This window comes from Tasmannia lanceolata, unplaced genomic scaffold (genome assembly GCF_043159265.1).
Source record: "Tasmannia lanceolata isolate RefF3 unplaced genomic scaffold, GAP_Taslan_0.1 ptg000023l, whole genome shotgun sequence".
Lineage (NCBI taxonomy): Eukaryota > Viridiplantae > Streptophyta > Magnoliopsida > Canellales > Winteraceae > Tasmannia > Tasmannia lanceolata.
This window is the reverse complement of record NW_027518700.1, coordinates 4,573,419-4,645,507: the sequence shown is the minus strand read 5'-3', so window position 1 is coordinate 4,645,507 and position 72,089 is coordinate 4,573,419. Positions and strand designations below refer to the sequence as shown.

Genomic DNA, 72,089 nt, shown 5'->3' with positions numbered 1-72,089 from the left:
CATCAAATCCAGAAGAAAGTCCTGAAGTTGAAAGTCATGGGTTTTCAGCTACAAAAAAGGGGGTTATTAGTACCTAAGGGGGGCTTCTCAAGGGCAATAGAGGGGAGCTATGCATGGTATTAGAGAAGGGATTATGGGCCCTCAAATGGGGTAGAAGAAGTACCCTTGGAGGGTCCATCAAATCCATAAGATGGTCATGAAGTTGAAAGTCATGGGTTTTCAGCTACAAAAAAGGGGTTATTAGTACGTAAGGGGGGCTTCTCAAGGGCAATAGAGGGGACCTATGGATGGTATTAGAGAAGGGATTATGGGCACTCAAATGGGGTAGGAGAAGTACCCTCAGAGGGTCCATCAAATCCAGAAGAAGGTCCTCAAGGTCAAAGGCATGGGTTTTCAGCTACAAAGAAGGGGTTCTTAGTACCTAAGGGGGGCTTCTCAAGGGCAACCGAGGGGAGCTATGCATGGTATTAGAGAAGGGATTATGGGCACTCAAATGGGGTAGAAGAAGTACCCTTGGAGGGTCCATCAAATCCAGAAGAAAGTCATGAAGTTGAAAGTCATGGGTTTTCAGCTATAAAAAAGGGGTTATTAGTACCTAAGGGGGGCTTCTCAAGGGCAACCGAGGGGAGCTATGCATGGTATTAGAGAAGGGATTATGGGCACTCAAATGGGGTAGAAGAAGTACCCTTGGAGGGTCTATCAAATCCAGAAGATAGTCCTGAAGTTGAAAGTCATGGGTTTTCAGCTACAAAAAGGGGTTATTAGTACGTAAGGGGGGCTTCTCAAGGGCAATAGAGGGGAGCTATGCATGGTATTAGAGAAGGGATTATGGGCCCTCAAATGGGGTAGAAGAAGTACTCTTGGGGGGTCCATGAAAGTCATGGGTTTTCAGCTACAAAAAGGGGTTATTAGTACGTAAGGGGGGCTTCTCAAGGGCAATAGAGGGAACCTATGGATGGTATTAGAGAAGGGATTATGGGCACTCAAATGGGGTAGGAGAAGTACCCTCAGAGGGTCCATCAAATCCAGAAGAAGGTCCTCAAGGTGAAAGGCATGGGTTTTCAGCTACAACGAAGGGGTTATTAGTACCTAAGGGGGGCTTCTCAAGGGCAACCGAGGGGAGATATGCATGGTATTAGAGAAGGGATTATGGGCACTCAAATGGGGTAGAAGAAGTACCCTTGGAGGGTCCATCAAATCCAGAAGAAAGTCCTGAAGTTGAAAGTCATGGGTTTTCAACTACAAAAAAGGGGTTATTAGTACCTAAGGGGGGCTTCTCAAGGGCAATAGAGGGGAGCTATGCATGGTATTAGAGAAGGGATTATGGGCCCTCAAATGGGGTAGAAGAAGTACCCTTGGAGGGTCCATCAAATCCAGAAGATGGTCGTCAAGTTGAAAGTCATGGGTTTTCAGCTACAAAAAGGGGTTATTAGTACGTAAGGGGGGCTTCTCAAGGGCAATAGAGGGGAGCTATGCATGGTATTAGAGAAGGGATTATGGGCCCTCAAATGGGGTAGAAGAAGTACCCTTGGAGGGTCCATCAAATCCAGAAGAAAGTCCTGAAGTTGAAAGTCATGGGTTTTCAGCTACAAAAAAGGGGTTATTAGTACCTAAGGGGGGCTTCTCAAGGGCAACCGAGGGGAGCTATGCATGGTATTAGAGAAGGGATTATGGGCACTCAAATGGGGTAGAAGAAGTACCCTTGGAGGGTCCATCAAATCCAAAAGATAGTCCTAAAGTTGAAAGTCATGGGTTTTCAGCTACAAAAAAGGGGTTATTAGTACGTAAGGGGGGCTTCTCAAGGGCAATAGAGGGGAGCTATGCATGGTATTAGAGAAGGGATTATGGGCCCTCAAATGGGGTAGAAGAAGTACCCTTGGGGGGTCCATGAAAGTCATGGGTTTTCAGCTACAAAAAAGGGGTTATTAGTACGTAAGGGGGGCTTCTCAAGGGCAATAGAGGGGACCTATGGATGGTATTAGAGAAGGGATTATGGGCACTCAAATGGGGTAGGAGAAGTACCCTCAGAGAGTCCATCAAATCCAGAAGAAGGTCCTCAAGGTGAAAGGCATGGGTTTTCAGCTACAACGAAGGGGTTATTAGTACCTAAGGGGGGCTTCTCAAGGGCAACCGAGGGGAGCTATGCATGGTATTAGAGAAGGGATTATGGGCACTCAAATGGGGTAGAAGAAGTACCCTTGGAGGGTCCATCAAATCCAGAAGAAAGTCCTAAAGTTGAAAGTCATGGGTTTTCAGCTACAAAAAAGGGGGTTATTAGTACCTAAGGGGGGCTTCTCAAGGGCAATAGAGGGGAGCTATGTATGGTATTAGAGAAGGGATTATGGGCCATCAAATGGGGTAGAAGAAGTACCCTTAGAGGGTCCATCAAATCCAGAAGATGGTCGTCAAGTTGAAAGTCATGGGTTTTCAGCTACATAAAAGGGGTTATTAGTACGTAAGGGAGGCTTCTCAAGGGCAATAGAGGGGAGCTATGCATGGTATTAGAGAAGGGATTATGGGCACTCAAATGGGGTAGGAGAAGTACCCTCGGAGGGTCCATCAAATCCAGAAGAAGGTCCTCAAGGTGAAAGGCATGGGTTTTCAGCTACAAAGAAGGGGTTATTAGTACCTAAGGGGGGCTTCTCAAGGCCAACAAAGGGGACCTATGGATGGTATTAGAGAAGGGATTATGGGCACTCAAATGGGGTAGGAGAAGTACCCTTGGAGGGTGCAGCAAATCCAAAGATGGTGCTCAAGTTGAAAGGCATGGGTTTTCAGCTACAAAGAAGGGGTTATTAGTACCTAAGGGGGGCTTCTCAAGGGCAATAGAGGGGAGCTATGCATGGTATTAGAGAAGGGATTATGGGCCCTCAAAAATTCAATCCCTACACTCTTCAAACTCATGTCTGTCTTCTTTTCGCAAGCACTTTCACATTTAACACCAAAGCTAAATGGGATAGCATGAGTTTTGAAATACTAATAATAGCAATATCTTATGGAGCACAACCACCCTTTGCGTATTATCATATCACACTGCCACATTTCTCTTAAATAAAATCTTTGCAAATTATTTCTTTCAGATAGTAAAGAAAATAATATGAAAGATAACAAGGGGGTGAAGGCAACGGAGAAAGATATGTGATTGTATAAGAATGCCATCTGGAAACATGTACCCCAACTGTAAGAACGGTGTGTTTGCCACAAATGGTTTATTTTTTCTCTAAATATACACTCAACTCCTATTGTTAAAGCATCAATTTCTTTAATGTTTATCTTTTCAACAATTTGTTGCTCAAAATAAATGGATGTTAAGAAAGCTTTTATTCATGGAAAGTTCAAAAGCATAAATGTAGTTCAAAAGCTTTTAGTATGAGAGGTGAGACTACAAACTACATCTACATCTCTACTATGACAGGTGAGAATACAAATTTCTCAACTGACTACAAACTACATCTCTACTTCGTACTCACACCGAAGACAAATCATGAAAAATAAACTGAGACCAGGTAGGGTTTACTGTTTTCCAGGTTTCATACGTGCTTCACCTTCGTCGAGATCGCCGGAGAGATTGCCTACGGCTCTGTTTGGTTGTCAAAAATGAGGCATCTCATTAGAATTTCGTGGGAATTTTAGATGCCGGCACGTCGTTTGGTTGTGTTTTTCAAACCCGATGGTCAAAACACCCACAACAATGTCGGGATACGGTCGGCCCACGTGGCTCTCCAATGAGAACCGAATGGCAAACCCCCAAAACCGAGTTTCTGTATTAGAATTTCAACAGGAATGGCCTTCTCAAACGACGGATGAGGCTCCACGCACTGCTTCGTCGCATATCTTCCGCTAAATTCTTGTAATCAAATGGCATTTGGGAATTTAGTTCCAACAAAATCCTAGTAAGCATCCCTACAACCAAACGTTATTTCAAAACCCCACCCCCATAAGGTCCTTTCATTGCCATTCTGCACAAATCCCCTTTCACTTCCCCTTCCCCTTCCCCTTCCCGCCGAGATTCACGAACCAAACAGAGCCGTAGAGATCGCCGGAGAAGAGGACGGAAAAAAAAATAACACAGACGGGAGGAGAGAAGAGGGAAGAGAGAAGAGAGAAGAGGGAAGAGAAAGAGAGGGAAACTGAAATACTTTTAAGTCATATCACCTATTTCTGCCACAAGGGCATTCTCGTCATTGAAAATTTTGAAAACCAAATTTTGACCCCCTTATGTCATTTTGGCTATAGCTAGACCCCTGTGTCATTATACGATTTATTTGACCCCCCTACGTCAAATCTTCAATGATATATTGGCCCTTTTTCTTCCCTCGTAGTGTAAAAAGAGTAGTTGTACTTATAACTCATAAATAAACTAAAGAGGGTTGCCGAGGTAAGAAAAGGGGGTGATTCTCTATCTAATAACTTGTCTATGACAAACACCACTCTGGATGGAGTGATCATGACCATTGATTTGGTGAACCTGAGAGGATTACACGCCCTCGGTCCCTCACGAATTGACATCCTAGCTGCTTGATCATGGTTTGCAAAAGGGAGAAATTATATGATCCCGACCGTCAATTCCCGTAAGAGTGGTACCTCATAAGTGCCACCCTTGATATTTGATCAAACAGCAGCTTCTTAAAAAGTGGGCTGTGGTTGGATCAAATATCAACGGTGGTACTGTTTTGACGGTAATCGACGGCCAGGCACCATATAAAAACACTACAAAAGGAAGCCCTTCAAGATTGTTAGATCCTTGTGGGACCCTTTCTCTCAATGGTTAATTGTCACCATAAATACTCTCACATGTCCCCACAAACCACTGGAAAGGGGGTGGTGAAGGAGAGGGATTAAATGAATTGGGTGGTGGTTCTTAGCAAGTGGGTTTGCGGATTATGTCAATAGCTGAGCAGATAACCTAGGAGAGTGCTGTTTGAAAATGCAATGTTGAACAAACAGTGGACAGAAATGATTCTTGAATAGAAAAGAATGTGAACAAACTAAACATAAAACCAACTCAGGATAAGATTTTATCCGGTAGAAAACCTACCCTTAAATCAAACAAGCCCAAAATCACGTTAAGAAGGGTGGGGGGTGGGGGGAAGGGGAGGGCATTATCCTACATGGAGGCATGATACCGAGTAGGAGGGGAATATCACTGCCCGAAAAATATTTCTAAACTATACTTTTTTTTACGGAATAAAAATTTAACCAACCCAAGAGTCATCGTCTTCTGTAAGCCTCTATAGACCAGTATTTTTCAAACGAACACTTCTAGCAAACCGGGAATCCACTTTGTTAAAAAGGGGTGGGGGGGCTGCAAATTATTGTTGTCACATTCACAAAAAAAGGAAATGAAGAGGTTATTAATAAAGTGAAAATGACCAAATCCTGGTTATTTTACTATTGTCTTTATTTTCGAGACGGGATTCCATTTTTCCAAGTGTTCCCTTTTCAAAAAGTTGTATTGCTTCCAGAAATCATTTTCGATAGAGGACTTACTTTATGCTTTTGGAAGTCTCTACTAAAATTTGAACTTCCCTCCAAAATGGCTAAAGTCTTGTAAGAACCTTTAGTCCAAGATGAGAAGTTTGTGAGGGGGAGAGTAGCCATATATATTCTCTCACTCTCACTGTCTTGTGAATGAGAAAGAGGAAAAGGGAAGACCCTCACGCATGAGCTGTCGGGTGGCCCGGTGGGCTAGACCATACACGGCTCGACCGGCTGCAAGCGTGGGCCCGAAGATTTTATTTTCTTTTTCCTTTCATTATTTTTTCATAATATTTTGTTACCGTTTGAGAATCCGTTCGAAAACGTCTCCACGTAATTAGTGGCCTGTTTAGGAACGTTAATTACGCAATAAGTATTGCAACGTTTCGCTTTCCAACGGATACTTCCCTTTCTATAAAAATCGGATTTAGAGAGAAATCCAAAGTGGAAAGTCTTCATCTCTCTCGTTATTCCTTCTTGTTTTCTGCTTTTCTGCAACTTCTGTTTTTCCCCAAAAAGCTTTCTGATCAAGGCATTCTTGGCACATATAAGCGAGTTATAAGGCATCCGGGCTGCGTGAATGCACACCCCTGGAGCGAGAGTTGTCGTATCCTAGAGACATACGCCGAGACGCCCATCTGCACCGTTGATTCGTAATAGTGGGGGAGAGATTTACCTTAAGGACAACGAAGAGCCTTCATGCCTCAATTCGATAATTCATTTCATTCTCTGTTTTGCTTGCAGATTTATTATTGTTGGTCTCTAGTTTCTGTTGATTTCGGTTCATCTTCTGTGGAGTTATATTGGTATATTTCGGAATCCAAAAATTACAGTACTATTTTCTAACACAACCTATTTATGTTGTGGCCCATCAAATGGATGGCTTGGATCATCTTACACGGTATTTTTCAACAAGTATGTTACGGCCCACTCCATAGGATGATCCAAACCATTCTTTATTGAACATAGGCCCATTTCGTCGGCTGTTGCATGAGAGAGTAGCCACATAGGCTCACTTTTCAAAAGATTTTGTCTTGTTCATTCAATTAATCTAAGGTGGCTGCTCTCTCATGCAACAGCCGGCCCGCCAAATGCCTTCTGCGATGGTCCCTAGCAAATCCCTTGTGCCCTGTTTGGTTTCTGGGATTTTAGTGGAAGAAGTAGTCAAAGGAGGAGGTGACAAGCATGGAAGTTGTGTAGGCTTGTCTTGGGGAGAAGAGTGGTAGTATATCGGGATATTTTAATTGTTATATTTTTTTTAAGTTTTTTGAGAAACAATTGAAAAATAAAATATTTAGGGGCCATTTGGATACACGGATTTTAGAATCTAGGTTTTAGTTTAAAAACGGTGTAAAAGAGGGTTCATGATCTAGCTACTATATGCTGTCTTGGTAGCGTTTCCTGGATTTTAAGTAAGAAATTCAGGTTTTAGAAATCCCTCCTCCATGCTGAGATTTCTAAAACTTGGAAACATGGGACAATCTCCTACTCGCTTGCTGTCGGAAAGAAGAACACAAAATATCGGACTCCTGAAATTTAAGAAATTGCAAAACTCATTTGTGCCTCAAAAGCAAAGATGCCAGGGGTGACAAACCTTGTGAAGATGGAGTCTAAGAGAACTGCCCGAAACTTCGTAAATAATGAATTAGTGTAATTCAGAAAAAAGTAAAGATTCGAAACACCGTAACTGGTGAAAGTAAAGATACAACCCAATGGGATATCCACCCCTTCACAGGGGTATTCAGCTTTAGAAAGATAATCGGTAGCAGAATTGGCCCCTCTCCATTAGTGGGAGATGTTCCACCTATGGAAGGAGTTGAGAAGCTTTCTAGCTCTAATGAAAGTTGACAGAGCCTTCCAAGGACATCTGTATTCTCTGGTGATGATCTTAACATTTAGTTCAAGCTCGAATATTTCATCAGCCTTCAAGGAAATGGAGAAGCAGCCAAGGATTGTATTGTTGGAGTCGCGGAAGTGGTGGCAAGAAGTGTTATGTTTAAATTTCTAGTCGTTTGTTGGTTCATGGCAAAAACAGTGTCTGTCAAAAAGAGGAAGTTTTTGAGGAGCTGAAGGACATTCTGAAGAACATGTTGTTCGTGTTTGTGACCTTTTTCATGGAGCCTAAAATTTCTTTCCTTCCAAATTAAGTAGATTGCAGCATCGAAGGCGATTCTCATGGCAATTGCAGTCTACCCTCTACCAGAGAAGTGAGTACGAATCTGTTCTTCTTCAGCTTGGATGGATCTTTTTGGTTTTCGATGGCAATTGAATCTTTTTGGAATATCAGATAAACAATAGTCTCTTGGCTCTTCAACACTGTTCTTTTTCAAGATATACAACATATGTCATCATTAGAAATTGGGACACAATATTGAGAGGTAACGTCCCAAAAAATAAAGTGGTAGCTAAATGGAAACCTCCTCCTAGAAACATCATCAAACCTATGTTGATGGTTGCTCTCTTGGCAACCCCGGCAAGGCGGCAAGGCTGGCAGGCTGGCATTGGAGGTGTTTTTAGGGATTGCTCGGGTGATATCATCTTTTCCTTTGAGGACCCTATCGGCCTTACAGACTCTACAAAAGCAAAGGTCCGCGCAACTCATCAAGAATTGATAATTTCTTCAGACAGATGGAAGGTAGATTGGAAGTGGAAAGTGACTCCTCCAACACAGTCTTGTGCGCGAAAGAAATTAGCGACAGTCCATGGAGGCTCGTTAATCATATGGATGAAATAAAAGACATGTGTTTCTTTGGTGTTTGCTCTTTTTCTTTTATTCCTAGAAGTGCCAATGAATTGGCTGATCGTTTAGCCAAATTAGGAGCTTCTAGCAAATTATTTTATATGGGGCAATCCTCACCCCTGAAGTGCACATGTAATCCATTATTATTTAATAAAATTGTTATCTTCATCAAAAAAATATAAAATTGATTGCTAAATCCACGATGAGTAAGAACAGTTGAAGAAGAGGTGGTTGGAGTTCTCTCTCCAACTTGCAGAGAAGGCAAGTTGTATCTCTTGAGTTACCCAAAAAATTTAAGTTTTTCTCAGGTACTTAGACGGTTGTGGATTGGCTGCCAAGAGGTGATGGCATGTCTGGGAACATGGCCTGCGAACCAGATAGTGTTGTCGGGATGCTTTTGTCTAATTTCATTCCATGCGCTGGAAGTGGAGTCTCCATTCTAGGCTGGCTTCCAGATGGCTCGATCTTCTTTGGCAGTATTGATGATAGCAGAGGAGAGAAAGAGGTTTCAGTTCCAAGAGGTGAAGGCTATCAAAGGAGGAGTCCCACTGACCATTCTATCGGAGAAGGTTAATCATAGTACTTTTGGGAAATGGGTTATTGAGAGTTCCAATGGAGGTCTAATCACTGATTGGCATGGAGGGATGCCACGGACGATCCCGGAAATTCAGAGTTCTGCCTTCACCAATGGATAGCAAATATATTTTTTTGCTTCATCTCGAGCTTGGAAAATGCTCTGAATGGCCCATGAGGGAGATGATGGAGGCTTCATAGTTCATATGTTTTTATCTTTGATATATTTACTATGAATCCAAGCTAGCCAGGGATTGTTTCTTCGAGTGATAATGGACCACAATTGCTTCAGTTGGGATGCCCTATTGATGTCTTTTAATCTGCGAATGCTAAGGCCTCCCTCTTTCTTGCCATGACATACGACATCCCAGGATATGGGATGATATGTTCTCCTCTGTTGTTGGCCAGCCCACAAGAAGTGTCTGAAAATGTGTTCAATGGCATTTGTTCAATAGATTTGGAATGCATTTAGGACGGTGTTTATCAGTTCCACCCGGCCAGCTCTTGATAAGAATCTTCCACTCCAAGCTGAGATTTTCTTGCAAACTTTGCCGATGAGAGGATTGCAGTCATTAATGGTGAGTCTTGAAAGTGATGAGGGGGAGGTCAAGATACCTGATCAGAAGGGATCCTTCTCTAATTCCAAGAATGTTGCAGATACTCTGTTTTTTAGAGGGGGGGACGCTGGTGAAAAATATTTCTGATTTCCCAGCATTCATTTCCAGACCAAAGAATTCCATGAAAAGGTTCAGGCTTTCAAGGATTCCTTGGGCCGTCTGAGGAGTAGCTGCACAGAATATCATCACACCGTCAACAAATAGGAGGTGAGAGATAGATCTTTTACCTCTTGAGAAGGGGGAGCGGATCTTCTTTTTTTGCAGGGCGTCAGTTAAGATTGACGTGAGCAGCTCCATCACTATGCTAAAAAGCAGAGGACTGAGAAGATCTCCTTGACGAAGACCATTAGAGGATTAGAAGTATCCTTTGGGACATCCATTGATAATAATTGAAAATTTAGACCCATTTATGCACTGGGCAATCCAGCTAAACCACACATCATTGAACTCCTGCTTTCTCATGAATGGAAGGAGGGATTCTCTTCTGACATTGTCAAAAGCCTTCTTGAGGTCAATTTTTATGCTCATGGCAGGTCAAGTGTCTTTCCTGTGAAAGTTATGAAGAAGGTCGTGGGTTAATAGAATATTATCTTGGATTAGCCTTCCCCTGATAAAAGCAGACTGAAAGGAGCTTATGATTGAGCCCATGACCTTAGTGATGATTTTGTAAAGAAAATTGCATAGTGAAATTGGGCGATAATTATCTGGGGAACTTGCATTGCTGTTTCTCCGAGCATTTTGCTTTTGTTGAAGAAGTCTTGTATTGCCTCAGTGACTTACTGCCCTATTAGGTACCAAAATCACTTGAAGAATTCACCATTGAATCGATCGGCCCCAGACTTTTGTTGCCATTTGAGTGCTTGATGACCTTTTCTATTTCTTCTTTTGTAACAGGTCTCTGCTTCTTCTTTAGACAGCTTGTTGACAGGGTCAGGGATTTGTATATTAGTTGTAGGGGTGTGAGTATTCAGGATCCCTTCAAAATATTTAACCAGAGTTTCCTCAATTTCAGTTGGGTTGGTGGTCAATTCTCCTTCACTGGTGGTTAGCCCCTTAATGCTATTCATATTTCTCCTTGTGCTTATGGCTGCATGGAAGAATCTGTTGTTAGAATCCCCTTGATTTAGCCAGTTGATTCGAGATTTTTGACAAATCATAGATTCTTCATACTGGGCAGTTTTGAAATAGGCATCTTTAATTGTCTTCTCCTATTGGCCTTAGGGCAGAGTTCGTCAGGTCTGGGTTAATCTTGCTTTGGATAATGACATCATTTTATCCCAGTCGTGTTCATTTTCTATCTTACAGGAAAAAAAATCAAACATAGCCTACGACATTACCAACAGGAATTGATACCTTGTGAAAAACCCAAATGCTCCAGTCTAATAACAATTGGCAATTATGGAAATGTTTTGAGGCTTGGCAAGAGTAGGGCTCTTCCCTCATTAGCAACAATTTTTTTTATTGAAACCAGCATTTTGTAGGAACTCACGTCATCCCATGTTAGCCAAAAGAATTCTCATCCGCTAGAAGTTGTTGTCCATTATGAACATGCCAACAAATATTTTTTTTTTTGAAAATTGACAATTTTATTGATACTATGGAAATTACATTGGGGACCAGCGGTCCCAACTTGCAATACATAGAATCAATTAAGGATGGCCAGGAGCATACTCCTAAACCAGTTAAAACCAAAAAACAAAAACTAATTCATCTGCTACAGTGAGGACCACCCATCCATGCACTGTCCTCCTGCCAAGTCTTCATCACTCCCCCAAAACTCCATAGCACTATCCCAAGGCCTCCATCCGACCGAATCCAATGAAAGGTGCCAAAATTGGGGCCTCTCATGCAAGGCGTTCCTCAAAACAAACTTGTCATCACCATTTAGATAGTCATTTGGTTTGGTGATCTATGCATGCCATCAAAGCCCAAAGAGACTCAGCCATTCTATGCTTAGTCTGGGTCTCTAGCAGATATACAACCCCAAAAAACGGGATTAGGACTTCCAAAGGGTCGTTGATTGCCAAACCTTCCTCCACCAAATGGCAGCCCACTAGCCCACCGCCTTAATGTGGATACGTTTTTGTCTCCTTCTAATACAAAATCCGATCCCCAAGTTCCCGGTGAAGTCCCAGAACAAAATAGAAATGGAGAGTTGACGACTTAGGGAAGCCGACACTCCTGGTTCCTCAAGGAAAGTCATTCCTACTTTGTTAAGGATTCTCTATTCAAAACCAGATGAAGATGGCATTTTAATAGCAAAGCAAGTATAGAGCCTTGGAACCTCCACTCTTAGGGAGGAGGGTTATGAATCTGACAATACGCCTTCCTAGCAACCAATAAATAAAAAAATCAGAACATCCAGCTACTTTTAATTGTCAAGTCTTTTCCAACCCCGGGAAACCCAGCTATAGATTTAGCTATAGGTAGGGCCAAATCTAGGAGGCCTAGAATAGAACTTTAAGAGTCTAAACAATCTGCTAATTTTTTTCTCTACACCCGGTTTGGAATCCAAGATAAAGCTTATCTTATTCATAATTAATTGATCTTGGGAACTTAAACCCCTGACTGGGAAGGTTGGGAAACCGCCGTGGGTGTGATTGACGAAATTCTTCCTGACGTGTGGAACAAACTTCCGTCTGATGTGAGGGGTTGGTTTCTTGGGATTTACCAACAATCCCACAAAATCTTCATGGCTCTGTTCAAATCCCATCATGCCTTTTTCTGGAATGGTTAACGACTCCATCTCATGCCTCCAAGCAAAGAACTTTGAATTTGAATTTGAATTCCCAATGGGGCCCAATGGTTCACTAGGTAGTGGCCATGAGGTCGCCGGAAGCTGGTCCGCCGCTAAGGAGGAACCTAATTCTTGGACGGTAGATTCAGGGGTTTCCTTCGAGAGCTCAACCCCAATGGGATAGACTTGGTCAAAGATTTTGAGCTTTACACCAGAGTTAGGGAAGAGCCATCGAGGGGCTAGAATCTTAGCCGAGACGAAGCTCATACAATTCTGATGGTCGCTCTCCATCTTGGTTTTTACAACCTTGCCAAAGAGGCCCCATAAAGCCTCCACCGTGGAAACAACCCAGGCATGCGAAGGGATGCCATAAAAACGAATCCAAAGCTCCTCCTCTCCTTGCATAAATTCCTTTGTCCATGGTGAGAGGGAGAGCAGATGGTTATTCAAGGCTCCTCCTATCCTTGAATAAATTCCTTTGTCCATAGTGAGAGGGAGAGCACATGGTTATCCAAGGCCACAGGTCCTTTAGCAATGATTTGTGAAGCCTGTGATTCTGATTCAAACATGAAAAGAACTTCATCCTTTGCAAGTAAAGAAGGGCAATATAACGATGGGAGTTCCCAAGACACTTGTGCCCATTTCCACAACTCCTGCAAAGACTCCTTATGATTTTTCTTTTTTCCGACCAAGCAGAATCTGAGAGAACTTAATCGCACATCTATTTCCTGCCCTGAAATAGATAAAATTGGAATCATGGAGTTTCTGCTGCGATAAATTTTACCCGAATCAGGCCACAGACTATCTTCATCATCCTTAGATTGCGCCTTAAGAGATCGAGGAACCCATTTTAATGATGATCTGGTCAAATGACACCAACGACATTCAGCCCGCCATTTATAATTTAGGTATTGACAAGGAGAGCAAAACCATGCCTTAAACCTTTTATCTTGGACATGTTTGGGTCTCCCTCGAGTTACTCCTTCCACACCCCAAAGAGGAGGGGAGGAAGTCAATCTAGCTTGTAAGCATCTTCTGCAACTAAACCACCATCCAAAGTTATGATAGCGACAATTAGGGCTTTGCCAATCCTCTTCCCTCATATCCGTCCAGAAGTTCCATTGTGTAACATATTTACTGTAGCTAGGGGTGGACATGGTTTGGTTCGGTTCGGTTCTGAGGTGAAACCAGAACCGAACCAGTACCTGTCGGTTCCCAAAATCCTGAACTAGAACCGAACCGAACCAGAACCGAATTTAATGGTTCGATTCGGTTCGGTTCGGTTATGGGTTTAGGAGAAGTACAAAAATGGAGCAAAAAATATCCGCAAATTGTTATATAACAGGCCTCAATGCCTCATAGGCTCATACTAAACACTAACAGGCTGTTATATATCCATAATTTTTATATTTCTGTGAGCAAAAAATCATAAATACATCATCCACAACTTTTATATATAAGTTATAAAAGGCCTCATTTTAGTAAACGCTAATAGGCTGTTAGTAACACGCTAACAACAGCTTTATATGCAAAAGGCCTCATAGGTTCATACTAAACAAGTAAACAGTAAACAATTAAATACTAACAGGTCCCGTCTCAATGCCTCATACTTGTTACAAACAGTAAACATTGGATTTTAAACATCCTTTTACAAACTAACCCAAGCCAATGCCGAACATAGCATCTAAAGTCTAAAGTCCAAACATTCCAAGCCACAAAAAGAAATAACATCTAAAAGAAATAACCATCTAAAAGAAACATCCCAAGGCCCAAGCCACAAAGCCATCAAATTGTTGAAACTTGAAACCACAAAAAACAATAACATCTAAACTTCCCAAGCCTCCAAAGTCCAAACATCCTTCAAAGTTTTTAAAAACATGCACATGATCTAAATAGAAAAGAGGAAAAGATAAAAAGAAATGCCATCCAATCCTCAAATTCTCCAAATGTCCAATCTCTCAATTCGTTGCATCATGTTTCCTCAAATCCATAGATATTCTGAAAAAATAACATAAAATTAGTATATTAGTATCTGAATAATAAATCAAAAGAAAACCTAGATAATTAAAGCAATAAAATTATTTAAATTTTGATAGTTATGTTGAAGTCATTTACCATAAAAAACATAAGTGAAGTGGCATTTCGACTTTCAAGGTCAATCGAAAGAAAATTCCGTATAATCAACTGCAAAGGTACAATATAAATCAAATTTTGATCAGAATGAAAAATTGTGTGAGCTTCCAACAATTAATTATAACATAATAATTGAGTTAACATTAAAAAAATTAAATAAAATGTTACCTAATTCAAATTCTTCAAGTTCATCGAGCTTTTCTTCTATTTCAATAGGGAGTGGCGAAGCTCGTAACTAATCTTGTCCACAAATCAAGTACTCCACTAACTTAGGAGTTAGAGAACTACAAAACCGATCAAGAACACGACCTCCGGTGTTGAAAGCAGACTCCGAGGCAACAATGGACACAGGAATAGCTAGAACATCTCTTGTTATTTGGGAAAGAATTTTGTATCTAGAACTATTCACTTTCCACCAATTCAATATTTCAAATTTTGGGTCTTGACTTTCACAACCTTCCTCTAAATGCATATCCACCTCAGACTTAGCATCCCCACTTTCCTCTTCTTTTAGGAATGCAACAAACTCTGAGTCAACAAACTCCGATTCAACAACCTCTATCTCATTTAAATTCTGAACTGTACTAGTACTGGGCGGTGAGGAAATTGATTGGTAATGCACAAAAAGACGATGTAATGCTCCATTTACTCTATTAATGAGTGCACTAACCTTGTCCGAAGTATAAAGTTTAGAGTAACAAAATTTAATATACTTCAATTTAAAGCGAGGATCCAACACCAAAGCAAGCAACAATATCATTTATTTTATCTACATTTCTCCAATACTTGTCAAATTTTTCCTTCATTTTGAAAGACATAGTTCTCAAACAAACATCTTCATTTTTTGACAATTCATACAAAAGATGTTCAATTTTGAAAACCTCATGAAAGTATGAGTTAGATGTAACATACAAAGATCCAGATAATCGTAGAGTAGCCTCATAGAAAGTTTTCAAAAATTGGGTCAACACTCGAGCATTTTCCCAATCTTCAAAAGTAGGAGACTCATCTTTCAACTCTGCCACAAAAAGTACATCTTCCTCTTCAAGTCTTTCAAAACCTTTTCTAAACTTCAATGCAGTTTCCAACATAAGATAAGTAGAGTTCCATCTAGTTGGGACATCTAGGCAAAGAGAACTGTTACATGTGATTATCTCTTTCTCCACACAAGACTTAAATCTTCACAATCTTGATGGAGAACTCCTAATGTACCTTACTGCCCCACGAATTCGAGAAATCGATTTGATGACCTCGCTTATCCCATCTTTGACAATCAAATTTAATATGTGTGCACAACATCTCATGTGAAAGAACTCACCATCTAAAATGAAACCATTTCTATTGGAAATTTTTTTCTTCAAGTATGCAACAGCAGTATCGTTTGAACTTGCATTATCTACTGTAATTGTGCACACTTTTTCTATACCCCATTGTATCATGCATGACTCAACAGCTTGTCCTATTGCCTCACCCTTATGACTAGAAATGACACAAAAGTTTATTATTTTTTTATGCAATTTCCAATCATGATCAATGAAATAGGCTGTAAGGCACATATAGGAAAGATTTTGTAAAGAAGTCCATGCATCTGTTGTCAGGGAAACTCTTTGGTTTGTTTTATGTAACAAGTCCTTCATATTTTTCTTCTCACTGGCGTACAATGCCAAACAATCTCTAGCCACTGTTCAACGACCAACCAACTTAAATCTAGGTTGCATGACACTACAAAAATACCGGAAACTCTCTCGTTCCACAAACCTGAAAGGCAATTCATCAATTATGATCATCCTAGTGAGTGCATCTTTACACAATTCTTGATTGAATTTCCATGCAACAAGACTACTATCTCTGCCTTCTTGTGACACTGATTGATATGAGGAAAGAAGCTTTTGCCTCTTGTCTTGAAAATTGGGATACTTACGACAATTTCTAAAATGCTTCCATAATGTACTAATCCCATAACTACTACTATAAGTATAAGCACTTTTGCAATAATTACATATTTCCTTTTCAGGTTTCCCCTCTTCCGTATTCGGGACTTTAGTAAAGTGCTCCCACACCTCAGATATAAGAGACTTTTTTTTAGTGGGACATACCTTTGTGGATTGAGAGCTGACTTCCTCAGTAGGATTTGAACCTCCACCAACTTCGGCATTAGGATTGTAGGTGTCTCCAATACTTGACATCTAATAAGAAATAAAACAATATAAAAATTAATATCCAATACATCCAATTTATTTGGGGTACTGCATACAATGCTAGACAGTCGGTGTATGACCAATTACCAATATGTGCACATTTTTTTTCTGCAGCATCACTTATAAAACCCTAAACTAGAAAGATTGAAGATTCATCTGAAACGAGAAAATAGAGAGGTCTCTGCGACATGGTGTGACTTCAACACAAAACCCTTTTAAATTAGATGCTCATGCTACTCTCACATGCATATCCCTTCCAAAACCCTTTCAAAAAGACAATCGACAAAATCAAGCAACCAATAAAATAAAATACAAAAAGCTATTTCACCTTCCAGATTAAAACCACTGGATAATGCTATTTTGGGTGGTTCAAAGAAAATTGGGGTTTAATGAGTTCTCTGTTCTCATATTCCAAAAGGCACTATTTGATTCAGATTTTTGCAACTGAGTGTTGCCCCAAAATTGATAATTGGACTCCAAATTACGTTTAATTTGGAGTTCATTAATCGGTTACTGTTAGTGGTCCACCAACGGCTGCAAAAATTTGAAACGAATAGGGACTAAGAAATAAAAGGGCTTCAATGTTTTAAAAATCAAAGAAAAAAGGGGGATTTCAATCGGTTCTCAAAATCAAAAAAATATTAAAGGTTGCAATCCAATGAATTGCAATCCAACGAGGGTTTCAATCCAACGGTCTGAAGATGTTCTCTTTTTTCCTACTTTAATCCAACGATGGAATTAGAACCCATGTTAGAAAAAGCACAAATTTGGTCTAGTAACCCAAATGAATCTGATATTTTTTTGGTCGACCCCTCAAAAAATTCCACAAAAGTAGTTGAGAGAGGAGAGGGCGGACGTCTGATATTCAATTTTTTTTTGTATGAATACAAGATGAGAAGAAACCCACTTCAAATAATGGAAGAAACCCACTTCAAATAAACAATGGAATAAACCCACTTCAAAAACAAATTTATGCGATTGAGTATTGACACATACCTTCTTCTTCTTCTTCACCACGCCGGACGAACAGAGGTTGGTGGAGGTGCCGGAAACAGTGGAAAGAGAGAGAAAAACGTAGAAAACTAGAAAGGGTTTGCAAAGTTGCAACCAAATCCAGGGTTTCCTTTTTTCCAACTTAAGGTCTTTTGAATGATATTAGCCTAAAAAATGATATCAACACCCCCCTTTTTTTGTTAAAAAATTAACATATTATAAGCCTAAAAAATGATATCAACACCCCATATTTGTTAATACGTTAATGAAATGCCGGTTCGGTTCGGTTCTCGGTTCCAGGTCCCCAGACCCAGAACCGAACCGAAATCCATCGGTTCCCAGTTCTGGGACCCAGAACCGAACCGCCATTTTGCAGAACCGAACCGAACCGAAGCAGCCGGTTCGGTTCGGTTCTTCGGTTAAAACCGGAACCATGTCCACCCCTAGCAGTAGCTGTTTTACTGCCTTTGCTACTCATGCTAACAAATATTTGAATCGTGAAAATTAGGTTGATTCACTTAATTGGCATTAAATGGACAGTATCTGAAAGGAAGATGTCAGTAAACATTTGAATGGTGAGTAAACTTAGATAATTCAGAACTGGCATTACATGGACAGTAGCTAAAAGGAAGAATTTCAAAAAACATTTGATTGGAGACACTAGAATTAGGTAAATTGTCTACCTCAACATAGTACAGAGAAAAGCAAAAGATATTGTTTGTCATAAGATTGATGCAGATGAGGTGTGTAACGTTTTGAACACTTTCTTCTGTCTATCATAAGCTATATGTGATATGAAAATCTGAGATTTCATTATGAGCTCTACAGCTGAACTTTGGACAAGTTTCCTCTAATAATATTTGGTCTCTTCTATCTTTTTCTTTTATTCGGCGAGGTCGTACTCTTTTCTGCCCTTGGTTTACTGTACAATTAGCAGATATTTGGACATTATGTTTTTTTTTTTTTTTGACAGGCTCTGGACATTATCTTATGATTTTGTCTCTGAAGTTTCCTGTGCTTGCAACTCATCGATCAAAACTGACAGAATTTTTTTTTCTGGATAAGTGATTCATTAAAAGGAAAATGCCCAGAGGCCATAAGCATAAAATAGACTCGACTCTCAAAATGAAATGCGCAAGAACTCAATGGGTTTGCACAATATAATGTGCATAATGAACATACTAGGATTTCAAGAGGAAAGCTAAATCCATGTTTGTTGTCTGAGGTGTACATGTTACACAATACACACCATTGCCTACAGTTAAAACTTAAAATGAGGAAAAGATAGATCACATATGAATCCAAGGATTTTGTTACCCAAAAAAAAAAAAAAACCTGTTGTAAGAAATCAGTAAAGGTTAGCTTTTTTTTTTTTTTTTTCTAATTTGAAGAGAGAAACTAAAAAGTAAATTCCAAGTATATATGAAAAGGATCAAGGGTGTAACTGCGGAGCTAGTTTTTCTGATATCTCGGTTTATCTCTGTATCAATAATGCTTGCTGAAATGTATAGAGAAAAAATCATTCGGGACAGCAACTACTACGGAATAGTGATGCAGGACAATACCTAAACGAGGGAAAATCTTACACTCCTAATGGGATAATGGGTTCTAGGAAAGTTTAGGGCTAACTCTTAAGAGGCTAAAGATACCTACTGGTTAACTAGGGTTGATTTAAGGTAGAATTAATTGGTGGACAGCAGCAATATTGAGGCTTAAATTTGCATTAAATAATGAGAAAGAAGACAATCAGCATGAAATAAACCTTAAACAAATTAGTCGTCAGTTAAAGGGCCCTTTGGGTAACTAGTTAAGGGCAAAACTAGGCTAAAACGGGGTTTTAAACGTGCGACGACCAAAGGGAATAATTAAAACAGTACCAAAACCTATGAATTAAACCTTATTTTGATGAGAAATCAGTAATAATCTAATGAAAAAAAACAGCAATAAATTTCTGCAGCAACAAAACAGGGTCAACTCGGTCTAATTTAGGCCAAAAGGGTATTTTGGTAATTTGGATAGATATGGAAATTCTGGGTAAACTACTGTGGGTTGAAAGATAATAGGTTTAAATGATGAAATAATTCAGATTTTCAGGTTTAAGGGGCTGCTACGTTGGCTGATTACGCTTTTAATCTCCAAAAGAAAGTTTTGGGGCTTGAAATGTGTGAAAATTTGATTAGCCTCGAAAGGGGTTGTAAAACTATGAATTTTGATTGCTATGGCTAAGGTTTAATCCCAAAATAAGTCCTTCAAAGTTTCAAGATGAGATCTTAAACGATGTAGGAGATATTTGGATTTTGGGTTTTTGTATTTTAGGGTTCAAGAAAACACAAAAAATGAAGAACTAATGACTTACTTGTTTATGGCTGATTTGAGAGGAGAATAGAAGTTAGAAGATGTGAGGGGATTGAGAAGAATGGCTCCAAGCCAACAAGAAGAGAGAAGATGTGAGGGGATTGAGAAGAATGGCTCCAAGCCATCAAGAAGAGAGAAGAGAAGAAGTTCCAAGCTTCAATAGCTTCTTTTGCAAAAACTTTAATTCCGTATTCAATAGTCAAAAGTCTCTTATATTGCTTTCATAAGATATATTTATAAGAAAAGAAACCCTAGAAGATAACCTAAAGTTAAAAACTAATCTCAATCATTCATCTAATCAATAGCAAAGCTAAATAAAGATAAAAACTTACCTAAAATAGTAATCCCGTAATAGACCTATACCACTTCCTAAAAACACTCATAACTTGCTTAAATCGCATCCAAATCATGTGATCTTGAGCCCATTAGATAGGTAATTGAAAAACCTTTCTAATAATACAAAAAACACGCCAAACGAATGAGATTTGATGCCTAGAAAGTAGGCTACAAATAAAATGACGAAAATAGAAAGTAAATAATAAAAAACAACTAAAAGAAAAACGTGAACATAGAGTGGACGCCATGTGGCATGTGGCACATGTGGCACAACACATGTGGTATATGTAGCATATGTGAACGTCCATCTCTCATGCAAAAATCAATCATTCTCCTTCGCACGATTCTTTCTTCGCTTGTAAACTTTAAATCCTCCTCCTTCGTTGATATCCCCATCAAATAGCTTTTATGGTTTGATTATATCTGCTTTGAGAGGTTTAAGGCGACTTTTAGGCTATATGTAGGCTCAGTACGCTATTTGCTCTTATTCTTATAATCATCATGCATATGAATCATATTTATTCAAATCTTTTGCTTCTGATGTGTTTAATGGTTAGGAAACTGGTATAGCACTTGGGAAACTGGTTCTGACCTCGTTTTCACAACATAATGGTGTTTCGAATCCTCCAAGATCCTTAAATTTTCAATCTATTTTAGTCATTTTATTTTTTAATACATTTTGATTTGTCAAAAAATTTCTTTCTTAGAATGTGAAGGACACTGTGGTGGTAAAATAGAACAGGCTACATATGCTAGAATTATTGGAGAACTGTTATTGAATTAATTGCATGGAAACTTCTACAAGAACTCACAGGATCTAGCTGTATCCTAATGCAGCCCGTTAGTAGATAGCGTATCCTGTTACATTTTAGATCCGCTTTTGCACAATCTTCCACTATATATTTAGCTTGAATAATCCAAATGATCCCTTGGTGATGTGTTTTGAGCAAACAAAGTCCTTCTAGCCATTTCACCATACTCCTCCACAGGCAACAATGGCAGAGCCCAAGAACAAATACGATCACCATCATAGGACAAATTTAATTATCCTATTGAACTCGAGTTTCAGAAGTATTTGACGGATGGTGATTACAATGTTGCAGGGTTTTATATTTTGCTTTGTTCTGTTGATTGGTTTGGTACTATTTATAAGAGATTTCCTAGGCTGTTTCGTGGTGAGATGGCTGAGGACATATCTCGATTGAAGACTACAGCTGTTTAGTAAATATAAGTGACTTGGGATGCAATGAATCAGCCTTATCTGAGTACCTATCAAGGAGATGTGTTGATTTAGAGGAGAGCTCCATGCAAAAATGAGGAAGAAGAGACTCAGTAGGAAATTAAAAAAGGGTCTATCTCTTAGCTTCTCTCAATACATAAGAAAAGGAAATACGGAACATTTACAAACATATAAAGGTTATTAAGATTAGCCTTACATTTCAGTCTAAAACGTGAAAACTTTCATGATTAGTTATGAGAAAGTGCAACACTATCATGCAATCCACAAGGCAAATAGGACCTCAATCTCACAATTGTGAACAAAATTAAAAGATCTATTGATCTTTTGCATCAATCCATAAAAAAAATATGCTTGAACACAATACCACACCAACCAATACATGAAGTTTACGAAATTTCAGAAAAGCATGTAATGGAAAAAAATACAACTAGAACATTGACATGTTCAGAACAATCAAATAACACTACACATAAAATACCGAGAGCACTTTGATCTCTAAGAATGCTGTTGAAAGTGCAAGAACAGTTGCTACCAGTGATATTGCTAATATCCACCTTCAGCCATTCAAGAACAACACTTGCAATGCACCCAGATGTAATTTTCATAACGTACTTACTAGTTACAAGTTACAACACAATATATGACTAAAAATATCCACCTTCCAAGTTTATCATATTACCTACAAGAAGGGTTTGTGATGCTAGTAGCCATGCATTTTTGGGTTGTTTGTGACTGTGGGTCAAGAGAAAAGGGCACAACCCGAGCTGCCTCTGCCTGTCATGCTCTCCAAATGGGAGAGAGTACTAGAATCAACCCTGAAGATTCCATGAACATTCCTAAGCACTGCAATCTAGCAGAGTGGCCTGTGGGTCTCAAATGTGGAGGTGGGCTGAGGATTTTGTTTCAGTGGTTATTTACTTTGGTTCTTGATTCTCTCAGTTTGATTCTACTAGTTTGTCATCTTAGAAAAATGATTTTTGCTAATTCTGTTTTTAATTACTGATTTGCAACGTATACATTGCCTCGAAGAAAACTGAAGATCGTATAAGGACTGTTGGTAGCTTAGGTCTTGTTGTGCCGTGTTGCCTATGTTGATGTTGCTGATCTGATCTAGACAAATGTTTTTTTTTTTTTTGAAATGGCATATCTAGACAAATGTTATTAGTGGTTTCTATGCTGTGTATGGTTGAATTATTCATATGAATATATAAATACTATAATAGTGTGTGTTTGTCACTTGTTTCATAGAATCAGTAGCTTATCAACCCTGGTTGTTTTCCATTGAATCCCTTCTTTAGCAGGAATTCACATCCTTATCAGTTTGAGAAAGCCTCGCACACTTGATTGTGTACGAGAAGTTTCATTGAGTGCAAATTTACATAAATGCATTGTGTGATCTAAACACAAGAATAACCGGTGAAGGACACCAATAAGAAAGAATAAACAATAATGAAGAAAAACATATGACTTAGTTTGCATAAAAACCAAATAGCTTTTCGGGTATTTAAAGAATAGAAGAGAAAAAACAGCATTCTACAAAACAGCTACCAGGTTCAGATCTGTCAACAAGTAGTGAAAAATATAAACTTTCACAATTTTAAGATTTTTTTTTTTTTTTGAATGGCACTTCACAATTTTAAGATACCCCATTAACATGCAAAACAGCTGCCATGTTTAGAACTTTAGATCCATCAACAACAATTGAAAAATATAAACTTCACAATTTGAAAAGCATTAACCTGTACAACTCGACATTTCGCATAGATATCTCCAGTTACATGGCTAAAACCTATAATTTTAGAAGCTTGTAACTGAAATGTTTAGAATATTTCGAAGTTTTAAATATATTGAACTTAAGTTACCAAACGTAACAGGAAGTGAGAGTGGGTGTGGAAACAGGAGATGCAACACAAAGTAAAAAAATAAACTACTTTATGACACAAAGCTTCTAGGAAAAGAAGAAGAAGACATTCTTCGTTGCAGGGCATGGGAATAAAGCAGAGTAGATTAAAAAAAAAAGAGTACATGCTTACCTTTGGACATCTTCCTCTTCCTCTGTAGTTACTTCTTGCTGGATTCAAATCCTAAAGAGAGTTTCCTTCCTTTTATTTATATCTTTTTCATCTTTTCGTAAAATTCATCACAGATGATGTGAGAATCTGAAATAAATCAAGAGGGGAAACCTTCCTTTTGTTATTGGTTTTAGTTAAAACGTAAAAAATGCAACCGAGGAAGCAGGTGATCCAATGGGGTGCCTCTCTCTCTCTCTCTCTCTCTCTCTCTCTCTCTCTCTCTCTCTCTCTCTCTCTCTCTCCACACACACACACACACACACACACACACTATAATACATTATTTTGAAAAAGATATCAATTTTATTAAATAGAAAGGATTACAAGTGCACTTCAGCGGTGAACATTGCCAAATATAAAATGAGAGGGGTCGCCGTCCATGCATGATTCAAGGTTTCCAAAAACAAATTGCTGCAGAAGAAGGCATTAAATTCAACATTCCTAAGAAGATGAAAATACATACTTTTTTTTTTTTTTTTACTTAAGTGGGTACAACCCCAGTAGAATGGGGCAACAGCTGCAAGAGAAACAACCCAAAAACTATACACAGTATTATAAGCTGGATAAGAGAGAATAAGGTACTCTTACAGATACTGTTTTGCATCTTCAAAATTTCTTCAGTTCTTAACAGCTCTTTACTATAAGTCTCCAACTCCTCTGCTTGTCTCTTCAACAAGGTAGCCTTGTTTTCAGCATCTCTAAGCTTGAGCAGCATCTGTGCTTGGTCCTCAGCAAGAGATTTCTGTTCTTCAAACAAAGTGATTTGATCCTTGGCCTCAACTTTCAATTTTCGGGTTATTAGATACTCAATCTCAGCCTCTATCTTCTTCATGAATAGATCCTCGAGTTCAACCTCCATTACTTTGCATGTGTCCTGCAGTAGAATTTTTTCGGTTTCTTTTTTCGGCAACTGGGTTCCATTCAAAATTGATTCAAGATCGAGAACCTTAGATTCCTTGGCCTTAAGACTTGCTGATGCCTCTTCCAATAAGCGCTCGAGAAGATTTACCTTGGAGAAAAGTTCAGTTAACTGGACATTCTTAAGTGAGAAACTACTTACTTCTGTCTTGTTGAAATGTAACGGGTTAGATGACTTGGGTTCATGAGCCCTTGTGACAGAAAACTCGCCTAACAAATGGAGATCGTGACTGAACCTGTCATGCAGTGAGAGTGCTTCCTTCCCAATCTCCCCAAAATTTTGAATTTCTGCAAATGGACACAGAATCAAATTAAGGTAGAAGAACTTGAGTTGAACAGAAACACAATTGACTCAGAGAAAAATCACCTCATGAAGAAGAAAAGAGCAAAAACAGCAAATAGAAGGAAGAGAGGGGAGTTGTCAAATTACCTTTTTCAAGTGCCTCCTGTGCAGCCTGAAGAAAATTAATTGACTCGAACAAAGGATCCCTATCCGTATTAGACCCATGGTTCTCACCTTTTTTCGTCTCTGACACATTGGCAGCCAGATCCACTCCTGAAAAATCATCAACTTCTTCCCCATTATCTTTGTAACAATCCTGTCGAACTTCCTCACTAGATTGTGGCTCACTCACATGTGCTTCATCGCTATTCTCTCCATCATAATTCGAAAACCTCTCACTCTGCCTTCCATTACTAACCACAGGAAATCCACCCACCTGTGTAAAAATGGCATTGGAGCTTCTCAAGTCAGATTCAACACTGGAATACGAATTCTCCTTTTCAATTTTCACTCTTTCTCCTCTAAGTTTCTTACTGGTTTCAACCTTTCCTTTTCCATGCTGAGCCCGGTGAACGACATTACCCGAGCCCTTGCTACTAAATTTCTTCGCCTTGTTTTTCTCCTTTGCAAATCCAATTGTTACAGGAACTTCCTGCCTTGATTTTGGAATGCTTGCAGCGGTAGACGACTTGCTATTTTGGTCCTCGTTGATATCGGGATCTATTCCAGTGGAAAATATGGCCTCTAAGGCAAAACTAGAATCGAAATCAGAGACCTCGACGGGCAAGCTGGAAAATGCCACTGATGAATTCATGGATGCAACGGAACCCTCGCTCTTTTGATTATGCTCACTAGAAAAATCCCGGGTTTTCACAGGCTCGGCATTAGACAGGCCACGTTTTAGGATTCGACTAAGATCTGCCTCATTACCACCATCTTTACTATGATCTCTCCTTATCCTCCTCCACTTCCTCAACCCATAACCTTTCAATGTTGATGAACCTCTAGAGTCTCCTGAAGGAGACCCAATTGCCTTCGCCGCCATTTCTACTGCATTCTCAATTTCAATGTCTTTCCCATTAGATTGTATGGAGGTTGTGTTTCTCCCAAGTTCTCCACTACCCAAATCCCCAATCTCATCAACAAAAGAGCCGTTAACCTCCGACCTAATTTCATCAAAACATGCCTCTCCTTGTGTATCTCTCTTCTCCTCCTCGGTCCTACATCGAGAACCCACATCTTCAAAACCCGTTAGCACCCCTTCCGAGACTCTCGAAGGAGATCCAACTCCCTCGAGTGGCATTTCTACTTCTTTCTTGATTTCGATCCTTTCGATCCCTTCCCCTTTTGTTTCTGTGAAAGTTTCAATAATGTGTTTCCCATGCACCAAATCCCCAATCTCTACACCACAGGGTCCATTAATCTCTAATTCATTTTCATCGAAATTTGACGATTTTTCTACAGGTTCAACAGAACCCAAATCCCCAATCTCTTCAACACAGGGTCCATTAACCCCTAAATCATTTTCATTGAAATTTGACACTTTTTCTACAGTTTCAACAGAACCCAAATCCCCAAAATCATTAACACAAGGCCTATTAAACCCCAACTCATTTTCATCAAAATGGGTACCTATTTCTAGGGTTTGTCCCTTCTGTTGCTCCTCAGACCTAGATCCAAAAGACCCATCACCTAAATCCATAGTTAAATCTAGAAGAAACAAATCACCTACTCCTATTCACTAAATTCAGATCGAAAATGGAAAATTCAAACCACAGTACAAAAATTCTCATCAAAATCCAGTTTCTACTCATGAATTTGTCATTGATTGAGATTCAATAGCAAGTAGCAGATCTATGAAGAGAAATTATCTTTACCTTTTCCATGGAAACCAGGGTTTTGATGTTTGAAACAAGGAGAGGAAGACCGGGAGCTGAGAACCCTGTGAATTTGCAGCTTTAAAACCGAAAAAACATATGAATTTGTTCCACAAGTTGTAAAGATGGCGTGGAATATATAATACAAAGAAAATACATTGTACAACCAAACAGCCCGCATAAAATATGACTTGGACCTCAGCTCACCACATGATCCGGATCCACCATCTAAGGTGGTCCCCACATTTTGATGAAGAATTTTTAACCATTGGTAGTGATATATTGGTTCCCTTTTCTTGACCGTGTCACCCCCTTCTAGTGTACAAGGAGTAGTCATAAATACACTAGAGGGGGTGGCCCGGGGAAGAAAAGTGGACGAATCACTGCCCTTGTAGAAACGTGATCTTGCTCAATTTTTTTCAGTCATCCATTGCTATTTTCTAGGCAATTTCGCAGAAAGCCATTTCACGGTTTTTCAGCCATACATTGGTATTTGCTAGGCAATTTCGAAGAAAGCCATTTCATCCATTTTGGTAAATGGTTTTCTGCGAAATTGCATAGCAAATCCCTCATCCATTTTGGGAGCCAATGGTGGGATCATTACAACTTTAGATATACCAAAAAGGCCATGGTTGAGAGTCATGCAAATTTTTCATGGAATATTAGTCAATGACTATCCAATGGTGGGAGAGGAGCAAGGAAAGTGAGCAGGAGAGAATTGAGAGAAAGCATGAGTGGGAGAAATACACTAGAGGGGGTGGCCCGGGGAAGAAAAGTGGACGAATCACTGCCCTTGTAGAAACATGATCTAGCTCAATTTTTTTCAGTCATCCATTGGGTATTTGCTAGCCAATTTCGCAGAAAGCCATTTCATGGTTTTTCAGTCATTCATTGGTATTTGCTAGGCAATTTCGAAGAAAGCCATTTCATCCATTTTGGTAAATGGTTTTCTGCGAAATTGCATAGCAAATACCTCATCCATTTTGGGAGCCAATGGTGGGATCATTACAACTTTAGATATACCAAAAAGGCCATGGTTGAGAGTCATGCAAATTTTTCATGGAATATTAGTCAATGACTATCCGTGGGAGAGGAGCAAGGAAAGTGAGCAGGAGAGAATTGAGAGAAAGCATGAGTGGGAGAAATACACTAGAGGGGGTGGCCCCGGGAAGAAAAGTGGACGAATCACTGCCCTTGTAGAAACGTGATCTAGCTCAATTTTTTTCAGTCATCCATTGCTATTTTCTAGGCAATTTCGCAGAAAGCCATTTCACGGTTTTTCAGCCATACATTGGTATTTGCTAGGCAATTTCGAAGAAAGCCATTTCATCCATTTTGGTAAATGGTTTTCTGCGAAATTGCATAGCAAATACCTCATCCATTTTGGGAGCCAATGGTGGGATCATTACAACTTTAGATATACCAAAAAGGCCATGGTTGAGAGTCATGCAAATTTTTCATGGAATATTAGTCAATGACTATCCGTGGGAGAGGAGCAAGGAAAGTGAGCAGGAGAGAATTGAGAGAAAGCATGAGTGGGAGAAATACACTAGAGGGGGTGGCCCCGGGAAGAAAAGTGGACGAATCACTGCCCTTGTAGAAACGTGATCTAGCTCAATTTTTTTCAGTCATCCATTGCTATTTTCTAGGCAATTTCGCAGAAAGCCATTTCACGGTTTTTCAGCCATACATTGGTATTTGCTAGGCAATTTCGAAGAAAGCCATTTCATCCATTTTGGTAAATGGTTTTCTGCGAAATTGCATAGCAAATACCTCATCCATTTTGGGAGCCAATGGTGGGATCATTACAACTTTAGATATACCAAAAAGGCCATGGTTGAGAGTCATGCAAATTTTTCATGGAATATTAGTCAATGACTATCCGTGGGAGAGGAGCAAGGAAAGTGAGCAGGAGAGAATTGAGAGAAAGCATGAGTGGGAGAAATACACTAGAGGGGGTGGCCCCGGGAAGAAAAGTGGACGAATCACTGCCCTTGTAGAAACGTGATCTAGCTCAATTTTTTTCAGTCATCCATTGCTATTTTCTAGGCAATTTCGCAGAAAGCCATTTCACGGTTTTTCAGCCATACATTGGTATTTGCTAGGCAATTTCGAAGAAAGCCATTTCATCCATTTTGGTAAATGGTTTTCTGCGAAATTGCATAGCAAATACCTCATCCATTTTGGGAGCCAATGGTGGGATCATTACAACTTTAGATATACCAAAAAGGCCATGGTTGAGAGTCATGCAAATTTTTCATGGAATATTAGTCAATGACTATCCGTGGGAGAGGAGCAAGGAAAGTGAGCAGGAGAGAATTGAGAGAAAGCATGAGTGGGAGAAATACACTAGAGGGGGTGGCCCCGGGAAGAAAAGTGGACGAATCACTGCCCTTGTAGAAACGTGATCTAGCTCAATTTTTTTCAGTCATCCATTGCTATTTTCTAGGCAATTTCGCAGAAAGCCATTTCACGGTTTTTCAGCCATACATTGGTATTTGCTAGGCAATTTCGAAGAAAGCCATTTCATCCATTTTGGTAAATGGTTTTCTGCGAAATTGCATAGCAAATACCTCATCCATTTTGGGAGCCAATGGTGGGATCATTACAACTTTAGATATACCAAAAAGGCCATGGTTGAGGGTCATGCAAATTTTTCATGGAATATTAGTCAATGACTATCCAATGGTGGGAGAGGAGCAAGGAAAGTGAGCAGGAGAGAATTGAGAGAAAGCATGAGTGGGAGAAATACACTAGAGGGGGTGGCCCCGGGAAGAAAAGTGGACGAATCACTGCCCTTGTAGAAACGTGATCTAGCTCAATTTTTTTCAGTCATCCATTGCTATTTTCTAGGCAATTTCGCAGAAAGCCATTTCACGGTTTTTCAGCCATACATTGGAATTTGCTAGGCAATTTCGAAGAAAGCCATTTCATCCATTTTGGTAAATGGTTTTCTGCGAAATTGCATAGCAAATACCTCATCCATTTTGGGAGCCAATGGTGGGATCATTACAACTTTAGATATACCAAAAAGGCCATGGTTGAGAGTCATGCAAATTTTTCATGGAATATTAGTCAATGACTATCCGTGGGAGAGGAGCAAGGAAAGTGAGCAGGAGAGAATTGAGAGAAAGCATGAGTGGGAGAAATACACTAGAGGGGGTGGCCCCGGGAAGAAAAGTGGACGAATCACTGCCCTTGTAGAAACGTGATCTAGCTCAATTTTTTTCAGTCATCCATTGCTATTTTCTAGGCAATTTCGCAGAAAGCCATTTCACGGTTTTTCAGCCATACATTGGTATTTGCTAGGCAATTTCGAAGAAAGCCATTTCATCCATTTTGGTAAATGGTTTTCTGCGAAATTGCATAGCAAATACCTCATCCATTTTGGGAGCCAATGGTGGGATCATTACAACTTTAGATATACCAAAAAGGCCATGGTTGAGGGTCATGCAAATTTTTCATGGAATATTAGTCAATGACTATCCAATGGTGGGAGAGGAGCAAGGAAAGTGAGCAGGAGACAATTGAGAGAAAGCATGAGTGGGAGAAATACACTAGAGGGGGTGGCCCCGGGAAGAAAAGTGGACGAATCACTGCCCTTGTAGAAACGTGATCTAGCTCAATTTTTTTCAGTCATCCATTGCTATTTTCTAGGCAATTTCGCAGAAAGCCATTTCACGGTTTTTCAGCCATACATTGGAATTTGCTAGGCAATTTCGAAGAAAGCCATTTCATCCATTTTGGTAAATGGTTTTCTGCGAAATTGCATAGCAAATACCTCATCCATTTTGGGAGCCAATGGTGGGATCATTACAACTTTAGATATACCAAAAAGGCCATGGTTGAGAGTCATGCAAATTTTTCATGGAATATTAGTCAATGACTATCCGTGGGAGAGGAGCAAGGAAAGTGAGCAGGAGAGAATTGAGAGAAAGCATGAGTGGGAGAAATACACTAGAGGGGGTGGCCCCGGGAAGAAAAGTGGACGAATCACTGCCCTTGTAGAAACGTGATCTAGCTCAATTTTTTTCAGTCATCCATTGCTATTTTCTAGGCAATTTCGCAGAAAGCCATTTCACGGTTTTTCAGCCATACATTGGTATTTGCTAGGCAATTTCGAAGAAAGCCATTTCATCCATTTTGGTAAATGGTTTTCTGCGAAATTGCATAGCAAATACCTCATCCATTTTGGGAGCCAATGGTGGGATCATTACAACTTTAGATATACCAAAAAGGCCATGGTTGAGGGTCATGCAAATTTTTCATGGAATATTAGTCAATGACTATCCAATGGTGGGAGAGGAGCAAGGAAAGTGAGCAGGAGAGAATTGAGAGAAAGCATGAGTGGGAGAAATACACTAGAGGGGGTGGCCCCGGGAAGAAAAGTGGACGAATCACTGCCCTTGTAGAAACGTGATCTAGCTCAATTTTTTTCAGTCATCCATTGCTATTTTCTAGGCAATTTCGCAGAAAGCCATTTCACGGTTTTTCAGCCATACATTGGAATTTGCTAGGCAATTTCGAAGAAAGCCATTTCATCCATTTTGGTAAATGGTTTTCTGCGAAATTGCATAGCAAATACCTCATCCATTTTGGGAGCCAATGGTGGGATCATTACAACTTTAGATATACCAAAAAGGCCATGGTTGAGAGTCATGCAAATTTTTCATGGAATATTAGTCAATGACTATCCGTGGGAGAGGAGCAAGGAAAGTGAGCAGGAGAGAATTGAGAGAAAGCATGAGTGGGAGAAATACACTAGAGGGGGTGGCCCCGGGAAGAAAAGTGGACGAATCACTGCCCTTGTAGAAACGTGATCTAGCTCAATTTTTTTCAGTCATCCATTGCTATTTTCTAGGCAATTTCGCAGAAAGCCATTTCACGGTTTTTCAGCCATACATTGGTATTTGCTAGGCAATTTCGAAGAAAACCATTTCATCCATTTTGGTAAATGGTTTTCTGCGAAATTGCATAGCAAATACCTCATCCATTTTGGGAGCCAATGGTGGGATCATTACAACTTTAGATATACCAAAAAGGCCATGGTTGAGAGTCATGCAAATTTTTCATGGAATATTAGTCAATGACTATCCGTGGGAGAGGAGCAAGGAAAGTGAGCAGGAGAGAATTGAGAGAAAGCATGAGTGGGAGAAATACACTAGAGGGGGTGGCCCCGGGAAGAAAAGTGGACGAATCACTGCCCTTGTAGAAACGTGATCTAGCTCAATTTTTTTCAGTCATCCATTGCTATTTTCTAGGCAATTTCGCAGAAAGCCATTTCACGGTTTTTCAGCCATACATTGGTATTTGCTAGGCAATTTCGAAGAAAGCCATTTCATCCATTTTGGTAAATGGTTTTCTGCGAAATTGCATAGCAAATACCTCATCCATTTTGGGAGCCAATGGTGGGATCATTACAACTTTAGATATACCAAAAAGGCCATGGTTGAGGGTCATGCAAATTTTTCATGGAATATTAGTCAATGACTATCCAATGGTGGGAGAGGAGCAAGGAAAGTGAGCAGGAGAGAATTGAGAGAAAGCATGAGTGGGAGAAATACACTAGAGGGGGTGGCCCCGGGAAGAAAAGTGGACGAATCACTGCCCTTGTAGAAACGTGATCTAGCTCAATTTTTTTCAGTCATCCATTGCTATTTTCTAGGCAATTTCGCAGAAAGCCATTTCACGGTTTTTCAGCCATACATTGGAATTTGCTAGGCAATTTCGAAGAAAGCCATTTCATCCATTTTGGTAAATGGTTTTCTGCGAAATTGCATAGCAAATACCTCATCCATTTTGGGAGCCAATGGTGGGATCATTACAACTTTAGATATACCAAAAAGGCCATGGTTGAGAGTCATGCAAATTTTTCATGGAATATTAGTCAATGACTATCCGTGGGAGAGGAGCAAGGAAAGTGAGCAGGAGAGAATTGAGAGAAAGCATGAGTGGGAGAAATACACTAGAGGGGGTGGCCCCGGGAAGAAAAGTGGACGAATCACTGCCCTTGTAGAAACGTGATCTAGCTCAATTTTTTTCAGTCATCCATTGCTATTTTCTAGGCAATTTCGCAGAAAGCCATTTCACGGTTTTTCAGCCATACATTGGTATTTGCTAGGCAATTTCGAAGAAAGCCATTTCATCCATTTTGGTAAATGGTTTTCTGCGAAATTGCATAGCAAATACCTCATCCATTTTGGGAGCCAATGGTGGGATCATTACAACTTTAGATATACCAAAAAGGCCATGGTTGAGAGTCATGCAAATTTTTCATGGAATATTAGTCAATGACTATCCAATGGTGGGAGAGGAGCAAGGAAAGTGAGCAGGAGACAATTGAGAGAAAGCATGAGTGGGAGAAATACACTAGAGGGGGTGGCCCCGGGAAGAAAAGTGGACGAATCACTGCCCTTGTAGAAACGTGATCTAGCTCAATTTTTTTCAGTCATCCATTGCTATTTTCTAGGCAATTTCGCAGAAAGCCATTTCACGGTTTTTCAGCCATACATTGGAATTTGCTAGGCAATTTCGAAGAAAGCCATTTCATCCATTTTGGTAAATGGTTTTCTGCGAAATTGCATAGCAAATACCTCATCCATTTTGGGAGCCAATGGTGGGATCATTACAACTTTAGATATACCAAAAAGGCCATGGTTGAGAGTCATGCAAATTTTTCATGGAATATTAGTCAATGACTATCCGTGGGAGAGGAGCAAGGAAAGTGAGCAGGAGAGAATTGAGAGAAAGCATGAGTGGGAGAAATACACTAGAGGGGGTGGCCCCGGGAAGAAAAGTGGACGAATCACTGCCCTTGTAGAAACGTGATCTAGCTCAATTTTTTTCAGTCATCCATTGCTATTTTCTAGGCAATTTCGCAGAAAGCCATTTCACGGTTTTTCAGCCATACATTGGTATTTGCTAGGCAATTTCGAAGAAAGCCATTTCATCCATTTTGGTAAATGGTTTTCTGCGAAATTGCATAGCAAATACCTCATCCATTTTGGGAGCCAATGGTGGGATCATTACAACTTTAGATATACCAAAAAGGCCATGGTTGAGGGTCATGCAAATTTTTCATGGAATATTAGTCAATGACTATCCAATGGTGGGAGAGGAGCAAGGAAAGTGAGCAGGAGAGAATTGAGAGAAAGCATGAGTGGGAGAAATACACTAGAGGGGGTGGCCCCGGGAAGAAAAGTGGACGAATCACTGCCCTTGTAGAAACGTGATCTAGCTCAATTTTTTTCAGTCATCCATTGCTATTTTCTAGGCAATTTCGCAGAAAGCCATTTCACGGTTTTTCAGCCATACATTGGAATTTGCTAGGCAATTTCGAAGAAAGCCATTTCATCCATTTTGGTAAATGGTTTTCTGCGAAATTGCATAGCAAATACCTCATCCATTTTGGGAGCCAATGGTGGGATCATTACAACTTTAGATATACCAAAAAGGCCATGGTTGAGAGTCATGCAAATTTTTCATGGAATATTAGTCAATGACTATCCGTGGGAGAGGAGCAAGGAAAGTGAGCAGGAGAGAATTGAGAGAAAGCATGAGTGGGAGAAATACACTAGAGGGGGTGGCCCCGGGAAGAAAAGTGGACGAATCACTGCCCTTGTAGAAACGTGATCTAGCTCAATTTTTTTCAGTCATCCATTGCTATTTTCTAGGCAATTTCGCAGAAAGCCATTTCACGGTTTTTCAGCCATACATTGGTATTTGCTAGGCAATTTCGAAGAAAACCATTTCATCCATTTTGGTAAATGGTTTTCTGCGAAATTGCATAGCAAATACCTCATCCATTTTGGGAGCCAATGGTGGGATCATTACAACTTTAGATATACCAAAAAGGCCATGGTTGAGGGTCATGCAAATTTTTCATGGAATATTAGTCAATGACTATCCAATGGTGGGAGAGGAGCAAGGAAAGTGAGCAGGAGAGAATTGAGAGAAAGCATGAGTGGGAGAAATACACTAGAGGGGGTGGCCCCGGGAAGAAAAGTGGACGAATCACTGCCCTTGTAGAAACGTGATCTAGCTCAATTTTTTTCAGTCATCCATTGCTATTTTCTAGGCAATTTCGCAGAAAGCCATTTCACGGTTTTTCAGCCATACATTGGAATTTGCTAGGCAATTTCGAAGAAAGCCATTTCATCCATTTTGGTAAATGGTTTTCTGCGAAATTGCATAGCAAATACCTCATCCATTTTGGGAGCCAATGGTGGGATCATTACAACTTTAGATATACCAAAAAGGCCATGGTTGAGAGTCATGCAAATTTTTCATGGAATATTAGTCAATGACTATCCGTGGGAGAGGAGCAAGGAAAGTGAGCAGGAGAGAATTGAGAGAAAGCATGAGTGGGAGAAATACACTAGAGGGGGTGGCCCCGGGAAGAAAAGTGGACGAATCACTGCCCTTGTAGAAACGTGATCTAGCTCAATTTTTTTCAGTCATCCATTGCTATTTTCTAGGCAATTTCGCAGAAAGCCATTTCACGGTTTTTCAGCCATACATTGGTATTTGCTAGGCAATTTCGAAGAAAGCCATTTCATCCATTTTGGTAAATGGTTTTCTGCGAAATTGCATAGCAAATACCTCATCCATTTTGGGAGCCAATGGTGGGATCATTACAACTTTAGATATACCAAAAAGGCCATGGTTGAGGGTCATGCAAATTTTTCATGGAATATTAGTCAATGACTATCCAATGGTGGGAGAGGAGCAAGGAAAGTGAGCAGGAGAGAATTGAGAGAAAGCATGAGTGGGAGAAATACACTAGAGGGGGTGGCCCCGGGAAGAAAAGTGGACGAATCACTGCCCTTGTAGAAACGTGATCTAGCTCAATTTTTTTCAGTCATCCATTGCTATTTTCTAGGCAATTTCGCAGAAAGCCATTTCACGGTTTTTCAGCCATACATTGGAATTTGCTAGGCAATTTCGAAGAAAGCCATTTCATCCATTTTGGTAAATGGTTTTCTGCGAAATTGCATAGCAAATACCTCATCCATTTTGGGAGCCAATGGTGGGATCATTACAACTTTAGATATACCAAAAAGGCCATGGTTGAGAGTCATGCAAATTTTTCATGGAATATTAGTCAATGACTATCCGTGGGAGAGGAGCAAGGAAAGTGAGCAGGAGAGAATTGAGAGAAAGAATGAGTGGGAGAAATACACTAGAGGGGGTGGCCCCGGGAAGAAAAGTGGACGAATCACTGCCCTTGTAGAAACGTGATCTAGCTCAATTTTTTTCAGTCATCCATTGCTATTTTCTAGGCAATTTCGCAGAAAGCCATTTCACGGTTTTTCAGCCATACATTGGTATTTGCTAGGCAATTTCGAAGAAAGCCATTTCATCCATTTTGGTAAATGGTTTTCTGCGAAATTGCATAGCAAATACCTCATCCATTTTGGGAGCCAATGGTGGGATCATTACAACTTTAGATATACCAAAAAGGCCATGGTTGAGGGTCATGCAAATTTTTCATGGAATATTAGTCAATGACTATCCAATGGTGGGAGAGGAGCAAGGAAAGTGAGCAGGAGAGAATTGAGAGAAAGCATGAGTGGGAGAAATACACTAGAGGGGGTGGCCCCGGGAAGAAAAGTGGACGAATCACTGCCCTTGTAGAAACGTGATCTAGCTCAATTTTTTTCAGTCATCCATTGCTATTTTCTAGGCAATTTCGCAGAAAGCCATTTCACGGTTTTTCAGCCATACATTGGAATTTGCTAGGCAATTTCGAAGAAAGCCATTTCATCCATTTTGGTAAATGGTTTTCTGCGAAATTGCATAGCAAATACCTCATCCATTTTGGGAGCCAATGGTGGGATCATTACAACTTTAGATATACCAAAAAGGCCATGGTTGAGAGTCATGCAAATTTTTCATGGAATATTAGTCAATGACTATCCGTGGGAGAGGAGCAAGGAAAGTGAGCAGGAGAGAATTGAGAGAAAGCATGAGTGGGAGAAATACACTAGAGGGGGTGGCCCCGGGAAGAAAAGTGGACGAATCACTGCCCTTGTAGAAACGTGATCTAGCTCAATTTTTTTCAGTCATCCATTGCTATTTTCTAGGCAATTTCGCAGAAAGCCATTTCACGGTTTTTCAGCCATACATTGGTATTTGCTAGGCAATTTCGAAGAAAGCCATTTCATCCATTTTGGTAAATGGTTTTCTGCGAAATTGCATAGCAAATACCTCATCCATTTTGGGAGCCAATGGTGGGATCATTACAACTTTAGATATACCAAAAAGGCCATGGTTGAGGGTCATGCAAATTTTTCATGGAATATTAGTCAATGACTATCCAATGGTGGGAGAGGAGCAAGGAAAGTGAGCAGGAGAGAATTGAGAGAAAGCATGAGTGGGAGAAATACACTAGAGGGGGTGGCCCCGGGAAGAAAAGTGGACGAATCACTGCCCTTGTAGAAACGTGATCTAGCTCAATTTTTTTCAGTCATCCATTGCTATTTTCTAGGCAATTTCGCAGAAAGCCATTTCACGGTTTTTCAGCCATACATTGGAATTTGCTAGGCAATTTCGAAGAAAGCCATTTCATCCATTTTGGTAAATGGTTTTCTGCGAAATTGCATAGCAAATACCTCATCCATTTTGGGAGCCAATGGTGGGATCATTACAACTTTAGATATACCAAAAAGGCCATGGTTGAGGGTCATGCAAATTTTCCATGGAATAGTAGTCAATGACTATCCAATGGTGGGAGAGGAGCAAGGAAAGTGAGCAGGAGAGAATTGAGAGAAAGCATGAGTGGAAGTGGGAGGGCCCCAAGTGGTTTGACAATGAGGGGAAAAGTTTCTATTTCGAGTAGATATTTACCCCTGTTTTCAGTCATTTCAAACCCTGTCCTCACTGATGCCCTCTGAATTCTTTCCCTCTCTTACTCTTTCTTACCCGTCTCACCACTAGGTAAACTAATGTTCCCTTGTAAAAGCTTTATGGTTGCCAGCTTAGGATCTTGTCTTGGCTTAGCAAATAAAGGGTCAGGATCATGTTAATGTGACGTGAACCCTATATACAATATTAAAGCTGCTCATACTGAGGGTGTTTGGATCTAGGGAAAAAAAGGTCCATGAAAAAAAGAATTCTAAGGGGCTCGTTTGGCTAGCATGAATTTTTTTTCCTTGTTTTTAGCCACTTCTGTGCCCTGTCAAGTCTCTCCTTCTCCCACCCGCATTACCCCCTTCTCATGGCGACAGGAAAACTCTTAAGAACTAGTAGAGTTAGAAATTTTTCTTGAAAATAGGGAATATTTTTAAGTTTGGAAAAACATTTTAACGGAAAATGAATTTACCAAGCACTTGAAAAATCATTTTTCATAAAAAATAATTCCAATAAAAATTTTCCATACGTCCAAACAGCCCCCTATATATAATCATCAAAGCCAAAGAGAGAACCCTCCTTCCAGGCATGATTCAAGGGCTCCAAAAACACATGGAGCACAAGAAAGGGAACCATAAAATTTAACATTCAAAAGATGATGAAAATACACTATTTTCCCTTTTTTTCCTTACCTAGGTGGGTACAACCCCAGTAGAATGGGGCAACAGTTGCAAGAGAAACAACCCAAAAACTATACAAAACATTAGAAACTGGATAAAAGAGAGCAAGGTCAGTTTACAGACACTGTTCTGCATCTTCAAAACCTCTTCAGTTCTTAATAGCTCTTTACTACGAGTCTCCAATTCCTCTGCTTGTCTCTTCAACAAGGTAGCCTTGTTTTCAGTGTCCCTAAGCTTAAGCACCATCCTTGCTTGGTCCTCAACAAGAGATTTCTGTTCTTCAAAACGAGTGATCTGATTCTCAGCCTCAACTTTCAACTTTCGGGTTGTTCTTGTCATCATCAGATACTCAATTTCAGCTTCTATCTTCTTCTTGAATAGATCCTCAAGTTCAATCTCCACTACTTTGCTTGTGTCCTTTAGTAGATTGTTTTTGGTTTCCTTTTTTGGCAACTGGGTTCCATTCAAAATGGATTCAAGCTCGAGCGCCTTAGATTCCTTGGCCTTGAGAGTTATCGATGTCTCTTCCAATAAGTGCTCCAAAAGACTTACCTCCTGGCTAAGGTCAGTTAATTGGGCTTCCATGGGAGAGAAGCTACTTCCTTCGGTCTCTTCGAAATGTTCCAGCTTAGATGACTTGGGTTCATGAACCCTTGTTTGAACATCAAACTCGCCAGACGAACGAAGACCATGCATGGAGTCGTCTCGTTGTGAAATTACTTCCTTCCCAATCTCCCCAAATTTTTGAATTTCTACAAATAGACATGAAATCCAATTCAGATAGAAAACTTTGAATCAAAGGACATGTAACTTCAACATTGTATACCAACTTTTGTTACTCTAATCATTCACCTTTCACTGATATGGTTAGGTTTTGAAGATATCATTCAAACTGTTGAATAGATGCACTTGAAACTTCAATACAGTGACCTGAATATTATTATTATTTTTTGATAGGTAAACTGGGATTGAACCCCCGACCTCATAATCAAAGAAGACAGCCTTAACCAATGAGCTAGAGGCCCAACCCCGTGATCTAAACATTTTTTTTTCTGAAAAGATAGACAATTTTTATCAAAACACGGTGATCTAAAGTCTAAACTAAATATATACTGTTGTCTTAACTACAAGACTCAGATGTGTGCATTTTTGTCGTGATAAATAAACTATCATATAATTTCAAAAACAAATTCTTATAACAGCACATGCAACATAATCATCAAGCCTCTACACAACTTCCAGCAATTTATCTAGTGTGAAACTTGGTAGAGATTCGGCATAATGATTTCGTCCAGTTTCCATGAATTACAATATCAATTTCGGAAAGTGAATTCTAAAGAATAATGAAGTTACACACCCAGCGCTTAGATCCCCGATTTATTTCTCCGAACAACAGAGATTTGTAGAATTTCTGACTTGGAAAAGTGTGGGACTTGTCTCTGCATTCTAAACTGCCTAATTTAGACACAGACATGTGTCAGTGCCAAACCTGGATTTGACGGTTGCAACTGGGCCACATTTAATCATGACATCAAAAAATAGGTAGTCCCCGTAGCTGTAATTCTGGATATTATCCACTCAATAAAATTTTCGTAGATTCTACTATCATCATGCATTCATGCATGATTTACCTTAATTTAGCTCTTTTGTGTGACAACCATGCAATGTAAACCTAAACCAAAGATGCTAGCGATGCATTCGAAACCTCACATGTGATGTATCTTGAGCATATTTTAGTAGGCTATCACTTAGAAGCCAAAAGGCCAAGGGGAGCAAAATGGAAGACATGACAGTTATAAATAGGTTCAGGGTTGGGAGTGGTCGGTTGAATGTCGGGAGTGGTCTATTGAACACCTATAAGGGGGTTCATTGGGATGCTCTGCTAGCACACTCAAGATCATTAAATGTAGGGATGCATATGAACAAGTTTCCATATAATTTTCAATCGGCCTCTGTTAGTTTTCTACAAATGCAATAAAAAAGTGAGGTGCCAAACATAAAGACTGCACCTGTTTTTAAGTGTTTGCCAACCTGAAGCTAAAACAGCAACGATCAACCCGAATACCAAGCAAATTCAATAAATTCATGCCATATTTTAGTTATTTCCTTAGCTCCAGCTCATGGCAAGGTGTAGCCAGGTTATGCATATCCAGTCTTCACAGGACAAACATGATTCCCTATCAATTTATTTCTGCATTAGGTCAGTTTACTGTTTATTAATCATTCTAAAAGGACTGCAAAGCTAAGCAATTATTCTATAATGCTTCAATTTGTTTGCAAACTTTTAATTCGATAATAGATGATTAATACTATCGTGATGGATCTGATCATTCCGATGATTTTAACACCAACATCCCACATTACTCACCAAATATAAAAGGCAACGCCAAACCAAAACAAAGAATGCCACTTATATATAGATAGGAAAAATAGGATGAGAGAAACTGAGCAAAAAAAAAAACACCCTATGTAGCAGAAAAGAGAAAAGAGAGGGCGTTGTTAAATTACCTTTTTCAAGTGCTTCCTGTGTAGCCTGAAGAAAAGCAACTGACTCGAGCAAAGGATCCCGATCCATATTTGGCTCATCGTTCTCGTCGTCTTCTTTCTTCTCATCCTCTGCCACGTCAGCAGCCAGATTGTCTCTCGAAATGTCCTCAGCTTCTTCCTCATTATCTTTGTAACAGGCCGCTCGAACTTCCATACTAGATTGTGGCTCACTCAACTGTACTTCATCGCTATTCTCTCCATCATAATTCAAAGACCTCTCACTCTGCCTTCCATTACTAACTGCAGGAAATCGACCCACCTGTGTAGCGATGGCATTAGAACTTCTCAAGTCAGATTCAACACTAGAATATGAGTTATCGTTTTCATTTTTTACGCTTTCACCTCTCAGCTTCTTACTGGTTTCAACCTTTCCTTTTCCATGTTGAGCTCTATGAATGGCATTACCCAAGCTCTTGCCACTAAAATTCTTCCCCTTGTTTTTCTCTTTCACAAATCCAATACCTACATGAACTTCCATCTTAGATTTTGGAACACTTGCAGCTGTCGATGATTTGCTATTTTGGTCCTCGCTGTTCTCAGAATCAGTCCCTAAGGCAAACACAGATTCAGAATCTGAGACCCCAACTGGCAAATTGGAAAATGCTACATTTTTCACTGCGGAATCCACAGATGCAACTGAACCCTCACTCTTTTGTTTGTGACCACTAGACAAATCTCGGGCTTTCACAGCCTCTGCATTAGACAACCCACGTTTTAGTACTCGATTAAGATCTGCCCCATTACAACCATCCTTAGTATGATCTCTCCTTACCCTCCTCCACTTCCTCAACCCATACCCTTTCAATCTTGGAGTCCCTTCAGAGTCTCTTGAAGGAGACCCAATTGACTTCACCGGCGTTTCTACTGCATTCACAACGTCAATGCCTTTCCCATTAGATTGTATGGCACTTGTGTTTCTCCCATGCTCTCCCCTACGCAAATCCCCAATCTTATCAGCAAAAGAGCCATTAAACCTTAACTTAATTTCATCCAAACATGCTTCTCCTAAAGGAGATCCAACTTCCTCCGATCGCATTATAACTTCTTTCTTGATTTCGATCCTTTCCTCATTTGTTTCTAAAGAGGTTTCAAACATGTGTTTTTTGAGCCCTAAATCCCCAATCTCTTCAACACAGGATCCATTAATCCCTAACTTCTCGTCATTAAGATTTGACAATTTTTCCACAGTTTCAATCTCTACATGTTCAACAGAAACCAAATCCCCAAATTCATTATCACAAGGCCTACTAACCCCTAACTCAATTTCATAAAAACAAGTACCTATTTCTAGGGTTTCTCCCTTTTGTTCCTCCTCAGACCTAGATCTCAAGGACCCATCTCCTAAATCCATGGTTAAAACTAACCCAAGCTCCTAATTTTACCAAAATCGAAAAAAAAAAAAAAAAAAACTAACTACTCCTTTTTGCTAAATTCAGATAGAAAATGGAAAATTTAAACTACAGTATTGAAATTGAGATCAAAATTCAGTTTCTATTCAATGAATTTTTCATTGATTGATATTCAATAGCAAGTAGCAGATCTAAGAAGAAAAATTCTAACAGGAATTTCTTTACCTTTTCCATGGAAAATGGGCTTGTTTGAGGGAATGACCAGGAGCAGTAAACCCTAGGAATTTGCTGGATTTTCAGCTTTAAACCCGAAAAGAATTGAATTCGTTTGACACGTGGAAAGATGTATCTGTTGAAGAAGGTCGTGGAACATGATCCCAGGTATGCGTATTTTATGAAAAAATGTAGTGTGGGACCCATCTAATTCGAAGATCCAAACCATTCATTTTGATCGACTTAACTTAAGTATATTGTTGGTAATGATTTTTGGGGGTCCGGCTTATTTAAGTTGGGGAGATTGAAATGAGTGGTTAGGATCTTCAAGCTATGTGGGCCCGTATTACCTTTTGAAAAATACACACAAGCAAGCAAAGACCTCATCTCGACCTTAGTGGTAAACTGCCGAATTTCTTTATTAATCGTCCATTTGTGAGCCAACGGTCGGATTGTTATAACTTCAAGTCCTCCAATAAGTTTATGAGGTTTTGATCATGTCATCTTAGCAAATGAAGGGTCAGGATCTTTCTAATGTCTTGTGATCCCTTTATATAGTATAGAGGCTTCTTATACTCTCGTTAAACGACAGAAATGCCCTTGATTTAACTTAGTATTGAATTTGGACTAGGGGTGTAAACGAGCCGAGCCGAGCTTGGCCAGGCTCGGCTCGGCTCGTTAAGCTCACAAGTGAAGCTCGGCTCGGCTCGGGCTCGGGCTCGGCTCAGTCAGGCTCGCGAGCCTTACCGAGCTCGGGTTATATTATGTTCACACCCCTCATCTTCCCTGGACAGCCCTCCTAGTGTAATTTGACTACTTTTTTTACACTATAGGGGGTGGTCCTAGTAACAAATGGGGTTCCAAAAATGAAGTGACATATTTTGCCCCCCCTTTTCACTCCATGGACAACCCTTTTAATGGATATATTAATATATAATATATATATTTAAATATATTAAATTCTTAACGAGCCGAGCCGAGCCGAGCCTGGCCTAACTCGGGCTCGGCTCATTAAGGATTCAAGCCGAGCTCGAGCCGAGCTTTTTTCGAGCCTAGCTCGAGCGAGCTTCCGAGCCCGAGCCAAAATTGACACCCTTAATTTGGACGTACTTGGAAGGTGCCAATGGACCCAAGTGGTGAGATAGAACCAAAGAGTCCGAATCGAGAGGCGAAAGTTAATGTGTGAAAATATCCTTCGTAGTGTAAATGAATAAGATATGAGCAATGATAGATGCAAGGGAGCCCTTGCATAAAGAGCGGAAAAGGGCTATTCATTGGATCCATGTCATTTTCAATTACATTTTAAAATCGGTTGAAAAAAAAATCACTTCCATTTGATGACGTGGATCCAATCACGAGCCCTTCTGCGGCTCTTTAGACAAGGGCTCCCTTCTATCTATCATTCCTCATAAGATATTTATGAAGGATATTTTCATCTTATAAATTATGGGGAAGTGATATATTCGCCCGCTTTCTTAATTGGGACAGCCCCCTCTTGCGTTAAAGGGTACTCATAAATACACTAAATGGAGCTGTCAGGGGCCAATATATCATTTCCAAAATTTCAATACAAAATCATTCCCCCAAGGGTAGTCATAAATACAATGGTGGGAACCACAATGCCATCGTGGGCGCGTTTTGAATATTGGGAATTGATTATGGAGTCCAAAGCTGATTAATTGGACTAAAAACTAATGCCCAATTCGTTTCAGATTGTGGCAGCCAATTGTGAACCCCAAACCAATTATTGGACTCAAAACTAAACATAATTATGGGTCCACTAATCGGCTTGGGGCTGAGAAATTGGTTATCACAATCTGAAACGAACAAGGCATAAACATAAATTCTAGAACAGTGAAGGACCGCAATTGGTTGAGGCTTTGTATCTCAACCTAGCCGTTGCAGGTAATCCTCTGCACCCCCAACGCCACAACCCACCACACACACACAATAAGAAGAAGGAAAAGGAAAAAAAAGAGTTCTGGACTCAATGGATTCTCAAAATCCAAAACAAAAAGGTCTAATGTGGTTCATGTGCTTTTTTATTGAACCATCACCAATATTCATATTTTAGAAGTAGACTACCACAATTAGTTCGAAAGCAGAATTACTAATCAGTTGGGTGCAGCCCAAAAGTACAGCAGGGCCCACACCAGTGGATGATCTAAACCATTCTTTTAATCCCCGCCGTAGATAGGTTGTTTAAAAAAAAAAAAAAAGGATCCATAGAATGACTTTAAAAGCCCGAATTTTGGAAGGCAATCTGTAGAGAACAAAATATCGAAGGACCAAGATCATCTTATGGCCCTATTTTGGACCAAAAAAATGAATGCCTTAGATCAATCTATTCATTGGGACCCTACTGTACTTTTCTGGGCTGCACGAGGGTTGTAGTATAGTGGCCAAAACCTGCCACCAAGAACATTGGCCAGTCTACCACCGGCGAACACATGGAAACATCCAAAATCCTGCACAAAATGAGATGGAGAAAATATATACTAACAAACCACAACCATCAAGACAATAATATACATAGTTCACCACAATGGATTACTCCACGGATAAGGCAACACACAATCCACTATTTAGAACCAAAATTGGAAAATGCTACCTCATACCGGTAAAAGCTACCAATAAAACCCTTCTCTCCAACATTGTATTAAAAGTGGCGTGTTTTATTAGTTGCACTCAGTCACCTTGTCTTTCTTTTTGAATTGGCTCTAGAGAACTTTTTGGGAATTGCAATAAACTTGATGGTCAGTTAAATAATAAAAGGAATAAAAAATTATAGTCAACTGTCAAGGTTATTGCAATTCCCAAAAGGTTTTCTTAAGCTAATTAAAAAAGAAAAGACAAGGTGAGTTAATGCAATTATGAAAACATGGCAGTGCCGATATCAGTGGCCCTAAAACTGGCTTTGCTTTTTACTATTTAACAAGCTGCAAAGCTATTACATTTTGGATCAATTACTGTTGCATGCTGGAGAGTTGAAAAAATGACAAGAAAATGTTGAGTTTTGAAAAAACACTAACAAATGCTACTTTATTAAAAAAGAACTTTTTAGGACGAAAATACCCCTAACCTTATTTTATCTTTCTCTTAGTTTTTACACTTTATCTTTCCGGTGATAGAAGCCTTCTTCTCCGGCGGTAAAAGCCTTCTTCTCCGGCGAAACATCTCCATTTCTCCGGCATATGCTTATTTGTCTTGAGAGGTTAGAAGGAGTTCTCTAGAGACGCCCCTTTCTCATTTTCTTTTTCTTCCTCCAAATATCCAAAATCTCATTATCTTTGTAAGTATTTCCCCTTTTCTAGTGGCTGTAGCCAAAATCAGTTGACCAAAGAGCTTTCACTAGGCAAAAGGGTAGTGGAAGCCAAAATGGTACTGGAAGCAAAATGTAAGTTTGGCAAAAATGATAGTCGAAGCCCAAAAAATGCTAGTTGAAGCCAAAAAAAAGTTATTCCAAGCCAAAAATGATAGTCGAATCCAAAAAATGATAGTTGAAGCAAAAAAAAAAATGATAGTCGAAGTCAACAAATATTTCTCGAAGCTAAAATATATTAGTTAAAGGCGAAAAAAGTTCCAAATGTTACTGGAATTTAAAAGTTTTAGTCGCAGCCAAAAACATATTAGTCGAAGCAAAAAAACCAGTTATTCGAAGTCTAAAAAACTTTAGTCGAAGCGAAAAACACAACGGCGAATGTTACAGGAAACACATTTTTCACGTCGACCAAGTAATTTTTGGCTTCGACCAAGTAAATTTTGGCTTCGAATATCCTGTTTTGGCTTCAAGTACTTGTTTTTGCGTTGGGAAGAAGAGGGGGAGATCTCTGAAAATAAAATGTCCATTGGATAGTACGAAAATGATGAACATATGACTTTGCCATAGCATCTCTTTTACAAGTTTAGAAGTTAAGAGAGGTAGTGGAGTTTTCCATTAGCCATAGTAACACAACAAAAAATTATCAAATGTGGTTTCTCAACATGGCCATAATCCAATTTCTCCTTCTCATCTTACCATTCTATTTTATTCCTCTGCTCATATGACGATATAAACACTGATAGATCGGTGCTATTGGCTTTCAAGAAAGGCATAGTTGTTGATCCTCAGAATCCCTCAGGACAAAGGAGCATCTGCTGCCAGAGAAATGAGATTTTTCGCCGGAGAAGAAGGCTTCTATCGCCGGAAAATCTCGTCGTTTCACACAAAATGCGTCGGAGTAAAACCTAGAAATGAAAAAGTGTAAAACCTGCAAGTAAAAGAGTAAAATGGTAAAACCAAGAAAAGAAGAGAAAGATTAAAGTAAGTTGAGGGGTATTTTCGTCCCTAGCAACATTTCTTTTAATAAAGTAGCATTTGTTAGTGTTTTTTCAAAACTCAACATTTTCTCGTCATTTTTTCAACTCTCCAGCATGCAACAGTAATTGATCCTTACATTTTCCAAAAGGAAAATGATGTATTTGCGCCCTTTTTTTTTCACTTGGGACAACCCCCTCTGGTGTAAAAGGTAGTCATAGACAAGGTTTTAAATTTCGGTTTGGGAATGTGTTTCGGTACTTACCGAAACCGAAATTTCAGATGAAATCTCTTAACGCATATTTTATCTCATCCATAAATTTCGCCCGGAATTCCCAAAATTTTGGCTGAAATTTTGGGATAATATTTAATAAGTATCTAGAATGGGTGAAATCCCTTAAATTTCGTTGACCGAAATTTCAAAATTTCGATCGAAATTAAGTAACGTTTCTAGTTTAACGCATTTCGATTTTGATCTCCACCGAAACCCGGAATTTCGGACTCGAATTTCGGTCGAAATTTAAAACCTTGGTCTTAAACATTGTTGTTAAAATCATACAATTTAGCAAATCGAATCGATGGTTGAATGGTTCAAATCGAAAGGAAGAATCGTTTTCCATAAAAGCTGCACGATTCAAACAATATTTACAATACTTAGTGCAATTTTTTCGATTTTTTTGTTCACTTATTTTTCTGTGGTGGACCCTTTACGATTAGAAATAAATCGTATATATACCCTCCCCTCTAACTTATAACCTAAATACAAGTAAAGAAAACCCTAAATTATTCAGGAGAGAACAGCAACCTCATATGATTTAAATGAATAAGACAATCTTCTACGCGGTGGTCGTTCTCTCCTTGAACTGGCTTTCTGAGAAATTGCCTAGCAAGTCTCCTATATGTATCTACTTTAATTGAAAATAGAGAAGGAGTAATGAATGAAACTGATATTTACACCCCTTACTTTTATTGATAACCCTGTCTTTACAGCCTACGAAGGTCATGGGCAACTTCAGACTTTCTTCCAGGAAACCTACAAAGAGAGAGCTTTTCATTCGAATTTCAAAGTCTACCAAAGACAGAGTTGAGTACCAGAGAGACACTTGCAATGTAAAGCTTCCCTTTATAGACTTACAGACTTGGTTCAATGCTTTTGTTCAGAAAAAAGCTTTCCAACCATTTACTTAGCTGACTTTTAAACCTTTAATTGCCTCTGAAAAGTAGATTGCAATAAACAATTAACTTTTCTATTGAGACTAATCTAAGTTTTAGCTTATAAAAATCAAGTTTGATGTTGTAAAATCCAGGATTTTACTAATGGCCCAAAGACCCCCCTATCCTTTCACTAGTGAATTGGTGTTAACCTTGGCGAACCTCTCACCCTTTGGTCCTAACCGCATCATAGATGGGTTCGAGATCACCTTTGAAAAAAGGGCATTTTCGTCATGAAAGAGATGTCGAGGGTAGTTTAGTCAGATAAGAGAGGTTAGAATGGGCCTTCACTGTTTTAATGGAGAGCCACAGCGGCAGAGAAGTCTGTGGTCAAATAGCCAAACCATCAACGTACCTCTTCTGTAACTCCTCAGTCCTCACTTCAACAATTCACATCTCTTTCAGTGCCCAAAAAATACACAAAAGGAATAGGGCGACGATAAATTCGCACCACGTGTAGGATAATTCGCACCCTTGAACGTGACTTGACGCCAAAAAGAGGCTAAAATCTTCCACATACCCTCCTTTCCAGTGGTGCGAATTATCCAACAGAGGGTGTGAATTTATCATGACTCAAAAAAGTAAAAAGAAGCATCTAACAAAAAATCAGAAAAAAACAGTAAAATAGGAAAACAGAAAAAAGTAGCATCTACACAAAAGGGTCCAAAAAAGAGGGCACGGGCCCACCTCACATGGATCTTTCCCTCACGCCTCTGAACCAACAACTGTTCTATAATAACTTAATTGGAGAAAAATAACTAAAATAAAGGAAATGATAAGGTCATGCGCGTCTGATTTTAACAAGATTTTGTCCATATCCTTCCACTCAGATCCCTCTCACATGCTACCCCATGAGAATGTCTCAGTTGCAGGACCCACAAATGACAGCTATTCTCAGGATTTGGATCATAAGAAATTGAAAAAATATTATTCATCCAAGAACCCAAAAACCCAAACAAGAAATTCATAGTTGGATGATTACCTAGTTTGTTAGGTTTAAGAGATTTGGATTATGTTTTCCTGACTTCTTCCTTATCTCTCAATCATTATCTTATTATGCTTACTTGTTTATTTATCATAAGTGCTTTATGTAAGCACATACTATTGCTAATGAAAACTAGTCTAGACTAATCGAAAATCTTCAAAAATTAACCCAACCAATGACAATGAAGAATAAGCAGATGACCAAGAAAATTTGTTTTTTGAAATTTTTATTTCCTGCTCTGATGGTTTTACCCAAGCTACTCACACCCCAATCACAAGAAAATAGTAAAAAAAGGCCTATAATTAACCCCAACACCACATACTCACAAGAAGAAGAAATGTCATATTTCAGTTAGATTTTTTAACCCAGCTTTGCTATTGCTTGATTGGGCTATATTCATCAACAAATGAGTCAGTAATCCTAATACAATGAATGAAAAATAACAGAGAGAAAATTATCTAACTCTTCCAAGCATAAACTCAAATCAACTCAATTAAGCCTTCGTCCCAAACTAGTTGGGGTCGGCTAATGAATCCTTTAGAAAATTTTCATGAAGAAGGTGAAAGGATCTACCCGGCTCTCTTCCAAGCATAAACCAACAGAGAAAACCCAGCCGATTTCTGCATCTCGCTCTCCTCCATACTCGCCCACTCCATTACCGAAGAGCTGCAACTAGATGAGGCCGAAGAAGATGACGATGACGAGCTCGTCTTCATCAAGCTCTTCTTCATCTTCTTCATTTCCGACTCTAACCCAACTGGCTGCCACAAAACCAAACCCTTTTGCTGAAAATCGCAATCTGATTTCTCTTCTTCTAATACCTTCTCATCAAATCTGAACATGAAAACGGCATGGCCATCAATGGCATCGTCGAATAGCCAGTTATAAACATCCCAAGACACCTGTTGAAATATAAATAATTAAATAACACATCTTTAATAACTTAAGCATTTGGAGTGATTGGTTGTTTCACATGGTATCAAAGCTATTGACTCTGATAATTCTTTGACACTAAAAATCCATTTTGTACATGGTTTATATGCCACTAGAGTGTTGAAGCATAAAGTAAAAATAATTGAGTTCAAAATCCAATAATTCCTTTGATATTAAAAACCCTAGTGTTCATAGGGTCTAAGAAGAGTTTTGCCTCAAAAATCTCAAAACATTCTCAAAATATGTGTGTAAAATTATGTTTCCAATGCACCTCACCAGTTAGCAAAAACCCATAATTAAACAACACCTCTAAATAATCAAATAACATAAGTAAATGATTGTTTCACAATACCTGAATCGGAACTCCATCCACCTCGATCTTCTCATTCCCTCTAAACTTCCACCTCAATCGCTTCACCTGCAAAACCCTCTTCCGATCAACACTGAACGAGAGCTTCGGCTCGTCCCCGCCGGAGCTCCGGCAATCAATCGATATGTCATGATTCTCACCCCCAAATCGAACCTTAGTCGTATAACACTTGTTTCCAAACACATGTTCTCTCCTCAAAACAAGAACTGAATTCTTCAAACCCATCTTAGCTCTAGTCTTAGCATAAGCCTTGTCATGAGAATCCCCCAGAAGGATTGTCATTTGTCCGTCAACAACAACGGCAATATAAAAGCCGGAATCGGGTTCCGGGCCGGAGAGGAATTTGGCACGTGTGAGATCCCAATAGAATTCGATTTGGGTGTTTGTATTTTGTACGTGGAAGATTTTGGAACCTTGTTTTTTCCAAAAAAGCCATGGGTTTAGATAGAGGTGGAATGAAGGAATAGAGTGATCGAAATTAAATTGAATGTTAAGGGAATGGCCTATGATATTTTGGGACCAGGTTAGGGCTACGAGGCCAAGGGGTGTGTTGTAGAAACACGTGGTGAGATTTGGGGTGACTGAGGAGGAGGAGGAGGTTTGGAGATGATCGGAGGTGGTGACTCTGAAACAAGAGGGGAAAGAATCTGACATTTTCTTCTCTACTTTTTGATCGAATTTGGGTTTTGGGGTTTTTGAGGGAGACTTGAGGAGGGGTTTTAAGAGGGAGGTGGGGTTTCAGGGTTGGGTTGTTGGGTGAAGGAGCGGAGACAAAGGTGAGTTGGAAAGGGATTGGGTGTGGAAAGGAAAGATAAAGAGCGATAAATCGACCCCCAAATATCTTAAATCAACCCCCTGTCTTTATCTCTCCACTGGGTTAGAGAGAGAGAGAGAGAGAGAGAGAGGAGAGAGAGATAGACACATAGGGGTCGATTTAAGATATATTGGGGTCGATATATCATTCCCCGACTTTTGTTTTCTGGGTCATTTAGCCTGAGGAGGATACAGCTATAGCTCATTTCATCTGTTGCCTTTTCTGCTCACTTTTCTTTTCAGATAAGGCCCCGTTTAGATTGCAGGAATTTTTTGGAAATTTTGGAGAAGAAAAATATTTCTAAATGGAACCATGGAACTAGGGGTGTAAATGAGCCGAGCTGAGCCTGGCCAGGCTAGGCTAGGCTCGGCTCGGCTCGGCTTGGTCAAGCTCGGCCAGGCTCGCGAGCAGCTCGCAAGCTTTATCGAGCTATGGTTATGTGAAGTTCACACCCCTCATCTTTCCTAGACAACCCTATCTAGTGTAATTTGACTACTCTTTTTACACTACGGGAGGTGTTCCAAGTAACAAATGGGGTTCCAAAAAAGAAGTTACATATTTTGCCTCCCCCTTTCACTCCCTGGACAACCCTTTTAGTGTATATATTCATATATAATATATATTTAAATATATTAAATTCTTAACCAGCCGAGCCGAGCTCGGGCTCGGTTCGTTAAGCTTAACGAGCCTGGCCAGCTCGCTCGGCTCGTTAAGGATTCGAGCCGAGCTTTTTCCGAGCCGAGCTCGAGCGAGCTTCCGAGCCCGAGCCAAAATTGACACCCTTACATGGAACCATGTTAGTGCCCGTATTAGTAGCCTAGATTTATAATGATATCACTCTAAATAAGCCATAACCCATATCATTGATTAATTTTCCTTTAAAATTGTGGGGAAAAATTTACCTGGAAAAAAAGTTCCACAGGAAAAATATTTTTCTGCAATCCAAATAGGGCTTTGGGGAAAGAGAAATTCAAACTAATTATACAGTGTTTGGCTTGGTCAGCAAGGGAAGAAAAATCAAACTAGTTCTACATTGTTTGGTTTTGGTCAGCAGAAAACGGGGTTTTTGTTTGGTAATGCGAGGGGGGCTCAAATGGACGGTTTGGAAAGGTAGAATCAACTGTTTAAATTCAAATGTTGGTTCATTTGAGGGTTATGATAGTCTAATGGTGGCATGTTGGTATTGTTAATAGTGGCCCCATGGTTGCAGTTAAAATGGAAATTGCTATTTGATTTGAATGTACACTTCGAAAAAGGAAGACATGATAGGAAACCTAGTCTTTATGCGCTCATGGTGCATATTTAACTCTCGACTCTTAGCACTTGACCACTCTCTTCAACTATCTTCTCTTGACGTATCGGTTGCCATTTGCTACACTATTGCCCGCGGATGGGAGCAATCCCCAGTAAACCATGCGCATCTGGTAAGCCCGGGGGATTTGAACTCGCTTCAATGGGAGCATACTCATGGCTTTAAGCAAAAGAGAAGAGATTTTGTAACCCTAATAATTGACACAGTAAAACTCTCTTCGCTCGTGGATGTAAGTATACCGTCGAAAATGTTTGTTGTCAAAAGATCGTGACCATTGAACTTTTAAAGCCCATAGGCGAAACGAAGAGAAGAGATTTTGTAACCCTAATAATTGACACATTAAAACTCTCTTCGCTCGTGGATGTAAGTATACCGTGGAAAATGTTCGTTGTCAAAAGATCATGACCATTGAAATTTTAAAGCCCATACACGAAACGAAGTGAAAACTCTTTCCATGGAACTTGGTTACTTAAGTAATTTTGATGAAATTATCAGTAGCAAAGCCTCAGCGCAACAGTAAGGTTGCTCCTTGCTCCATTGTGACCTGGTGGTCACGGGTTCGAGTCAAGGAAACAGCCTCATGCACTGGGCTGCTTTCACGAAATTTCGGGAGATTTGTATTTCGTCTGAAATTTATGGCATCTAAATAGGTGGTTGAAATTTTGACGAAATTGTAACGGAATTTTTGAAATCTCAACCGAAATTTCATCCAAAATTTCGGAATGGTCGAGATTTGAGGATATTCAATTGTCACAGAAACCGTTTTGGGGGGTGGCGGGGTGGGACTTGGAACTTGGGACTTTGGGAGTCACATACTCACATCTGAACATTTTTGAGAGAGAGTATCGAATCTTTGTGTCACATTAGAAACTAGAAACCAGAATAGAGAAAACTAATAGAAACCAGAATTTCCGGAAAAAAATAGGGAAAACTACTACAATTCCGAAATTAACTGGAGTTTCTTAAATTTTTTTTTGTAAAATATATTAATTTCCCAAAATTTCAGCCGAAATTACCCAGATCTCAATCGAAATTTCGGTCGAAATCTAATAGTTAATTTTATTTTAATTAGAGAATATGTTTCCCAAAATTTCGGTGCATATAATATTATTTTTTAATCAAATACGGTATTTCGGTCAAAATTTCGGTTTCGCTAGGGTCCGAAATGCATAACGAAAACGAAATTTAAAACCTTGCTTATCATATGGTCAGAATTTTTCGAGTTCTATAATTTTGGACCATATACATCCAATCAAGCCCACCAAATGAATGGCTTGGATCATCGAAGGATGTTGCTACACTTGATGAATAGAGAAAAGTACGGAATCGGGGTAGTAGTTTCGAGGAATTACGGATTTCGGGTACTTTTTAAAACAATCATCAAACACGGGCGATTCTTAAAAAACAGGTGGGAAAGAAACAGGTGGGAAAAAGACCCCAGTGCCCTTCTGACATTATCAGACCAAGAAGGAGTTCTCGGAGGTTGGCCCTTCATGATTCACCTTTCATTAATTTAGTATTTTCTTTATAGAGAAAATCCCCTTGTATTTAATGCATCTCACCCCATTTACATTGGCGCACTACACGAGGCTTCTTTTGGTTCATCTGAATATGTATTTGAACCGACAGAAGTTTGGTTCATTTGGATCTTGGCCGTTGGAAATAACTAGAGACAGAAGGATGCTTGACGCGTTTTAAAAAAACTTTTTGGAACGGTGGCACCTTTATTCACAGCTAGTTTGGTTTGGATTTGAAATTTCCCTTTGAACCCAAAGTCCTTTGGGTTCGTCTATATCTTGGCCGTCACCAATATGCATAGACGGTCCGATTCACGACACGTTGACATCAATATGGAACGATGGCGTCTTCTAATAATATTGCCATCTCTTTGTATGAGATTCCGCCGGAGTACCCATTATTTCCGCCGACATACCCTCTATTTCTGCCGGCGTACCCCTTGATATTCCGACGGCGTTCTCGATACATTTGGAACACATGTTTGAACCCAGAAAATCCGGCAACATACTAGATATTCTGGCGGCGTACTCTAGAATCCGGCAGCGTACTTGATATCTTTGATCGATGGGTGTTTCTTGAATCCGACGGCGTACTTTAGAATCTGGCGGCGTTCTCAGCAAAAGAGACTTGAGTTATTCAATAACGTAGCCGTTCTAACCCAAATAGATGTGAGAAATAATAAAATATTCAGTAATGTAGCCGTTCTAAGCCAAAAGAGACGTGAGAAATAATAAAATATTTAATAACGTCGCCATTCCCAACCAAAAGAGATGTGTAAATAATAAAATATTCAATAACGTAGAAGTTCTCAGCCAAAAGGTAAGTAAGAAATTATAAAATATTACTTTAAAGATAATGATTGACGTTGGGTTGTGAATTTCTCTTTGCAAAGGGCAACATACGAGGACTCTGATCCTGTCGGAAGGGCACTGTAGTCTTTTTCCCACCCGTTTTTGAACAATCACCCATGTTTGATGATTGTTTTAAAAAGTACGCAAAATCTGTAATTCCTCGAAACTAAAACCTACATTTCGTACTTTTCTCTATTGAATATGGCTTATGTTTTATAGATAAAGTTCAAGCTATGATTGGATGTTTGATTGAAAAGTATATTAGTCTTGATGAATTTATGGCGAAGCTTCTACGAGTAGTTGTCGGGTGTGAAACATGTTAACCCTCCTATTTTTTTGTGTTCCTATATTTTTTACTAGTAAAAAATCTAGTGCGATGCACGGGCCGACAAAGAACTGGACGGACCACATCATAGATTGATCCAAACCGTCCATGTGATGGAACACAACATAAATAGGTTGTGCCTGTAAAATCATTTTCATAGGCTGATCCTAGCCCTCCAATCTAGGGGTTTCCATAATTGTGGTTCCTCTTAAGGTGCCCAGAATTCGTCAATAATTTTACAGGTGTTTTGCATTCGTGATATCAAATTTTCTGTAATTTTACCCTCACATAGTGAATAAGGAAAAGTAGTTTTTTCGTCATTGTCATATTGCTTGCCACCTTGCTAGAAATAGTATTTCCGTGGAATTTTCACCACAGCTAATAAGACAAATCTTTGAACACATACAATTGCAAAGGACGGTCGAGACGTAGCCTTTGGAGAAGATGGGTAGCAAATACCTATTCGACGTGTTAATTCCATAGCTTTTTCAAATAATTCAGAAAATTCTCTCCTTTTCTCTTCTGCTCTCTCTCTCTCTCTCTCTCTCTCTCTCTCTCTCTATATATATATATATATATATATATATATATATATATATATATAGTTCCATTGCCCTCACTACCGTATTTTGATCATGGTTTAAAATTTCAGTTTCGGTATCGGTTTTAGACCCTGGAAAATTTGAAATTTTGGCCGAAATTTCTAGATTTCGGTCGAAATCCGGAACACCAAAGAAAAGTTTATTTATTCCATATAATTTCGGCTGAAATTATCGAAATTTCGATAAAATATTAAAATAATTAAAAAAAAAAAGGTTTTTGCGTGAAATTAATTTCGGCCGAAATAAAGTACCGTTTCGGATAACGGTCATTTCGGTGTCGGTCGGATTTCGTTCGAAATTTAAAACCATGATTTTGATAATGGCACGGAATCACATACTGGTTCCATTGCCTAACTCTGGCAATCCAAACAAAGGCATAAATCATTTTGTATTTCTTGAATAGCGTGGGAACATCAAGTAACAGCGATGGTTTCAAATTATATATAATGCTAATGTCCTCACTACCATATTTTATAATCGCACTAGTCACCGTATTTTGATGATCGCACTCCTCACTTTATTAAAATGTACGATATGGCCCGTACCATAGGATGATTCAAACCGTCCATTAGATGGGCCACTGCCTAAATAGGTTGTGCCCCAAAAGAATTTTCATAGGTTGATCCTAACCCTCCGATCTATGGAGGGTTATAGGTTGATCCAAACCGTCCATGTGATGGAACACAACATCAATCGGTTGTGCCCGTAAAATCATTTCCATAGGCTGATCCTAGCCCTCCAATCGATAGAGGTTTCCATAATTGTTGTTCCTCAGGTGCCCAGAATCCGTCAATATTTTGCAAGTTGTCCTGAATGCGTAATATCAAGTAGTTTTTTCGTCATTGTCATATGTCTAAACCTCTTCTCGGTAGTTTTTTTCGTAATTGTCATAGAATGGTACCCGTGTCGGATCAGGAATATATTGACGATTTTACCCTCAAATAATTTCTCATAGATATAGATGTTAGATAGCAGCAAAGGGTTTAACGGTAAAAAAGTAATGCTGAAGTGTAAATTTCAGATAAAAAGAAAAGAAATTTCTTTTTCCTCCCGCTATATTGTAGTAGATTCATCACAGACAATTTCATATGTTCATTTCGTTTGATTAAAAAAAATGAGCCCATCGAAGTCCACACACATCTATGTCTATATAGAATAGAAAAATAAGCCCAAACTCTTTGAATTTTTACATGGTAACTGTGTGACAGAAAAATGGGGATCACATTATCGGGTGATCTAAGCCATTCAAAAGTCGGGGCTGCGATGTAAATACGCTATCTCAAAATATTTCCATAAGATGATCCCAGCCCTCCAGTTTGTGATTTTTTTTATATCGTGAGTCTTGACGATCCACTCTTAATCTCCATAGATCATACGGTTAGGATCATCCTAGTAAGAAGAGTCTTATGCCCAACCATTTGGGCCCAACTTTTGAATGAATTAGTATGATTACTAGTCTCACTCACCGAGAAAATGGCAACATGGCATTGCTTTCCAAATAATTTTTCTTTTTTAGGGGAAAATACAGATATACCCCCTCTAGTTTCTGACACATTCAACTCTAACCCTGACTTTCAAAACATGACAAGTACACCCCCTGAGGTTACAATGGGGTTTTTTTTAACGTGACGGAGTAGACAACGTGGCGGAAATGACCAAATGTCCTCCTCTTCTCCAACTGAAAATTAGGGTTTTCGTACTTGCAATTTGAGAATTGAAAATTAGAGTTTGAATCAAACCCTCGTTTATTTATCAACGCAAGCCCTGGATGTAGGGGTTTTATTTGTCTTCATTCACATCATTATCATGCTTTGAACAGAAACCCTAATATTTTAGGGTTTTTTTTGTCTTTATCAGTTTTTTTTTCTTGAAATGTGTGATTTGATGTAGCCATGGGGTAAGGTTTCATTGTATGTGGTGGGGTGCCTTGAAGAAGAGAAGATCTCTCTTTCTCTCTCTCTCTCTCTCTCTCTCTCTCTCTCTCTCTCTCTCTCTCTCGATGGGTAGACGATGGCGGTGGCCGGAGATTGCGACGGCGACGGTGACGAAGGAAATGACATAATCCTAATTCCTCTGCAAATGGCTTAAAACAAGTAACGAGGGTATTTTTGTTCTCAAAATCTTAATTTAGGTTAGTTCCAGTCTTTCCGTCAGGTTAAAATGATGGACCGTTGACGGAGGGGGTATAACTTATACAAATTAAAACCTCAAGGGGGTGTACTTGTCACCTTTTGAAAGTCAGGGTTAGAGTCAAATGTGTCAGTAACTAGAAGGGGTGTAAACGTAATTTTCCCTTTATTTATTTATCTTTCTAATCGATTTTCTTGTTCTACGAATTGAAGAACAAATCTTAGTGACTGGCAGCATGTTTGTTTGTCTTGTACGAATATATAAATGTTTATTGCAAATTGCCATATACTCTATATTTTTTGTGTGAAGTATATATCATATGCTCTCCTTAGAAATAATTCAACTATCTTAGACATTGTTCTAAGGATTGGGTATTGATCTTGATCCTGATATTGTATTATCTTTCTTTATTTAATATACTAGTAGGGGTCTTCATAACCCCAGATTACCCATCCAAAAAATAAAATAAAATAAAATAATTCAACTATATTCTCACGAGCTGAGTAAGTGTCCTTTAACAAACAATTTCCAACAAGGAATGCTAATGTCCTTCGCCTAAGTGTTCTTCTCATCCTTCTCTCTGTCCCATTTTCCACATCACATATGGGCATGGTGATCGGGACCGTCCATTGACTGGCTCGGTTTTGATTGAATAGTCATGACCGTCGATTTGGCATGGACTGATCCCACAAGATTCTGATTTGTCATAATCTAAATTCGAAATTTGAAAACCAGTTTTTTCGTTAACACTTCTGCATGTCTTTAGCTTCTAAGCTCCCTTTGTCTCTCTTAAAAAAATGACAAACTACATGAGATAAAACAAAGAAAGGTCTATCCGCCATACCATGTGCACTCTCTTCCCTCCAGCCCTACCACATCTTTTTCAATCAATTATTATTTTATTATTCTCCAGCTCATTTCTAACCCCATTTTTTCAATTTAAGCCAACATCCTTAAATTAAAAGCCACCTCTCTGTCTCTCTACCTTCATTCCAACTAGTGCTCCCATCAATGTTCTTTCAATTCATTAACACTCCCTTATACAAATTGGCCCAATGATTTACAGGGGCCCCACAACATCAATTGAGTGTTATCCAAATAGAAGGGCATTTGTTTTGTTCTGTGAGCCACTTTTTAGAATTTGCTCCAAGTTTCTTTCTAATTCTATATCATGATAGTAAACTCTTTTTTTTTTTTTTTTTTGGAATGGAAAGAAAAACTATATTGAAAAGAGAGGGGAAAGCACGTCCGAGGAGGTCGATGGAAAATAAAGAAAAACAAACAAAGAATCTCAAGAGATGGGGTGGGGGTAGGAAATCAAAGGTATTTAGAGACTCGCCGCCCACCCACACTCAAGCTACTGTATTTGCATCTGCATTGGTTGATCTCCGCATGTGATGAAAATGAACAGGATAATCTGATATTCTATCATGGATCTCATCAACTATTGAATCAAACCCCCAAGGCGGCTCCTATCTAGTCATTTGATTACATTGAGGGAATCTCCATCTACTATCAATCTTCTTAGATCCATCTCCTCAACAAATTCGATGGCCTGCAAGACTGATCACATCTATGTTTCATTGGAATCAACAATCTCAATGGGACTGGAAAACGCCCATGATATTGCTGTACCCTGATAGTATCTCAACAATCCTCCTATATGTTGGGTATATAATATAACCCATGTATGTTCTAATATAAGCCCAATAAGATAATGGACCGGTGTAGTGGGCCTATATGGGCTAGAGTCCATTAACCAGTCAATAACCCTATTGTATCTATATATATATAGGGGCTGGAGGCAACAAACTAGGTATTCCAAACTAGATACCTAGGGTGTAATGCTTCAAGCAACCTTGCTTGACTCTAACACTATACTTGTAGGACCCGGATTACCTAGACTCGATCCATCAAAGTAAAGCTTCACCGACCCTTGACCAGGTGGGGACCACTGCGGCACAATAACTTTCCTAATCTCTCCTGAGTTGCAAATCTCTTTTCAGCATCTCCATAAGTCAGAATTGTATATGAACATGAAACTGTGCAAATAATTTTTGTAGATATCCAAAGAGAAGAAGAAATGCAAACCTTGATTGTAAGAAGTAGCTAGGGGGCATAGAAAGTTAGAGATGGCAATAAGAATGCAGGAAACTTTAAGAAGTTAAAGAAGCCGAAGGGAGCTTCTAGCTCAATGGTGGGGTTAGGCCTGTAGCTCAAAGGTTGACGCTTTGTATCGCATCCTAGAGATCCCAGGTTCAATCCCAGATTACCAGAAAAGATGTTAAAGAAGCCGAAATCTTTCTATCATTCTGCAAAAGATATGATATTTTGCTCACCACTTCAAAGTAATAATTATTGTAGCACCGAAAGCCAAAAAATGTACTAAACAAGAGGAGGATGTAGTCACAAGAAATGACAGACAAGACATGACAGACTACCTAAATCTCTCGTGTTCTTAATTGGTGTTTTCTATCTAATATCTGTGCTTGCTGACAGTTCCATTGAACCCAAGATCAATGGTTTCACATCGAAGGAAGGTTGTGGGACACCTTTTTTTCTAATTTATCTATGGTTTTTCAATTAAATAACTATTTGGAGTTATTCACTTTTTTATTCATAGTCATCATAAAAACTCAATTTTTCTTATTGACTCTAATGGCAAATTTTGTGTTTTGATATGAAAAAAGATTTCGTATTTTTGTACAATTCTTAGGGGTGCAACTCGGGTCGGATTCAACCCGAATTTGGGTTGGGTTGGATTAAGCTTTTTCGCAAATCGGGTTGGGTTGGGTTGGGAAAAACCAACTCAAATTGGAAATCAGGTTGGGTCGGGTTGGGTCGGGTTGGGGTGTCGGGCAACCCGACCCGACCCAAAACCTGAATTGTTTTTGTTGAATACCAAAATATTTTGAATATGCATTAAAAATAATGGCGCAATCTCTTTTTCCCCAAAAGTAGACAACTCTTATGCACTTTTCTAGACAGCCATTACTTCTCTTCCCATTTTTAGCTTCTCCCAATGCCAAAAAATAAATTAGGTTTTCCTCTCTTGCTACTCGTGTAGCAAGAATGTAAGAAAGTTTACTTTTTATAATGACTTTTATATTTATAAGCTATTTTCCAAAAGACATTTACTCATTTATATAGTAGGGACACCCGTTTTTTAGAAACAGGGACAGAACTAAAAACTTTTTGATTTGGGCAAATGAGAGAGGTAGGAGATGAGGGTATTTTGTAATTTTCAAAAACCACTTGATAGAGGTAGGAGTGAGGGTATTTTTGTAATATTCAAAAACTACTTGAGTTTCTTCTCCCCTCTGAAATCGGGTTGGGTCGGGTTGGTTGGAAAAATGGGTTCCTCGGGTTGCACCCCTAACAATTCTTGAGCCATCTCATAGTGGAGGGAGAACCCCCCCCCCCCCCCCCCCCCCCCCCCCCAACACACACACACACACACACACCCAAAGATAAAATAAATAAATTGATGGATGGTTGGGTCGCCCCACACCTTCCATGTAAGTATGTGGAGTTTTTTTATGAGCTAGAGGATAGGTTGATTGATCATTCAGTTTTTTTAATTAGTCAAATCTTTTGGGAGTGCATTTTGGATCAGATATTTCGAGTTCAGGTGAGCTATTTTGCATTCTTGTGGAATACAAGTTTAAGACATTGTTATTTTTCCTTTGCTTGTGCTACGTATGAATATATCATTAATTTTTATCTCTTTTTTATAAACTTGTCTATATTTTTTATTTATTTATTTCATATCTGATCCATAAAATCCACTTTATATGAGATTATCTTTTATAATTGGGGTATATCAATACAATCAATAAACCCATAATATTGGAGTTCTGAGATGGAATCTACGCTATTTAATCTTGAATTAGTAATCCTTTTTTTTTGCTCATCTTTGATTTACTTGACTCAAAAAAAAGATTGATTCCCTGGCTTGAGTAGACTGTTAATCAGATATGGAAAGTAACATTGTTACTATGTATACCCTATTCTTATGAAACAAACATGAATTGAGTCAATTAACCAATGCTCTGAGAGGTGCCAAAAGATATCACTACATTGCCAAATGGCATTAGGGTGATCTAAACCAGTCAATTGCTAAGTTATTATGGAGATGGCAATACTAAAAAGTTGTGCAAGCCGATGATATAAATGTTCGCTCAATGACTTGCAAAGTGATAGTTACTAATTTCAAGTTCAATTACCAAATGGGCATATTGTGAAAGGCTACTGATTTTAGGTTATATCATCTACAATGGGTGAGCAATGCATATGATTGACCATTGCATGATATTCAACCAATTAGGAAATGGGACAACAATTGCATGCACTACAATTTAGCATGATGAAATAAACTCTGATAGTGTGATTGAGCAAACACGAGAATAATTTGTCTTTATTATTCATTCATGCCATTTGAGCCAAAATAGAGTTGAGTGGATATAAGAACGCATCGAAACTTCTTATTTTCTACCCAAAGGAGGATATTATTTTCCCTTTTCAGATTTTGCAAGTGTAAGAGGAAGAGGGTAAATCTTAAAAAAAAGTAAATTATCATTCAATGGACAATTTTTTCTAGTAATGCTTTCTAATATTTTATTTTATTTCTTTTCAGAGGAATTTTACATGCTAAGAGTTCCTAGACTTGAGATACTTGAGGAAACTAAAAAAATACCAAAGACCTAGACTTGCATTCGCATATGTAAGTAGATGGGTATTATGAGTTTATCTAGTACAATACAATTTAATAATCTCATATATTATTTTAATAATTCACTTCATTATGGCAAAACAAAATCCAAAAAATATTAAAAAGAGAAAATAAAGGAAGAAAATAGTTAATATTTTTTATTTAAGTATGAACTCGAAGATTTTTGTGCAATAAAGATCTTTTATATTAGTGTAACTATTGGGTTTTTTACAATTAATTTTGTTGAAAATAATATATCTACACAAGTATATGCTTTTTTATATTGGAAAAAATTATATATAAGTTATTATTATACACGTGGGGCTCATTGATCATGGATTAGTTGATTTTCTCGTATATCTTTTCCAAATATTATGCATCCAAACGAGATGAGTACCTTTCTAGGAAAAAACTTTCTATTTCAGCTTTGTTGTACCAAACAATGAATAGAATTTACTTGGAAAGGAAAGAAAGAGAAAAGGCTTTCCCTCAAAAGGCTTTCCAAGGTGGAAAGACCTTTCCTACAAACCAAACGGGCAGAAAAACATTTACCCTAAAAAAATGTGATTTCTAGGCTATGTTTTTTTGTAAAATGACTGTAAAACCAATTTTATGCTCATTTTGAATGAATCTCTCTCTCTCTCTCTCTCAACTATTAACTATTATTTTTAGATATACATAAATTGGAACACTGAAAAATTCACCTTAGTTATTGGACTAAGTCGGCCTTTCTAATTTAAAGCCATGCGAATCACACAAATTTAAAGTTACCAAACATAAAGGCCATGTTTGGCGGACAATGAATTTTTTCCATGGAATATTAGTTTATCAAGTGATAATGAGAGAAGGCTAGCTAGGCGTGGAAGAGAGGGTGAGAAGTGGATAAAAAGCAGGGAAAAAAAATAAATTGTAATCTGATTCGAGGTTTTCTCTTCCTTGTTTTCAGCCTTTTCTTACCTTCTCCCTAGACCTGGCAAAAGCGACCGTGCCCGCAAGTCGACCCAAGCCACCTGCAAATTTGCGGGCACGGGTCGGAGTTTTAGTGACCCGTCAAAATCGAACCGCGGGTCACCCAACGCGTAAAAACATGGGTCGGGTCGACCCGGCGGGCACCCGCGGGTTTTTTGGATTTTTTTAATATTTTTATTTTAAAAGAGGGCATTAGTGCATTACTAAGCATGAATACACCCCCTCTTTTTCAAAATGGACGGTACAGCCCACACCGTAGGATGATCCAAACTGTGCATTTGATATTTTGATGGGCCATGATGTAAATAGGTTGTGCCCAAAAAATCATTACCATTGGATGATTCTAACCCTCCGATCTAAAAAGGGACTCACAATATGGAAACTTCTATAGATTAGACGGTTGGGATCATCCTATGACAATAATTTTTAGGGCACAATCTATTTACGTTGTGGCCCATCAAATGGACTGTTTGGATCATCCTATGGTGTAGGCTGTAGCGTCCATTTTGAAAATTAGGAGGTGAATTCATACATAGAAGGGGGTGAATTTATCACCGCCCAAAAAAAACATTGTTTTGGCAAAAAATGCGGGTAACCCGCAGGTCGGCCCGACCCACCCGCACTGGGTACGGGTCACCTGGTTGCTGACCCATAGGAATACGGGTCATTTTGACCCGCATGCATGTCCCGCATGACCCATGGGTAACCCGACCCTACCCATCCGTTTGCCAGGTCTACTTCTCCCACTCTCCCTAGCCCTCTCTCACCATTGGATAAACTAATATTCCATAAAAAAATCATGGCATTCTTTAATGTCGTTCATTACACCAATCTCCTATGACTAGACTTCCTGCCTTCCTGGCCAAAGCTACTTATTTCATTATAACTACTATTAAAATTCTAAATCCCAATTCTTTGTACAAACAAAAACAAAAAGCAAATGCCAATGACCGTATTTTACAATGGCACGCGTGTACGATGACCAGATCAGTAGATGTTAAATTAGAATTTTCACTAATTTCTGATGATTTTCATTAGCATTAACTGGTGCTTAAATAAGCATTTACAGATACACAAGGAAAGAGATAACAGTAAAGTTTAGGAAAAAGATAAAACTAATCTCAACTACTTATCCAATCTATCCTACTTACCTCATCCAACACTTAATCCAACGGTCAAGATTTGAACATTTTGATGTGATAGATCTTTTTTTTTTCTGAAAATTAAAAGGAAAATGTGGTAGAGAACGGAAACAAGTGACATGTTCCCAGATCTTAACGATAGATCTAGCTAGCCATCCATACATAAGTTCACCAGATCAACGGACATGAGCACCACGCACGTGAAATTTTTTGAAAATACAGGACTATCCAGTACAATTTCTACTCCAAATTCACACTGGCGTTAATACATATTCCACATAGGTTTGGTTTTGGTGAATTTGGTTGGTGGGTGCGTAGGGCTGGCAATCGGGTGGGTTGCCTTCCCCGGGGGATCGCTCAATCCCCTGAGGTTTTGAGCTTGAGCCAGGCTCAGTTCTTGGTTTTTAGCTTCAGCTGTTATGATCATTCCTCAGTCGCCTTTTGAATTCAGTGCTCACCTCGCCCCCTATCTCTCTTATCAGCTTATGCACTCCACTCTCTGGGTCGACTTATGTAGATGAAGCAACTTTAAGTACTACACGTCCTCTTCTGGAGGCATTGTTCATTCATTCCCTCTTTCTGATTTGGCGCTGCGTTGCTAGACAAAGTTCTTTCCAAATTTACGCACAATTGATGGGAGATCTTATCTTCCAAATTTAAGCACAATTTGTGGGAGATCTTATCAAATTTTGAATTTCGATTTGTTTCCAAATTTAAGCACATGGCAGATCTTATCGAATTTTGAATTTGAATCGTGATTTTGATGTTACATTTCAGGTGCCGAAGACTCCAAGGTTGCAACCAGCAATGTGAAGATGATTATTGGTGATCAGCTTCTCATCAGCAAGGACCCTAGATGCATGTTGGGCATGGTTACCAACATTTACCACTCCTCGGCCAAATCGAGGACGTGTTTATTCATACCATTGATGAGCTCGTCAAAAGCAATCGTGCCGTGACACACCCACAATGACAAAGGCTGATGTTGGTATTCCAGTGCGGGTGTAACCGATGGATCACCATTTATCTTTGTAACATATGTAGCTTCTTTTGGGCTGCTGTTGATTCTTCGATGTAAGTTTACATTAATTCCAATAAATTTCAATGTAAGTTTACAGTTAGTGTTACTTATATTTGATTTGAAGATAGAGAAAAGGATGGACGGGATTTTTATAGAAATGGAAACAATCACAACTTGCAAAAACACACAAAGAGCATAAGCGATATGTCGAACCAGCAGAGGTATCAATGGGCTAGACCTAGACATTCATTTTGCCCATACATTATCCCACTAAATTTTGCACCTACCCCTGCATGTTGAGAGATCACCATGGGGTGATCCAAACTGATGGGGGCATCTAATTTTGATGGACATTCAACAATAGTCGAAGGATCATGCTCATCCATGGTGCGACAATCAATAAATAGGTGAGTGGTGAGCCCCACTTACTTAACCAGCTGTCAAAGGTTATTACAAACTCCAAAATGGCTCTTAGAAGCAAATTAAGAAAGAACAGAAGAGGTGAGTTAGTCCAATGTTATGGTCTCGACCAAGTGATTGTGTACAAGGAGTAGATGAATCCGGGGGCAATCGAGGATGTGATCTTGAGCCAAATAACTTAGCTCTCGATTTTCCTTCTTGTTCCTCTGTTTACCTATTTGGAGAAACTCAAAATAGGAAGCTAAGAAAATGAAGGGAAGATAACAGTTTCTTCGAGGGAAACTATTGTTGACTTTTATGTGAAAAAGTCTTTTTGTAATTCAAACTTACAATTGGGTGTTTTTTGTAATTCTATGTTTGGGACTTGCTTTATGCTTTTAAGCTTCCCTCCAAAAAGGCTAAAGTCATGAGGAAACTTTAGTCCTAGATGGGAAGTGTGAGAGGGTAAGAGTGGCCATATATATACTTTCACTCTCTTAGCCTTGTGAATAAGCAAGAGATCATAGGGATCCTACGCGCACGGATCGCCCACTTGGGTCCAGCTGGCTTTTGGTGTTAACACACGCGCGCGCTGTCCGGCCCGGCCCGGCGCGACCGGCCTTGCGTGTGGGACTAGGGCTTTTTCTATTATTTATTTTTCCCTTTTTATTCTTTTAACGGTCAAGAGTTTATTTATTTTGTTTTAACTCTTTTTTTACCGTTTGAGATTCCTTAATTGTGATTTAATGACCGTTTGGGAAACGTCTTTCACGCACTAAAAGAGTGCGACGTTTCACCCCAACGTGTCGATTACCTTTCTATAAAATCGGTTTTAGAGAAAACAGAAAGATATCCTTAACGGATTATTCTTCTGTTCTCTTTCTTTTCTGGTTTTCTCTCAGCCTTTTCTGCTATTTCTCCTCAACTTTTCTGATCAAGGCTTTTGGCAAATATAAGCGAGTTCTTAGGCATCCAGGCTGCGTGAGTACACACCCCTGGAGCGAGAGTTGTTGTATCCTGGAGGCATACGTCGAGACGCCCATCTGCACCGTTGATTCATCTTAGTGGGAGCGAGATTTGCCTTAAGGAGAGCGAATATTCTTCGTGCCTCAACTCGATAAGTGGTCTAACAATTTCTCTTTTTGCTTATAGTTTATTTTTGCTAGTACTGTTGATTTCTGATTTAAAGTTGTGAGGTTAATTAGTTATAAGGTGTTCTCGGATCCTAAATTACAGCATCTTTATTAATTATTATTTCAAACAACTATCACACTAGCCTCCATAAGCAATTGCATTTATTGATCATAATTCTTCATTAGAGTGCCTTTTACCATTATAACGACATTACTGAAACGGTTAAACAACAACACCTACTCTTCTATTACCCATTTACCCACTACTATAGTAGCAGTTAGCCACTACTTTCACCCACTAACTAGACTAGCATTTACCCACTACCTGTACCCACTAACTAGACTAGAAACCTCCCCAACAAGGATTGCCTCACTTGACTCCAACTAACTCTAACTACAAGACTCCCATGACTCACCATGTTACTGCAAGTCACACCCACCCCTCTTGCATACATGTACATTTAATTATTTAAAAACATGTCACATAACATTAATTTACAAACAAATAACATCCAACTATCAAAACATGTTAGTGCCAGTATTAGCAGCCTCGATTTATAATGATATCAATCTAAATAAGCCATAACCTATATCATTGATTAATTTTCCTCTAAAATCGTGGTGAAAATTTTACCTAGGAAAATATTTTTCTGAAATTCAAATAGGGCTTCGAGGAAATAGAAATTTGAACTGATTATACAGTGTTTGGGTTGGTCAGGAAGGGAAGAAAAATCAAACTAGTTCTACATTGACACATTGTTTGGTTTTGGTCAGCAGAAAACGGAGTTTTTTGTTTGGTAATGCAGTGAGTGGGGCCGGCTGTATTTTAGCCCTCAAATGGACGGTTTAGAAAGGGAGAATCAACTCTTGAAATTCAAATGTTGGTTAATTAGAGGGTTTTGATAGTCTAGTGGAGCAAGTTGGCATTGTTAGTAGTGGGCCCCGTAGTTACAATTAAACGGATCGGAAACATTGTCTTTATAGTGCATATATGGACCCGTTGATTTGTTTTGAATGATATATGCACCGTTGATTTAGAGAGCCATCATTAGATTAGATAGGGTTATTGGGTCCCACTTGGAATGGGCCATCTTAAAGTCTGGAGGAAGTCTAAACTGAAGGGAGCCCTTGCAAAAAAGAGGTGAAAGGTCTCCCCCATTGGCTGCACATCACCATCACGTTTGGCTTTTCAGCCGTTATTGATGCATGATGGTAAGGTGTAGCCAATAGGAGAGCCCTTTCACCTCTTTTTTACCCGGGTTCCCTTCAGTCTAGACTTCCTCTAAAGTCTGGAAGAAAATTTCTAAAAACCTATGTTTTTATTTCTTTTCCGTTTTAAAACACGGTAGGAACTCTCGTGAGTCGTGGCACTTGACTACTCTCTTGAACCATCTTCTCTTGACCAATTTCGTCAACCTACTATTTTTTGTTAATGACTTAGGGTATCCCCGACCCAATTTTTAGGGCAGGACTATTCCCTACGGATGCGCGCAATCACCCGTAAACCACGTGCATTGTTTGGGGGGATGCAAGTATACCGTCGAATTCCTGCCGTAAAATTTGGGTGGGGATACCCTATGTCATCAAAAAGAAAAAAGAAAAAAGTATACCGTTGAAAATGCTTGTTGCGGAACGGTTGTGACCAGTGAAATTTTAAAGCCCATCCACAAAAAGAAGCAAAGAGTTTTTCCATGGAGCTTGCTTAATTAAGTAATTTTAATGAAATTCTTAGTAGCAAAGCCAGTTGACCCTTGATTTAGTGGATGGTCGAACTATTGCCTGAAAAGTCTTTACACAAGCGACCTATCATACGGTCAGAATTTTTCGAGTTCTATAATTTTGGACCATATCCAATTAAGCCCAGCTCTTTCTTTTTTTTCTAATGAATCTGGTAGGGGTCCTGCCTAACCCAGCTCACACATCAAAAATAAAAAATATCCAATTAAGCCCGCCGAACGGATGGCTTGGAGCATCAAATGATGTTGCTACATCTGATGCATCACTCATGTACAACTGTACAAGGATCACATCTCATTAAATAAAATATTAGCGTACATTGAATATGGCTTATGTTTTATGAGAATTTATATGATGGTTGGCCGTGAAAACACGTGAAGTCTAAAAAAGTACGTACGGCCCATTTTTTATATGATCCAAACCGTTCATCTGTTTGGGCACAACGTAAATAGGGTATGTCCCAAAAATCATTTCCATAGGATGATCCTGACCCTCAGAACTGAACTGATCTGAAAATGGAGATTTCCAAAAAACATTTATGGAATCTTCTACAGATCGGAGGATTAGGATCATCCTATGAAAATGATTTTTGAGGCACAACCTATTTACGTTGTGCCCAAACAGATGAACGGTTTGGATCATCGAAAAAAGTGGGCCGTACCTACTTTTTTCAGACTTCACGTGTTTTCACGGCCACCCATCATATAAATTCTCATGTTTTATAGATATGGTTTGAGCTATGATTGGATGTTTGATTGAAAAGTATATTAGTGGCAAAGCTTTTAAGAGAAATTGGCGGGTGTGAAAACGTGCTAATTAACCCTCCTTTTCTTTGTTTTTTTTTGTGTTCTTTTTTTTTTTTATATATATCACAAACGATTTCAGACCAATTTGAAATTTTATATGATAAAATTGCGGATAAGCCTAGTGTTGACATAGAAAAAAAAATGGTGCCCACATTATTGGGTGATCTAAATCATTCAAAAATTGGGCTGGGATGTATGTACGCTGTCTCAAAATATTTCCATAAGATGATCGCAACCCGACAGTTTGTGGAATTTTTATTATATCGTGACAATCGGTTCTCAATCTCCAAAGATCAGAGGGTTAGGATCATCCTATTGAGAAGAATTTTATGCCCAACCATTGGGGCCCAACTTTTGAATGAAATAGTATGATTACCAATGGCAACATGGCATTGCTTTCCAAATAATTGTTCTTTTTTTATATATCACGTTTGTTTGTCATGTATGAATATATAAATGTTTATTGCAAATAGCCATATACTCTATATTTTTTGTGTGAAGTATATATCATATGCTCTGCCTTATAAATAACTCAACTATCTTAGACATTGTTCTAAGGATTGGGAATTGATCTTTACCCTGATATTGTTTCATCTTTCTTTATTTAATATACTGGTAGGGGTCTGCCTAACCCTAGCTTACCCATCCAAAAAATAATAATAATAATAATAATAATTCAATTATATTCTCACAAGTCAGTGTGCTTTAACAAACAATTTCCCACATAAGGAATGCTAATGTCCTTCACTTAAGTATTCTTCTCATCCTTCTCTCTGTCCCATTTTCCACATCTCATATGGGCATGGGGATCGGCACCGTCCATTGAGTGGCTCGGTTTTGATTGAATAGTCCTGACCATCAATTTGGCATGGACTAGTCCCACAAGATTCTGATTTCGCATAATCTAAACTTGAAATTTGAAAACCAGTTTTCTCTTAAACACTTCTGCAATGTCTTTAGCTTCTAACCTGCCTTTGTCTCTCTTCAAAAAATGACAAACTACATGAAATAAAACAAAGCAAGATCCATCCACCCTACCATGAGCACCGGATTCCCTCCAGCCCTACCACATCGTTTTCAATCAATTATTATTTTATTATTCTCCAGCTCATTTCTAACCCCATTTTTTCAATTTAAGCCAACATCTTTAAATTAAAATCCACCTCGATGTCTCTCTAGCTTCATTCCAACTAGTGCTCCCATCAAAGTTCTTTCAATTCATTAAGACTCCCTTACACATATTGGCTCAATGATTTACAGGGGCCCCACGGCATCATAGAGTGTTATCCAATTATAAGGGCATTTGTTTTGTTCCTTTGAGTCACTTTTAAGAATTTGCTCTAACTTTCTTTCTAATTCTATGAAGGGAATTGCTAGCGTTCATCGCAAAAGGCATTTTGCGGCTGGCTGGTCTGTCGCATGTCAGAACACCCACCTTGTGAAAGGAGACAAAAGATGTTGTCTCCATTCACGAGGTGGCTGGTCTGGCATGCAACAGACCAGCTGTGAAATGCCTATTGAGATGGACCCTAGCAAATCCCATCTATGAAATGACAGTAAGTTTTTTTGTTCTTTTTTTGAATGGAAAGAAAAACTATATTGAAAAGAGAGGGGAAGCACATCAGAGGAGGTCGATACAAGAGGAAATCAAATACAGCAAAGATGGAAAACAAAGAAAAATAACAAAGAATCTCAAGGGATGGGGTGGGGTAGGTGGGCTAGGAAGATATTAGAGACTCGCCACCCACCCCCATTGAAGCTAATGTATCTGCATCCGCATTGGTCGATCTCCGCATGTGATGAAAACGAACAGGATAATCTGATATTCGATCATGTATCTCATTAACTATTGAATCAAACATCCTAGGATGAGGACGGCTCCTATCTAGTCATCTGATTACATTGAGGAAATCTCCATCTACTATCAATCTTCTTAGATCCCTCTCCTCAACTAATCTGATGCCCGGCAAGACTGATCTCATCTCTGCTTTATTGGAATCAACAATCTCAATGGGACTGGAAAAAGCCCATCTCATTTTACCCTGATAATATCTCAACAATCCTCCTATACCTGTAGTACGCGGATTACCTAGACTCGATCCATCAAAGTTAAGCTTCACTGACCCTTGATCAAGTGGTGGTTGCGGCACAACAACTTTCCTAATCTCTCATGAGTTGCAAATCTCTTTCCAGCATCTCCATAAGTATGAATTGTCCGGGTCACTATCCATTTTGAATTGGAGCTTCAATCAGAGTGTCCTAGGTCCTACATTTGTTGTAGCCAGTTAAGGTTTAGGTTTGTGGAGGACAAGTACGAGGAGAGAGAGAGAGAGAGAGAGAGAGAGAGAGAGAGAGAGAGAGAGAGAGATTCCATATTAAACAACATAATCTTTAGTGATGCCCCAAATTCTTTTACTAAAAACATTATTGGATGCATCCAGACCAAGGGAAGGAAAGAAAAGGGGAATCTGATATTGAAATCTTTGGTTTTATCTTCATCTTGACCATCACATGAGTTATTTTGCATTCTTATCGAATACAAGTTTAAGATATTGTTATTTTTGCTTTGCTTGTGCTACGTATGAATATATCGTTAATTTTTATCTCTCTTTTTTTATTAACATGTCTGCAT

General features: G+C 39.1%; 3 protein-coding genes and 1 long non-coding RNA gene across 5 annotated transcripts; all 4 read right to left on the bottom strand.

Annotated features, from left to right (window-relative positions):
* Positions 1-13,741: 13,741 nt before the first annotated feature.
* LOC143856396 (uncharacterized) lies at positions 13,742-19,882 on the bottom strand. The gene is made up of 3 exons (XR_013238185.1): positions 14,447-19,882; positions 14,261-14,329; positions 13,742-14,143 (listed from the first exon to the last, which is right to left on the bottom strand). It is a non-coding gene; the product is annotated as an uncharacterized LOC143856396 (long non-coding RNA).
* Positions 19,883-23,752: 3,870 nt separating this feature from the next.
* Positions 23,753-26,668, bottom strand: LOC143856394 (WPP domain-interacting protein 2-like). Its single transcript, XM_077366597.1, has 2 exons — positions 24,821-26,668; positions 23,753-24,678 (listed from the first exon to the last, which is right to left on the bottom strand). The coding sequence occupies exons 1-2, from the start codon at positions 26,373-26,375 to the stop codon at positions 23,954-23,956; spliced, it is 2,280 nt and encodes a 759-aa protein (XP_077222712.1). The 5' UTR covers positions 26,376-26,668; the 3' UTR covers positions 23,753-23,953.
* Positions 26,669-38,016: 11,348 nt separating this feature from the next.
* Positions 38,017-42,167, bottom strand: LOC143856395 (WPP domain-interacting protein 2-like). Its single transcript, XM_077366598.1, has 2 exons — positions 40,590-42,167; positions 38,017-38,833 (listed from the first exon to the last, which is right to left on the bottom strand). The coding sequence occupies exons 1-2, from the start codon at positions 41,977-41,979 to the stop codon at positions 38,094-38,096; spliced, it is 2,130 nt and encodes a 709-aa protein (XP_077222713.1). The 5' UTR covers positions 41,980-42,167; the 3' UTR covers positions 38,017-38,093.
* Positions 42,168-46,168: 4,001 nt separating this feature from the next.
* On the bottom strand, positions 46,169-50,850 carry LOC143856243 (uncharacterized). Of its 2 annotated transcripts, none has more exons than XM_077366401.1 (3): positions 49,970-50,850; positions 49,258-49,586; positions 46,169-46,440 (listed from the first exon to the last, which is right to left on the bottom strand). In XM_077366401.1, exons 1-3 carry the CDS (start codon positions 50,639-50,641, stop codon positions 46,392-46,394), a joined length of 1,050 nt encoding a protein of 349 aa, XP_077222516.1. In that variant the 5' UTR covers positions 50,642-50,850; the 3' UTR covers positions 46,169-46,391. The 2 variants fall into 2 exon arrangements, with proteins under 2 accessions (XP_077222516.1, XP_077222517.1); XM_077366402.1 differs by lacking the exon at positions 46,169-46,440 and adding an exon at positions 47,457-47,520.
* Between the last annotated feature and the right edge of the window lie 21,239 nt (positions 50,851-72,089).

Bases quoted from the DNA above. Each gene is read 5' to 3' on its own strand.
- LOC143856395 (XM_077366598.1), bottom strand. From the start codon at position 41,979: ATGGATTTAGGAGATGGGTCCTTGAGATCTAGGTCTGAGGAGGAACAA. The intron at 38,834-40,589 runs GTAATTTAACAA...GTCTATTTGTAG, and splicing joins ACAGGAAGCACTTGAAAAAG to AAATTCAAAAATTTGGGGAG.
- LOC143856243 (XM_077366401.1), bottom strand. From the start codon at position 50,641: ATGTCAGATTCTTTCCCCTCTTGTTTCAGAGTCACCACCTCCGATCAT. The intron at 49,587-49,969 runs GTATTGTGAAAC...ATATTTCAACAG, and splicing joins TGGATGGAGTTCCGATTCAG to GTGTCTTGGGATGTTTATAA. The intron at 46,441-49,257 runs GTAGATCCTTTC...TTTTACTTGCAG, and splicing joins TATGCTTGGAAGAGAGCCGG to GTTTTACACTTTTTCATTTC.
- LOC143856394 (XM_077366597.1), bottom strand. From the start codon at position 26,375: ATGGATTTAGGTGATGGGTCTTTTGGATCTAGGTCTGAGGAGCAACAG. The intron at 24,679-24,820 runs GTAATTTGACAA...GTCCATTTGCAG, and splicing joins ACAGGAGGCACTTGAAAAAG to AAATTCAAAATTTTGGGGAG.